The sequence below is a fragment of the Lactuca saligna genome, chromosome 4, assembly GCF_052625555.1.
Source record: "Lactuca saligna cultivar CGN05327 chromosome 4, ASM5262555v1, whole genome shotgun sequence".
Taxonomy (NCBI): Eukaryota; Viridiplantae; Streptophyta; class Magnoliopsida; order Asterales; family Asteraceae; genus Lactuca; species Lactuca saligna.
The window spans coordinates 283,735,355-283,807,443 of record NC_136420.1 but is presented as its reverse complement, the minus strand read 5'-3'; the positions used below and the strand labels follow the sequence as shown (position 1 = coordinate 283,807,443).

General features: G+C 38.7%; 1 protein-coding gene, 1 long non-coding RNA gene and 1 other non-coding gene across 14 annotated transcripts; all 3 read left to right on the top strand.

Annotated features, from left to right (window-relative positions):
* The first annotated feature begins 1,431 nt into the window (after positions 1–1,431).
* LOC145040711 (uncharacterized) lies at positions 1,432–2,219 on the top strand. Its single transcript, XM_078988618.1, has 2 exons — positions 1,432–1,594; positions 1,681–2,219. The coding sequence occupies exons 1-2, from the start codon at positions 1,432–1,434 to the stop codon at positions 2,217–2,219; spliced, it is 702 nt and encodes a 233-aa protein (XP_078844744.1).
* A 25,932-nt stretch (positions 2,220–28,151) lies between these two features.
* On the top strand, positions 28,152–61,109 carry LOC145043693 (uncharacterized). Of its 12 annotated transcripts, none has more exons than XR_013681126.1 (9): positions 28,152–28,564; positions 28,694–29,230; positions 29,304–29,369; positions 29,506–29,659; positions 29,744–29,867; positions 30,019–30,098; positions 30,392–30,595; positions 51,831–51,893; positions 51,953–52,160. It is a non-coding gene; the product is annotated as an uncharacterized LOC145043693 (long non-coding RNA). The 12 variants fall into 12 exon arrangements; XR_013681117.1 differs by adding an exon at positions 61,095–61,109 and having other exon boundaries at positions 28,153–28,564; positions 28,694–29,369; positions 51,953–52,007; XR_013681116.1 differs by adding an exon at positions 52,346–52,920 and having other exon boundaries at positions 28,153–28,564; positions 28,694–29,369; positions 51,953–52,007.
* On the top strand, positions 52,950–53,022 carry TRNAA-UGC (transfer RNA alanine (anticodon UGC)). Its single transcript has one exon. It is a non-coding gene; the product is annotated as a tRNA-Ala (tRNA).
* Positions 61,110–72,089: the final 10,980 nt, after the last annotated feature.

Genomic DNA, 72,089 nt, shown 5'->3' with positions numbered 1-72,089 from the left:
TTGTGGATGTTCTAGACTCAAATTTGAGGCTCTATAATAGTATATTCTCTTTTTAAAAGATTTTTCAAACTTTCTGAAGACTAGTAGTGAAAGATGTCGCGGTGTGCCAGTCAGCTAGCCAAGTAAGCCTTATTTCTTATGTTAAATGTTTATGTTAAATTGTTGACTATGAATTGGATTCTACTAGTCTTAAAATGCTAGATTACACACTTATTTAATGTTAACATGTGAGAGAGATGTAAAATTAACGGCTAGAGAGAGCTGGAAATTTTGAAACTAGACGCAATTGCGAAATTGGAACTTGTGTGGAAGATAGTAGAAGGGCCCCTACTATTTGAAACATCGGTGCCGGTTTCGGGTCGGGGAAACATTGAGAAATTTTCGGCAAGCTGAGTGTTTCGTCTTCCTAGAAATATCTAGGCTGAATTATTTCTAAATATTTTCCTCCTTCTACGGATACAGATGGCTCCACCTGCTCGCCTTAATCAGCTCCAAATGGAGCAAGTTAGGAATATTTTTGCTGAGGAATTCAATAACACTTTCAATGAACTAATCCCGGGCGTGACCAATGACATAATCAACCAGGTCAAGGCTCTTCTGGATGAGTGCCTCGTAGCTATTCCCGAGGGAGCGTTATCGGCTCCGCCCGTTCGGGATTTGGCATACTGCTTCGAGAAGTTCAGCAAGTGTAGCCCTCCTGTTTGGAACGGTGAATCCGACCCAGTTGCTGCTAAGCATTGGGTGTCAGATGTTGAGGGCACCTTCATGACTGTTGGGTGTCCGGACCAGTACAAAGTTGTGATCGCCATGAATCAGCTGCGAAAAAGGGGAAAGACATGGTGGAACACCATCACCGCTCTATTAAACGAGGAAGAAGTGAGGGCCATGTCTTGGGCCCAATTTATGGAGAGGTTCGAGGCACAATATGTGCCCAAGGTGGAGCAGAAGCGGATGCAGCAAGAGTTCATGGCCTTACAGCAAACTACCGAGTCAGTTAGCGACCTGAACGCCAAGTTCTTGGAGATGCTATCTTTTTGTCCCTCATTTTCTGGGAACGAGGCCTGGTTGGTCAGCCAATACACTACCATTCTACGTACCGAGATTCGGGAATTCGTTAGCATGCAGGAGTTCATGACTTTATCCGCGATCATGGATGCAGCAAGGAGGAGGGAAATCGAGTTGCAGACCCAGACCAAGAGGAAGGCCAATGACACCTCCTCCAAGACATCCGGAGATGCCTAGAAAAAGCAAAAGCAGGGTGGTAAGTCAAGGTATGAGTACAGGCCGTCTTCAGGTCAGGGCAAGAAAAATCCGTTGATATGCTACAACTGTAAAAAGCGAGGGCATAATTGGAAGAATTGTAGGGCTCCCCCTGAGAGTGCAGTTCCTCAGATTACTTCTACTGCTCCCGTCTGCTATCACTGCAACGAGATGGGACACAAGAAGCCCGAATTCCCGAAGTTGAAGGCTGGTAAAGGAAGCGGGGGTACAAATCCTGCAATTGCATCGTCTTCTAAGGGACCCACTATGGTGACACAAGGTCGTGCTCACCAGATGACTGCGGATGAGCCGGCGATTACCGCGACAGTGGCAGGTAAATTTCTTTTTTTCTTTTCTCTCCTGCCATTATTTAATAAATGGTAGTTAGAATTGTTTACATGATCGTATGTGGTAAATCAGGCACTTATTTTCTAGATTCTGAGCCTGCTGTTTTTATGTTTGATAGTGGTGCTACCCATTCTTTTGTATCTCGCACGTTTATTAATCGTCTAAGGTGTAGTATCGGAAAATTGGCTCGCCCAATGGTTGTCGAAGTTGCCGACAACCGCACTATTTATGTCACCGATGTCTATCGGGATTGCACTCTCGAGTTTTCTGGAGTTGAATTCCCTATTGCGATGCGAGAGCTCTGCGTTATCGTAGGCATGGATTGGCTTGATGCATTTGATGCGGAAATCCACTGTCGTAAGAAGCAAGTTCGTGTTCGAAACCCTAGAGGTGGAGAACTTATTATTCAGGGGGACATTCCCCGCTTGGCTATGGCTTCTTTCTCTTCTGCTATAGCACTAGACGATGTTCCTATCGTTTCCGACTTCAGCGATGTCTTTCCGGAGGAACTCCCTAGCTTGCCACCTGTTCGGCAAGTGGAGTTTCACATTGATTTGGTGTCAGGTGCGACTCCGGTAGCGAAATCTCCTTACCGCTTGGCACCACCTTAAATGAAAGAGCTCCAAGATCAACTTCAAGAACTAAGTGATAAAGGGTTTATACGGACAAGCTGCTCGCCTTAGGGTGCTCCTATTCTCTTTGTGAAGAAGAAATATGGATCCCAGCGAATGTGTATTGATTATAGGGAGCTAAACAAGCGCACGATAAAGAATAGGTACCCGTTGCCACGTATTGACGATCTTTTCGATCAGCTTCAGGGAGTATCTTGGTTTTCCAAGATTGATTTACGTTCCGGTTACCATCAGATGCGTGTTCGTGAAGAAGACATTGAGAAAACAGCATTCCGTACTCGATATGGGTACTTTGAATTCGTGGTGATGCCTTTTGGGCTCACCAATGCACCCGCAGCGTTCATGGATCTCATGAACCGGGTGTGTAGCCTGATGCTTGACCGTTCAGTCATAGTGTTCATAGATGATATCTTAGTCTATTCTAAGAGCAAAGAGGAGCATCAGCAACACCTTCGGGAGATTCTGGAAACTATGGCAAGAGAAAGGCTTTATGCTAAATTCTCAAAATGTGAATTTTGGTTGGAAGAAGTTCAGTTCTTGGGGCATGTGGTAAACAAACACGGTATCAAGGTCGATCAAGCCAAGGCTGATGCGGTTAAACAATGGAAGATTCCGAAAACACCTTCAGAAATTCGCAGTTTCTTGGGTTTAGCTGGTTATTACCGGAGGTTCATTGAAAATTTCTCTAAAATCGCCTTACCACTCACCCGATTGACCAAGAAATTAATGAATTTCGTTTGGGTCCCGGAGCAGCAACTGGAATTTGATGAGTTAAGGAAACGATTGTGTGAAGCTCCGATTTTGGCCTTACCTGATGGGGTTGAGGATATGGTGGTTTACTGTGATGCATTGCTTCAAGGTCTTGGTACCGTGTTAATGCAACGAGATAGGGTGATAGCCTATGCCTCCCAACAGCTGAAACCCCACGAACGAAACTACCCTACTCATGATTTGGAGCTTGGGGATGTTGTTTTCGCTCTTAAGATTTGGAGACACTATCTCTATGGAGTGAAGTTTATCATATACACTGACCATAAGAGTCTAAAATATTTGTTCGAGCAGCGGGATTTGAATATGAGGCAGATCCGATGGTTGGATGTGGTAAAAGATTATGATTGTGAAATTCACTACCACCCCGGTAAAGCTAATGTGGTAGCTGATGCTCTCAGTCGTAAGCAATCTGCCGAACCGATTAGAGCTAAGTGTCTCCGGATCACGATGGTGTCGTCTTTGTTAGATCTAATCTGGGACGCCCAAAAGACGGCAATACTGGAGGAAAACATCAGGCGTGAGAAGATTGGGAAAGAGTTTCCTAAGATGGAACGAGACAGGCGGGGTTTGCTGACTCGCTACGGTAGGGTTTGGGTTCCATATACCGGGGGGAAATCGGAAAACCCTAATGGATGAGTCTCATAAGTCAAAATTTTCTATCCATCCTGGTGCTACTAAAATGTATCGGGACCTTCATGAGGCTTACTGGTGTAATGGAATGAAGAATGATGTGGCTTGATTTGTGGAAGAATGTATGACCTGTCGGAAGGTCAAGGCGGAACACCAGAAACCGCATGGGAAGTTGCAACCATTGGAGATTCCTGAATGGAAATGGGTGCATCTAACCATGGACTTCATTACAAAACTTCCTAGAACTGCCCGAGGATCAGATACGATATGGGTGATTGTTGATCGTTTGACTAAGAGTGCTCACTTTCTGGCTATAATGGAGAGCTCATTGGCGGAGAAATTAGCCGAGATCTTTGTTCGGGAGATTGTCTCATTACATGGGGTGCCCGTTTCTATCGTCTCCGATCGAGACACCCGATTTACCTCTCGGTTCTGGAGGAAGTTTCAAGAGGAATTGGGCACACGATTACATTTTAGTACCGCCTTTCATCCGCATACAGACGGGCAGAGTGAGCGGACGATTCAGACCTTGGAGGACATGCTTAGGGCGTGTGCGATTGATTTTGGGGGTAGTTGGGATGACCATCTACATCTAGCTGAGTTTTCTTATAACAACAGCTATCACTCGAGCATTAAAATGCCTCCGTATGAAGCCTTGTACGGGAGGAAGTACAGGACGCCCGTTTGTTGGGGCGAGGTTGGGCAGAGGGTACTTGGGAGTATCGATATCGTGCTACAGACTACGGAGAAAATCCAAGTGATTCGGGATCATTTGGTCACAGCGAGCAGTCGTCAGAAAAGTTATGCTGACAAAAGACGCTCCAATCTTGAGTTCCAGGTGGGAGATTATGTGTTGCTTAAATTCTCCCCCTGGAAAGGTGTGATTCGATTTCGGAAGCGGGGAAAGCTCGGACCCCGATTCATTGGACCCTACAAGGTCATAGCTCGTATGGGGAAGGTGGCTTACCGTTTAGAGCTTCCTGACGAGCTTAGTCTAATTCATAATACGTTCCACGTGTCTCAGTTACGAAAATGCGTTGTTGATGAGAACGTTGTGATACCACTGGAGGACATACAAATTGACGAGCGTCTCAATTATGTTGAGAAACCAAACGCTATTTTAGAACGAAAGACGAAAGCTCTCCGCAACAAGACTATAAACCTGGTTAAGCTGCAGTGGCAACATAGGAAGGGTTCGGAATGGACTTGGGAACCGGAATGCGAGATGCGGGCTCATTATCCGGATCTGTTTCTAGGTGTTGACTTCGAGGACGAAGTCTGTTCTTAGTGAGGGAGAGTTGTAACGCCCCGGGTTTTCTCGGTACGTTTGGTTATTTTAATTTACTTAGCCTTGTAACCTTGGGTTAATTTATTTAACCAATGTCTGATTTCTTATGTTATTGGACTCTTTTGATCATCTTGTAAACTCCTTTTATTGAAGTCCATGGGCTATGGGCCTATTTGCAAAGTCCATCTAGTTAATAGTACTTAATGTGTAAATTGAATCATTTGGAACACACACAAGGAAAACACTCTAAACCCTCCATCTCTCTAAAAAATCGTCCCTCTGTCTCTCTTTGGGATCAAGAGCAGCCAAGGGGCTGTTTGGAGCTTAATATTTGTTCATTTCCAGCCTTGATTCGTATTGGTATGAACCTCCTTATCCTTTCTTACAACTTGATTCATAACCTTGTTCTAGTTTTATGATTTCATCTTCACCTCTTCTCCTTATTTTATTTGTAATTGTATGTTATACATCATCTCAAGATCCTATCTTCACCCCCATATATGGTGGATGATGGATCTAGGGGATTACATGTGGCAAAAGATCATGGAAACCCTAAAAGGGAGAATGATGATTTTATGTGCTTACGTTTATTTTCATGTTGATTATTATTACATCCTTGTGGCTAAATGAAATCCTAATGATCCCTAACCCTTTTTAGTACCACCATTATCATGGAGACTGAATTGGGATGATGAACACATCTTAAAATGTGTTTCAAAAGGAGAAGGATGGATAAGCCAAAAAGGAATCACGGGTGGCTACGATTCTGTTTTCCATCAGATCTGTAGTCATTTTGTAAACATCATATCTGGAGCTCTAGAACTCAAACGGACCCCAAACCAGTTCCAAAAGTTCACAAATTGAGTTGGCTAACTTTCTTAAGAAGGACAACATCTGATAAGGGATTTATCTATGTGAAAGAATGGCATCTTTGCTGTTAGGTCTGATCCGGGTCTATTCTGATATGTCATTTTGTTTTCATCATTTCTAAGGCTTGGAAAAGGATCCAGAGTGATTCCAAGTTTCTATATGTTCCTTATATTATGAATTTAATATATGGAGAATATGGGGTGTTATTTCCAATTATAAATTGGTTAGAATGGATCCACACTCCAGGTCAGTGGGCAGTCACCAGCTTTTGCTAGTGCTGTGATTGTCCATAATGTGAATTTTATATCTAGAGTTTGAGAGATTCTTTTCATTCAATTCCAACTCTGAGACTTTAAATTGTATGTCCTTTACTTCTCTTAACTTTCTTTTGGACGAAGTGATACACCATTTTGTAAAATTCATATTTAATTCATCTTTTGGAGTTAGAATGAGACATGGATTATAATCATTCTCTCTGTCTTTTGGTATTATAAAAGCATGCTATATAAGTATTGTTTTAATTCGTACATGTGCACTGTATGTAACTAATTATGGATATGGGGACACCACCAAAGGATACGGATTTACCGGTGCGGTGGGTAGGTAAGATCACCAACGTAATACTCTTCGTGAGGTGCGGTGATTAGGGCCAAATGATACGGGATCTTCCCGGTGCGGTTCAAACCTACAAATCCTTCTCGTAATATAGACATTGATTCGTTCTTTGCCTTTATCATTAAAATTGGAAAATGGATTAGGGCTAGTAAATATGAATGTTAGTACAATGTCTGTGTTTGAATTCACTAAGCTTCGTGCTTACATTTTTCCCTTATAACTTTTCAGGTGTTAACATTAAAGAGGCTAAGGCTTGACATGGAGCATCGGGACATCGCTACTAGTTATTTTGTTGGGACCTTATTATTATTATTACTTCTGCACTTATTTTATATTATTATTAAGTTGATGGATTATGTTATGACTATTTCAGTTGTTTTAATTTAATTTAAGATGCGTTTTAAAAGTTTAAAATTTTTGCAAAAAAAATTGGGTGTCACAAGTTGGTATCAGAGCCACAGTTTGAGGGAACTAGGCATTCTTGTGGATGTTCTAGACTCAAATTTGAGGCTCTATAATAGTATATTCTCTTTTTAAAAGATTTTTCAAACTTTCTGAAGACTAGTAGTGAAAGATGTCGCGGTGTGCCAGTCAGCCAGCCAAGTAAGCCTTATTTCTTATGTTAAATGTTTATGTTAAATTGTTGACTATGAATTGGATTCTACTAGTCTTAAAATGCTAGATTACACACTTATTTAATGTTAACATGTGAGAGAGATGTAAAATTAACGGCTAGAGCGAGCTGGAAATTTTGAAACTAGACGCGATTGCGAAATTGGAACTTTTGTGGAAGATAGTAGAAGGGCCCCTACTATTTGAAACATCGGTGCCGGTTTCGGGTCGGGGCAAGGTTGAGAAATTAGGTGTCACATATCAATGCTCGTGCGCCACTACCTGTATTACAAGAAACTGAGTGGGCCAGGCTTGGTAGCCTGGTGAGCACATAGGGTTTTCAATCCACAATAAATAAGTTTATTAATTTCATCGACCAACAATAACCCGATAATCCATTCCCATTATCCTAACATTACGTCCCTAAAACACCTATCATAAGGGACCTAGAATACGGATCAACATCGGGATGGTCACTAATGCTAAGGGCATCCCTCAACAATAAATGTCTTTAAGGAATCCATGAGGGGGATGGAGTACACCATTGAACACATTGTTCACAAAAACCTACAGGTTACGAGCCTGCTAGTGTTCTACTGGATTGTCTAGAAGATTCCGTGGACGTCATCCATACTCTGCTAGATGACAGAATCAACAACAACAACATCGAGGCCTCTCATCATTTTATCACACATCGTCTATTACATCTACCCATGTTTTCCCCCAATATTTTTGTAGATATAAAATACATATATAGTTTAAATCATTTAAAACATGTATAAAAATCTTTCATCAGCATAGACAACAAGTATTCAAACAATATGCATACATAGCACGTAGTTTACATTAAATACTTCATATCTATGTGTAAGATGAAAGTAACTATGCACTCACCTGAGAAGGTGGTTACTCGACATTCGGACAACACTTCATTACTCTTAACACAATTTTCCTTTGACAAAACCTAGTATCATTACCACTAGAGTTTAGTCTAATATTCACTGAGACTAATTAATAGTATTGCTATTATTACTATTATATAAGCACGAAACAATATTTCTCAATCACTATATACGGACAGGGCCCAGACATAAAATACTAGAGGGCAGGACCATTTTGGCTAAGCCTGGCAATCGTGTCGTGTTCGGGTTGGCGTGTCGCGGGTTGGCGGTTCAAAATATGCCAACCCAAACACGACCCATTTAATATACAGGTCATGGGTTGACGAGTCACGGGTTGGCAGGTTTGGAACATAAACCCATATATGACCCGCCAACCCATTTATTTATACGGGTTCACAGGTTGGCGGGTTCGTGGGTCAGATTTGGGTTTGTGGGTCCAAATTTTAGACATTTAAGTCTTAAACATCCAAATGACAATTAAAAACATTTATAGAAACATGTTACAAACTTAGCCTTAGAGGTTACGACTTACGACCTTAGACCATCCACCACAAGTAAAAATGTCAAAATAGTCAAATGGTCTATGAATCAATGGTATATATTATATAATACTTATTAAATATTAATACTTGATATATAAATAGATTTAAAAATAAAATAATTTTTTTTATTGAGTATATAAATGGGTTGGCTGGTCAACCCATTTATTTTTTGAGAAACCCATATATGACCCATTTAATAAACTGGTTGGCGGGTTGGCGGGTTAGCGGGTTGAAAAACTCAACCCAAACCCATTTATTTCGTGTCGTGTCGCGGTTCGTGTCGAGAATTTCCATCCCTAATTTTGGCATATAGCACTTTTGAAATCCAACAACCCTATGCGGCCCTTTAAACCAGATTCCCCGTACCGTAAGTGGTTAAAATATATTATAATGACACTTATGTAACTCATAATAATAGCCCAAATACTTATTATCAGGTCCTAATAAAATTATTATATTAAAACATAAGATATAGCAATGATAGGGTAGGCGTACCTCACTTACAGCGGGTTTTTCAAAAAACCGGGCTTCGTTTGAGAAGCGTTCCTAAGTCGAAAGGATATTTTCTCGAGGTTTCAAGAGCATCGTGGCTTCCTTCGAGTGCTAGGGAGTTTTCCTAGACTTTAGGGGGGGGGGGCTTAGAGAGAGAAACTAGAGAGAGAAAGTGAACTTGGATGGTATGGAGAATAAAGGGAACCCATCACCTCTATTTATAGGTTGTCTGGAAGCTTGACTCATTGAGTCCACCTCCAACTCGTTGAGTCCATGGCCAGGTGTCAGCATTCTGGTGGCGAAATGTGTGTGGCCTATATTGTGCCATGTCACCCCTTTTGCAGCCGCACCCTGCCGACTTCTAAACCTCGTAACTTTCGCATAAGAGCTCCGCTTTTGATGTTTTTTATATCCATGTGTAGGTAAAAATAAGATCTAAAACTTTCAATTTGACTTCGTCGGCTAATTCTCGACCGATCTTAAATTTAACAGTAGGAGGAGATTATACTGTTAAATGTTCGCGTAAAATTTATATAACTTGTACATACGGACTCCGTTTTTATATGTCTTTTTATCGTTGAGTTCCTATTAATTAGATCTTCAACTTTCATTTAGGTCGCATAAACCAAAAACCACTCAAACTAAAATTCATGTTTCGGGCCATGCACTATTATGCCAAATCTTAGAAAATTCATAACTTCCTCATACGAAGTCAGATTTGGGCGTTCTTTTTTTGTATGTTCTTGGTTTAACGTGTACTACAACTTTTGTTTAGATCACGAAGGCTAAAAATTCCTCTATCGTAAATTCACTATTTACGTCTTCCTGGTGCCGTGTCGGTTCCGTCGCGAATGTTCAACGGGTTATAACATCTTCGTTATAACTCAAATTTCAGCGATCATTATATCCTCGGAATCCTTGTTTCGACCACTAAAACTTTATGTAAAGATATTGGGCTTATAACAATTTAATTGTGATGCTTATTTTTATTCATTATTTTTTTTTACCTTTTTAATTAAGTATAAAGCACATAAATTCACATAATACTCAAATATTAAATCTTTATTACTTCAAAAAAGAGTTACAATAGTTGACCTAGACTATTACATCATCTACCATTGCTTAGTCCCGAAACATGGGCCTTACACACCAATAGTAGGGTTTCAGATCCCTATACATTTTTGTGCTGCCGGGATGAATTGAGTACATGGTCTTGTGAGTTTCCTCCATCAAAAGCTTCCTCTTGAGCTTTCCCAAGTTTAACCCTTGGTTGTTTGTACCGAACATTAATGTTTTGCCCAAATGTTCTTCCTTTTGGTCATTTTTTGTCTGAAGCTTCCTCCTGAGTTTTCTTTATACTTTCCATAATTGTTGAGACAACTTCAATTCTCAACGCTCTTGGCCTTTTATTTTCAAGGTTTACCTTCCAACTGAGAGCATCAACAACAACATTTTCTTGACCAGGGTGGTAATGTATCTCATAGTCGTAGTCCTTGAGTATCTCTAGCCAGTGTTGTTGCCTCATATTCATTTCCTTCTGATTAAAGGGGTCCTGAAGGCTCTTATGATTAGTGAAAAGTTTTCACTTTGTGCCATAAAGATAATGCCTCCATATCTTTAGGGAAAATACTATCGCTACCAACTCCAGATCATGAGTGGGGTAGTTCTTTTCATGTTCTTTCAATCATCGAGATGCATATGTATCACCTTTTCTCTTTGAGTTAGAACACATCCTAACCCAACTCCAGATGCATCGTTATAAACTACAAAGTATTCAACTCCTTTAGGTAAAGAAAGAATTGGTGCTTCACATAATTTCTTCATTAATTTATCAAAGGCTTCCTTATGCTTTTCATTCCAAGTATAAGTAGCTCCCTTGTCAGTCAAAGTTGTCAATGGAGCAGCTATTGAAGAAAAGACTTGGATAAATCTTCGATAATATCCAACTAATCCTAGAAAGCTTCGGATCTCCGTGGGACTCTTTGGTTGTTCCCACTTTGTTATAACGTCAACCTTAGTTGGGTCAAACATAATGTGACATTCCCATTTTCACGGCCAGAAAAGACCGATTATGTTTATGATTTATAAAAATCAGAGTACCCTTTTTATAAAAATGTTGCGGAATTTGTTTCCAGAAAAACACGATAAATACGTTATCAAAGCTTTTCTGAAGAAATGTATTTTTTTTGTTTATTTTAAAACACTGGGATGTCATCGTCAATACAGGAACATAAGCAAAAACAGAACTTACATTCATTTACACTAGTGGTCTTCATCTTTTTTAAATCTCTCTGTGTAAAGTAGCTTCGTATCGACACATGTGATACAAATAAGCTGGAGTGGGTCAGGTTGGGAAACATGGTGAGTACATAGGGTTTTCAACCCACAATAATATAATTATCATATTGAAACATCAAACAATTAACCCAATTACCCATTACTATTATCTTCTTAAGGATTTACCCTAAGGATCAGCTATTTCTCATTCATTCATTCCTAAGGACTATGTACGAAGTCCATTGTTTTCAATGACATAGCTGTCAAGCAAAACTGCTAGTTCTATCACTTAGGCACCACTGCCAGAATTGGGACATTTTCTATGAGGCGCTTCTGCCGCTATTGACCTTTAAACGCTATTGTCATGGTCATAAGGCTCCATATTAGGCGCAGCTGCTGATACTGTCCTTACAGCGCAGCTGCTAAGACGTTTACCGTATATCTAAATTATCTACGGGTTGTGGCGCAGCTGCCAGTGCTCATTTATAGGGTACTAGGACCACTCCTGCCAATGTATACCTATAGGGCACTAGGTCTGTACTACTAATGTTCCTCTATTTCAGCTTTTATCCCTCATCATTCATCTACCCATGTTTTACCCAACATATTTTGTAGATATAAAATACTTTATACAATTTACATCATTTAAAACATGTATAAAAATCTTTCACCAGCATAGACAGCAAGTATTCAGACAATATACACACATAACACGTAATTTATATTAAAATACTTCATATCTATATGTAAAATGAAAGCGACCATGCACTCACTTGAGAAGATGGTGACTCGGTTCTTGGACAACACTTCGTTACTCTTAACACAATTTTCCTCGACAAAACCTAGTATCAATATGACTAGGGTTTAGTCTGACATTAACCATGACTAATTAATAGTCTAGCTATTATTATTATTATATAAGCGTTAAATAACACTCAATACAACTCATAATAACAGCCCAAATAATTATTTTAAGGTCCTAATAATGTTACGATAATTAATTAGAAGCTATATTAAAAATAGCCTAGACGTAGCTCACTTACAGGTTTTATAGAAAAAATCGGGCTTCACTGGAGCAACGTTTCCGAGCTGAAAGCTTTTCTTCTCAGAGCCGTCGGGCACTTCGGGGCTTTCTTCTCATGCTAGGGAGGTTCCCTAGACTTGGGGAGGGGTTTAGAAAGGATAGAGAGAAGTTAGAGAGAGAAAGAGAGGTTTATGGTGTGAAGAAATTATGAAGAGTTCATCTCTTATTTATAGGAATTTTATAGTAAAGTAGTCTCCAAGCATCGTCCGTATCGTTCGCGTACGAGCTCCGTTTTCTATGTTCTGTATATACATGCATTGGTATTTACGAGTACTACAACTTTCATTTAGACCCCGTCACCTAATTCTCCTTTTATCTCATATTTACAAAAACTGTATCGAATTTGTCGCGCTTGAAAAGTAGAGACTAAGCTTCGTCCGTAACTTTCTCATACGATCTCCGTTTTTTTCAATATTTATATCCACGCGTTGGTATTTACGAGTACTACAACTTTCAACCTCGTTGGCTAATGCTCAATCTATCTCGGATTTACAAAACTGTATCGAATTTGCCACGCACGAAAAGTAGAGACTAAGCTTCGTCCATAACTTTCGCATACGAGCTTCGTTTTTGACGTTATTTATATCCACACATAGGTAAAAAATCCAAAACTTTCCTTTTTACTCCGTCAGCTAATTCTCGACCGATCTTAAATTTAACAGTAGGAAGAGATTAGACTGCTAAATGACTGCGAAGAATTCGTAACTCCTTCATACGGACTCCGTTTTCGTCCGCCTTTTTACCGTTGAGTTCCTATTAATGAGATATTCAACTCTAATTTAGGTCGCGTAAGCCGAAAAAACCTCTCGAACTAAAATTCGAGTTTCGGGCCATGCACCGCTATGCCAAATCTTATAAAAATCATAACTTCCTCATATAAATTCAGATTTGGGCGTTCTTTTTATTGACACTCTTGGTTTAATATTTTCTATGACTTTTTTTTAGATTGATAAGGCTAAAAGTCGCTCTATCGTAAATTCACTATTTACGCTTCCCGGTGCCGTGCCGGTTTTGTCGTAAAATATCGACGGGCCATAACTTCCTCGTTATAACTCGGATTTCGGCATTCTTTATATGTATGGAAAACTTGAGACGTATTCTACAACTTGGTTAAGACTATTTATTATAAATAATATTTTGCCAAAAAGTCATTTTCGACACTTATTGCCTCTAAATTGACTAGTCCGGATCTATGGGCGTTACAATTATCTCACCCTTAGGATGATTACGTCCCGGAATCATCAACAAAACAGGATTGTATAATGACACCATACGCTATCTCTTCATCCTATTTAATAACTGTAACTTCTATGTTGCTTCGAACGAGTATCTAACTCTTGGACTCCTTGAATGCAGGCGGTGCTCGGTCTTGCACCTGCTCTTTAGACTTTCAATCATGACCTTCGTGTCATAGCCTCATTCTTTATTAGAGACTCATTCTTCTTCTTAACAAACTTAGGATAAGTTAATTTGATTACTACAATTGACTGATGTGTTATATTCTAATGACCTATCATCGTATGTAGCAAACCTTAGACTTAGGTCTCTTAGAGTCAAATTCCGGAATGGAATATGCCTTCCTTCGTGGTCTAATGTGATATAATCACATTCTAACGTGTAGCATTTCTAGCTACCAACTTCTTTAACAACGAGCACGATACTTCTATTGATCGCTTTGATTTCAATCGTTTTGTTTAAGTCGGACGCTACATCAAACTTGGTTCTCTGAACTACGTAACCTACTCATCGTAGTCGGACTAAATGTGATATGACCACTAGGGTCGGGATAACAACAATCTTCTTAGTCATTACCGAAACAATGGTAACGACATACTTGAATAAAACGAAATCAATTACTAGCTTCTTGGTAACCTTGTGACTTTCCTTGATCCAAGTGTGAGTCCTGTGCTTCCGGTAGTATAGGTTTCTACTACCATTCACACCTACTCATACTCATCCCAAGTATTGTCCCGCAGTTTCCCAAGTCACCATGCAGCAAATCACACAATCATTCAACACATCAGATAACAAAACGAAGGTTTTATATTATTTCTCGAAACTATTACATAGGTGTTCATGTTCAACCTATACTATGTCTCTAATAGGCTACACCAAGTGGTACTATTTACACGACTACTTCATAGATCCTCATTCCTGATTCCTTGCATAGTCAATTCCTTCGTCTAGGATCATATGGAATGCTCTTACCTTTGGTTTTGGCAGCACATTTGGCTTTGTTTCCCCTTCTCTCTTTGGGCAATCTTGCTTGAAGTTCCCTTCCTTATTACATTCGTAACACACCCTTTTGTTGAATTTACACTCATTAGCATAATACCCATGCTTCCTACACTTGAAACAAGTCACCTCCTCACCGCATTTTCCATAGTGTTTCTTTTTTCGCTTCTCACACCATCTTTCTTCACTCCCTCCTCCTCTAAACTTCCTTGTACTGGACTTGCTTCTCTCATCGGGCTTCGCAGACCCCTCAAACTTCCTCTTTTCGCTAACCTCGGTCTTGTTGCTCTTCCCTTGATCATCTCCTCAACCGACTTGGCAGCCCAGATTGTTGCCTCCAAAGTAGGTGCCTGACGCACTGGCACCGCGTACTCCCATGGAAGTCCTTTTGCATACTTGTCAGTTTTCGTCAGCTCATCCGGAACAAGACATAATGTGAACTCCATATTCTCTGTGAAGTTGTTGGTGTATTCATCAATAGACATGCTTCCTTTCTTCAAGGTAAGGAATTGGTTTTCTAGCTCGAGCAGATTTTGGGCTGAGCAATACCTACGTTTGAACTGGACCAAAACTATGCCCACATCAGTTGCAGGGGCTCATTGGGGCTTAGAGTCTTCCCCAGAGTGTTCCACCAACGAACCGCACCTCCGCTGAATTGGCGTACCGCAAACGTGGTTTGTAGTTTGCCTCTGCAACCACTCATCATGAAATCTTAGCCCATCTCGAAGATCCAATCCATGAACCCGATCGGATCTTCCTTTCCAGTGAAATTCGATGGCTTGCAAGTCAGAAAATCCTTGTACTTGCATCCATTCCTCTCGACTCCATCATCTTGGTTGTTTTGTCGAACTATTGGTGGGTTGACTTGACCAACGGTTCCACTGTAGTTCCCCTCCTCAGTCTGCCCTCGTTCAACTCGGGTTGTTCGATCTATATGGTTGCTTCCTCTCGATTTTGTTGGAGCAGACGTCTAGTTTGCTCCATTTGACGATCCAACATCGCCTGGATCATCTCTTGCACTCCGACCATCATTATTGGCTCAGCAACGGCCACCACAACCGGTATTTTCTCAATCAATGGGGGTTGATCTCGGTTCCCATTTGCATTCACGTTTCCGCTCTGGGTCCTTGTCATCTTTATCTATACACCGAATAAGGTGAATCTAGATCTTTATTTAGGATTGATGTTTAAATCATCCTTATCAACCCGAAACATTTATATGCTAGTTCTAATATCGTACTTAAATGCTTAGAATTCTAAACATATAATGTTTCCAGATCCGGTCGACAATAAACCATAGATCCGAACAAATAATAGCATATCAGGCACAAGCATTTAACACATAGGCACAATTCCTAAAATAAGCTAGTGCTCACACCTCACAGTCATCGCTTACCACTCTAAGTTTAAGTCTAGAAATAAATCCATATTCCTAGTTCGCTTATACTAATGCTCTGATACCAACTGTGACATCCCCATTTTCACAGCCAGAAAAGACCGATTATGTTTATGATTTATAAAAATCAGAGTACGCTTTTTATAAAAATGTTGCGGAATTTGTTCCCAGAAAGACATGATAAATACGTTGTCAAACCATTTCCGAAGAAATGTATTTTTTTTATTTTAAAACATTGGGATGTAATCTTCAATACAGGAACATAAGCATAAACAGAACTTACATTCATTTACACTAGTGATCTACATCTCTTTTAAATCTCTCAGTGTAAAGTAGCTTAGTATCGACACATGTGATACAAATAAGCTGGAGTGGGTCAGGTTGGGAAACCTGCTGAGTACATAGGGTTTTCAACACACAATAATATAATTATTATATTTAAACATCAAACAATTAACCCAATTACCCATTACTATTATCTTCTTAAGGATTTACCCTAAGGATCAGCTATATCACATTCATTCATTCCTAAGGATTATCCTAAGGAGCATGTACGAAGTCCATTGTTTTCAATGACACAGTTGTCAAGCACAGCTGCTAGTTCTATCATTAGGCATCGCTGCCAGAAGTGGTACATTTTCTATGAGGCGCTTCTGCCGATATTGACCTTTAAACGCTACTGTCATGGTCATAAGGCTCCCTATTAGGCGCAACTGCCGATACTGTCCTTAGAGTGCAGCTGCTAGGACGTTTACTGTAGATCTAAATCATCTACGGGTTGTGGCACAGGTGCCAGTGCTCATTTATAGGGTACTAGGTCCACTGCTACCAATGTATACCTATAGGGCACTAGGTGCGTACTACTAATGTTCCTCTATTTCAGCTTTTATCCCTTATCATTCATCTACCCATGTTTTACCCAACATATTTTGTATATATAAAATACTTTATACAGTTTACATCATTTAAAACATGTATAAATAGCTTTCATTAGAATAGACAGCAAGTATTCAGACAATATGCACACATAGCACGTAATTTATATTAAAATACTTCATATCTATGTGTAAGATGAAAGCGACCATGCACTCACTTGAGAAGAGGGTGACTTGGTGCTTGGACAACACTTCGTTACTCTTAAGTCTTAACACAATTTTCCTCGACAAAACCTAGTATCAATATGACTAGGGTTTAGTCTGACGTTAATCGCGACTAATTAATAGTCTAGCTATTATTATTATTATTATTATTATTATTATTATTATTATTATTATTATTATTATATAAGTGTTAAATAACACTCAATTCAACTCATAATAATAGCCCAAATTATTATTTTAAGGTCCTCATAATGTGACGATAATTAATTAGAAGCTATATTAAAAATAGCGTAGTTGTAGCTCACTTACAACAGGTTTTATAGAAAAAATCGGGCTTTGCTAGAGCAGCGTTTCCGAGCCGAAAGCTTTTCTTCTCGGAGCCGTCAGGCGCTCCGGGGCTTTCTCCTCGTGCTAGGGAGACTCCCTAGACTTGGGAGCAGTTTAGGGAGGCTAGAGAGAAGTTAGAGAGAGAAAGAGAGGTTTATGGTGTGAAGAAATTATGAAGAGTTCATCTCTTATTTATAGGAATTTTATAGTAAAGTAGTCTCCAAGCATCGTCCATATCTTTCGCGTACGAGCTCCGTTTTCTATGTTCTTTATATACACGCTCTGGTATTTACGAGTACTACAACTTTCATTTAAACCACGTCGCCCAATTCTCCTTCTATCTCATATTTACAAAAACTGTATCGAATTTGCCACGCTCGAAAAGTATTGAGTAAGCTTTGTCTATAACTTTCGCATACGATCTCCGTTTTTTTTTTATATTTATATCCACGCGTTGGTATTTACGAGTACTACAACTTTCATTTAGGCCTCATTGTCTAATTCTCAATTTATCTCTAATTTACAAAACTGTATCGAATTTGCCACGCACGAAAAGTAGAGACTAAGCTTCATCCATAACTTTTGCATACGAGCTTCGTTTTTGACGTTATTTATATCCACACGTAGGTAAAAAAATCTACAACTTTCCTTTTTACTCCATCGGCTAATTCTCGACTGATCTTAAATTTAACAGTAGGAAGAGATTAGACTGTTAAATGACCGCGAAGAATTTGTAACTCCTTCATACGGACTCCATTTTCGTCTGCCTTTTTACCGTTGAGTTCCTATTAATGAGATCTTCAACTCTAATTTAGGTCGTGTAAGCCAAAAAAACTGTTCGAACTAAAATTCGAGTTTCGGGCCATGCACCACTATGCCAAATCTTAGAAAAATCATAACATCCTCATACGAAGTCAGATTTGGGCGTTCTTCTTATGGACACTCTCGGTTTAACATTTTCTATGACTTTTGTTTAGATCGCAAAGGCTAAAAGTCGCTCTATCGTAAATTCACTATTTACGCTTCCAAGTGTCGTGTCGGTTTTGCCATAAAACTTCGACGAGCCATAACTTACTCGTTATAACTCGTATTTTGACATTCTTTATATGTACGGAAACCTTGAGACATATGATACAACTTGGTTATGGCTATTTATTATAAATAATATTTTGTTGAAAAGTCGTTTTCGACACTTATTGCCTCTAAATTGACTAGCCCGGATCTACGGGCGTTACACATAATCCCTTCTTGGTTAACCACATGACCCAAAAACTGGACTTCATGAGTATAAAAATCATATTTCGAGAACTTTGCATACAACTTCTCCTTCTTTAATACTTCTAACACTGCTCGCAAGTGTTTTCCATGCTCCTCCTGGATTTTCGAGTAAATCAAATTGTCATCTATGAACACTATCACGGATTTATCGAGGATTGGTTTAAAAACCCTGTTCATCAAATCCATGAATGTTGTTGGAGCATTGGTTAGTCCAAACGACATAACCAAAAACTCGTAGTTCCTATATCTTTTACTGAACGTAGTCTTCTGATTATCCTGCTCTCTTACCTTTAGTTGATAATATTCTGAGCTAAGATCGATCTTCGAGAAATAGCTCGAACCCTGCACCTGATCGAACAGGTGATCAATTCTTGGCAACAAGTAATTGTTCTTTATTGTTGCCTTATTCAACTCTCTATAATCTATACACATTCTCATGCACCCATCTTTCTTCTTCACGAATAACATCGGAGCTCCCTAGGGTGATGAACTAGGTCTAATGAAATTGTTGTCCAATAATTCCTGAAGTTGTGTCATAAGCTCCTTCATTTCTGTCGGTGTTAATCGATATAGGGGCTATCACTATTGGTGTTGTTCCTGGTAACAAGTATTTTCTAAACTCCTCTTGTCTATTAGGGGCAATCCAGGAAGATTTTCGGTAAAAACTTCCGGATATTCACACACCACTGGTATGTTGTGCATTTCATTCTTCTCCTTCTTGGCATCGATCACGAACTCCAAGTATGATGTACATCCTTTAGACAAACATTTTTTGGCTTTCATCAGGGAAAGGATTCTAGAATTCACTCTACGCTTGTCTCCGTACACCATAAATTAATCTTTTCCAGGCGGGTTTACCCTTACTATATTTTTCTTGCATAGTATTTTGGCATCATCGGCGCTAAGCCAATCCATTCCTAGAACGATGTCGAAACCATTTAACTCAATAGGTAACAGCTTCTCTTGGAATTCATTTCCATTTATATCGATGACAATGTTCTTAATATAATCGCTAACAGGTATGAATTTGCCACTAGCAACTTCTACAACTAGGGCATCATGAGGCTTTTCTATAGGCAATGCTAGTCTTTTACCAAATGTATGTAATATAAAGGTAATTCGCTCCAAAATCAAACGACAAATTGGCAGGCAATCCATTTACTAGAAAGGTACTTGATGCGACAAATGTTGCATCCTTATTCGGCTTCCGAAGTCATTTGGAAAGCTCTAACTTTTGGCTTTGGCGGAAGATTAGGCTTTGCTACATCCTTCTTCTTTGGGCAATCTTTCAAAATATGTCGTTCTTCGTGGCATCCATAGCACACCCTTTTATTGGTTGTGCAGTTGTTGGCGTAGTGCTATGGCTTTTCACACTTAAAACAAGTGACTTATCCATCACATTTTCCATGGTGCTTTTTCTTGCATTTGTCGCACCATTTGGCTTCACCTCCTCCAGACTTCTTTGTACTAGATTTTGAGAACTTGCTCTTCTTGCTGGAATTTGACGATGCATCAAATTTCCTTTCATAGTTTGTATAAACAAGGTTTTACTTTTTCTTTTAGTGATGAAGTTGGTAGTATTAATGCTTATTATAATGGTATATTTTATTTTGAAGCATTACCTTGTAATGGTATATATGAAATTGTGATGGTTTTAGATAACCTAGGAAATAATGTGTTGAATATTGATTCGTCCAATGTTTTGGACAAGGCATGATTATGGCATTTTCTACTTGGACATGTCAACAAGAAGCGTATAGCCCAAATACAAAAGGATGGAGTATTGGAATCATTTGACTTGAAGTCGGGTGATACTTTCAAATCTTGTTTTCTTGGAAAGATGACCAAGTCACCCTTCATTGGTACCTGTGAAAGGGGTGAAGGTCTGTTGGACCTCATACACACCGATGTGTGTGGACCCTTCAGGACCGCCACAAGGGATCCAAATTGCTTCTATATGACTTTTACTAATGATTACAATAGATATGGTTATATTTACTTAATCAAGCAAAAGTCAGAAACCTTTGAAAAGTTCAAAGAGTTTAAGCAGGAAGTGGAGAATCAATTGTGTAGGAAGATAAAGTTGTTGCGATTCAATCGTGGAGGAGAGTATCTTATTATCGAGTTCCTAGACTATCTTAAGGAATGTGGAATGGTTTCACAGTTGACGCCACCTAGAACACCACAGTTAAATGTTGTGGATGAGAGGTGCAATCGAACTTTTTTAGACATGGTTCGTTCCATGATGAGTCGAGCTTCGTTACCCATCTCATCTTGGGGGTATGCCTTAGGGACTGACGCCCATATCCTTAATCTAGTCCATACTAAGAGGGTTGCCAAAACACCTCACGAGATGTAGATAGGGAAGGTTCCCTCGTTGGATTACATCAAAGTTTGGGGTTGCAAGGATTTCGAGAGACGCAAGACTTACGACAAGCTCGAACCTCGTAATGAGCAATGTATTTTCACAAGCTACCCATACAACTCCTTTGGATATCTCTTCTGTAGACTGAGTAACAATGTTATCTATGTTGCAAGGAGAGGAGTTTCCAAAAGAGCGAACGAATATGACAAGAGGATAGTGTGAGGCAAATTTACCTTGAAGAGCTTCAAGAGTTAAGTGATGAAGGAACCTCAAACACTAGCGCTCAACCTGAGGAGGAAATTCCTATTGAACCGATTGACAAGGCCATACCAACGGGACGTTCCAGTAAAGTTAGTGTTCCACCTATTTTATATGGTTTTCATATAACAGGTGGAGGTGATACATTTATAAGTGATAGTACATTGATAAATCTGGATGAACCTAACAACTTCAAGGAAGCCATGGCAGGCCTCGATTCTGCTAAATGGAAAGAGGCAATGGACATCGAGATCCAGTCCATGTATGACAATCAAGTTTGGAACTAGGTTGACAATGTATCGGGTCGTAAGACAGTCTGGTGCAAATGGATCTTTAAGAAGAAGACCGAAATTGATGGGAAAGTACACATATATAAGGCGCGACTGGTAGCGAAGGGATTTACTTAAACTCAGGGAGTTGACTATGATGAGACCTTCTCACCAGTAGCTAATATTAAATCTATAAGGGTTATTCTAACCATAATTGCATTTCATGACTATGAAATATTGAAAATGGATGTGAAAACCGCTTTCCTTAATGGAAAGTTGGCTGATGATGTTCACATGTGTCAGCCACAAGGTTTTGTCAATGCAAAGTACCCTAATAGAGCGTGTAAGCTTGCGACATCATTTATGGATTGAAAAAAACATCTCGCAGATGTAATCTTTGTCTCGATGAGAAAGTCAAACAATATGGATTTTCGAGAAGCGAGGATGAGTCATGTGTGTATCTCAAAGCTAGTAGGAGTATAGTTAGCTTTATGATGTTGTATGTAGATGACATACAACTCATAGGAAACAACATCCCAACCTTGCAGGAGGTTAAGTCCTGGCTTAGGAAGTATTTCGCTATGAAGGACCTTGGAGAAGCTGCCTATATCCTAGGGATAACGATATTGAGAAACAAGAGTAAAAGACTAATAGGACTTAGTCAAAGTACCTACTTGGATAAGGTGTTGAAGTGTTTCAACATGGATAACTCCAAGAAGGGTGATTTTCCTATCCAAAGAAATACTAAACTGCGTAAGACTCAGAGTCCGATTACAGAGGCCGAGATAGCAGAGATGAGTCGACTACCATATGCTTCTGTGGTTGGCTCAATCATGTATGCTATGACTTGTACTCGTCCTGATGTGGCCTTTGCTTAGAGCATGGTCAGTTGATATCAAGGGAATCTCGGTAAAGCTTATTGGACTGTAGTAAAAAACATTCATAAGTACATGTGGAGGACTAAGGATTGGGTTCTTACCCTTGGTGGGAATGATGACTTAAGAGTGATTGGGTATCGTGACGCCGCTTTTTAGACCGACAGAGATAATTTGCACTCTTAGTCGGGCTAAGTGTTTACCCTAAATGGAGGAGCAATGAAATGGAAGAGTTCCAAACAAGAAACTGTAGTTGATTCAACGTGTGAATCAAAGTACATAGCGGAGAGAGAAGAATCAAAAGAGGTGTATGGTTGAAAAACTTCATCAGAGACCTTGGATTTGTACCATCCATAAAGGAGCCTGTGCAAGTTTTCTGCGATAATGAAGGGGCAGTTGCCTTAACTAAGGAACCTAGAGATCATGTTACATCCGGGCATATTGACAGAAAGTACCAGTTCATAAGACATCAAGTAGAAGAAGGATACCTCTTGGTGAAGACTATATCGTCATAGGACAACCCAGCAGATCCCTTATGAAGGAACCGAGTAGGGTTAGGCACTTGCAACATGCAATGGTCATTAGGCTAACAGACGATATTAGTTTAAGTGATTAAAAAATGTTTACAAACTTGTAATAGCTAAATTGTAATTGACATTAGATGATTAAATAAAATGAGTTTTATTTATAAGTAAAGTTACTATCGTGTGTCAATTATTTACTACTGTTTCACTCTTGCATGTTTTGACTTCCATAATAATAAGATTATTCAAACTATACACAATCGATAATACTTTGCAACTAGTTTATGAGGCTAGATTGTCATGAGTTAGCTTGTAGATTGTCTAAGGTGTTAGACATAGAAAAAGTTTGCTACACCATACATGAGTGCTCTTGAAATAAGATTTGAGTATTGGATTAAACCGATGCTCACATGAATCACTTAATGGAATTTATCATGTGTGATTGTGAGATGATAATATCATATAGTCTTCAAACCAAGATATATGAGTTGTTGACTATGAGTTGGTTGTGCATTGATGATACGAAAACACATTAGTAACTTCATGTTATAAAGTTATCGTTTTGATTTATTTAATGAGTAGTTAGTAAAAGCATATAATGTCGAAGTTTATTTGTCCTTTTATCCTAAGAGGATTAAAGCAATAGCTTGGCCCCCTCGATGATTTGTTTTGACTTATGTGTCGGGCTCGGTCAGAACTAAATTGATGTGTTCAGTTATGTTCTATGTCAGACAAATCAGAAATCACGAAACAAACTGCAGGACAATAAGTATGACTATGTTCCATGTATTTGTTCGCATGATATCTCGAAGGACAGAGGAATATATTGTTGGATTAGATGTCTAAGCCCATAACTAGTATTGGTATGTATTCGACCCGACTTGGCATGGTCCATTTGGGTTGCATGGCATCGGAACAATTGGATAGACAAAATGAGAAAAAGGATATTAGTTATTTATATTAATATATTATAAGTTGTAATATATTAATATGAAATCATATTATATAATTAGTATTGATCAAGAATAAATCTAGAATTAATTTAGTGATAAAAAAGGAACTAATTAAATATGGAGTCTTATATATATATATATATATATATATATATATATATATATATATATATATATATATATATGTGTGTGTGTATGTGTGTGTGTGTGTGTTGTGGTCCAAGTTCATTTAGGTTGGGCTAAGCTTTCATGGATAGGACATGGAGTGTTTAACCCATGGAACATATGTAAATGAAAGGTCATGGGTATTAGGGTTTACATGAATGTAACCCTAATCTCTACACTATATAAAGAGGTCATTGGTTCATGAATCGTGCACTAGTGATTATACATAAGAGGGCAAAACTGATTTGGTGTAAGTATCGTTATTCTCTAGTTATTCCAAGGGTTCTTGGTGTTATGTGAACCATTTGAGGTGCAACACTTGAGGCACTCGGCTCCTAAAGGTTCAAGACTTCAAGCTCCATCAAAAGGTCTGTCATTCTACTAGATTCTTGTAGTATAGTTGCTTCATAATATGCTAGTTTGGATGAAACCTTGGAATATTGAATATTTGCATGTATAATAGAGAAAACATGTATCCAAGGTTTATAGGGTTGCATCTACACCATAGGAGTGTTAGAATGCTAAAATCCCATCATATATGATCCCTTATCTAAAGGATGCATCACTGACTAGCTTAGAGTTTGACAGCCACTTTTGAAAGCTACGATTGCTAGGTCAGATTTTGAAGTTGCATTGGCAGTTATAGTTATTAGACTTGTCCAAGTGGGAAACTATTGGATTAGCTGGCTAAGCCCATAAATATAACTGGGATGTACTTGACCTGATAGTAGCATGGTCTTTTTGGGTTGCATTCACTGGTGCAATTTGATAGGATAGACTTTTGAGAATAAGGCTATTTGTGATTTATTAACATATTATAAGTATAATATATTAATTGAGAAATCATATTATCTAATTAGTATTGGTCAAAAATTAATTTGGAATTAATTTAGTAATCAAAAGAGACTAATTAAATATATAGGGGGTGATTAAGTAAATCAATGATTCTTATAGTGTGGGCCAATAATCCATGGTTAATTATGATGGGCTAAACCAATATGATAGTCCATGGATAGTCTATGGAGGTTTCACCCATGGATCCTATGTAATATGAAGGTTCATGGTGCATTAGGGTTTGCATGGATGTAACCCTAGCCATTGTAACACTATAAAAAGCACACCCCTAGAGCCAAAATTGGTGGCTCTATTCATTCTAAGTGAGTGATAATTTATTTTTAGCTAACTAGCCTATTCTCTGAAGTCTCCTCTTACATTTGGTATTTGTGACACATTAGAGGCATCATACTTGAGGTGCTAAAGCTTTGTAAGGCCAAGAAATTCAAACTTCATAAGAGGTATTCATTTAACTATGAGTTTTATGTTGTCTATCCTCTATTGGATGCTAGTTAGGATGTATGTTTTAGAAAATTGAAATTGAATGTATAGTTAGAGAAAACACAGATCCAAACCATCTAGGGTTGCATGTGCTCCATAGGGGTATTGTAGTGCTTAAAACCCAAGAAATACCACATACCATACATATCATATGAGCCATACATATCAAACATACAATAGGAGGTGTTATGTGCCAACCATAGTCTTGTCATTATGCCATAAGCCGTATCATGGTCTTTCTTGCGAAGCCAAGATCCAAAACCATGGGTCTTACAGACAAGAACCAGGAGCCACCTCTTGGTCTTCCATGTAAGCATCACAAAGACAACTAGCATATAATCTACAACTACTTAACCAACTAACTGCCAGAGTTCAGACTCTGGTCTTGCATACAAATTGCCAGCAGCCACCTCCTGGTCTTTCATACAATTGCTAAGGGCCACCCCTATGTCTTCCGATAATACATAAACCAAATAGGCCGACATTGGTGCCTTCAACCCATAGTACAGTGAGGAGACTCACCTCAACAGCTAAACCTACAAAAATATCTCTGACTGCAGATCCGCTAGAATCCTTGTGCTATCAAACAAATAATACCCAATTATCAATTAGGTTCCAAGCCAAATCCAATAATCCATAAATGGGGTAAAATACCATCTTACCCTTCACCTAGTTTGGTCCAAGACTAAGGCCCAAACTTTCCATCATAAAGGCCCATAAACCAAAAGTCATCAAAAGCCCACTTATGGCCCAATTTTCCAAATTAAGCCCAACCCTTACATAGGCCTTACCCTAAAGCCCAATAACTTTATCTAATCCAAAACACATGTTCAGAGCTGGTCGAACAAAACCCCAAGCAATCCAAGCCCAAGCGACAGCCAAATCCGAAAAGAAATTACAAGGCCCAAATATCCGAATTGGGCCCAAATCCATCATGGACCTATCTCGAGAAGGCCCAACATCCTAAAACGCCCGAAATATCCAATGGTCCACCCTAGTCCACTCTGGTCAATGGTCAAATGCCCAAAAAGTCAACAATTCACAAAAACCCAATCTGGTCAAATACGCCCTACATACACAGCTGGTACGCCCAGTGTACAACCTTTGGGGCCAGTACGCGTAATATGCCAAATGGGTACACCCGTCGTACTCCTCTGAACCCCAACCAACTCCAAAAAGCACTTAATCACTTAAGCCCTTGTTCTAAACTCTCATATCTGATTCCCATAGATGACTTATTACGTAAATTTGGCAACTCTACTTGCATACATATCTTATATGGGACTCTAAAGCTTAAAAGAGCTTAATGAAAGGTCTTAACACATGCATGAGTCCAAACGAACCATAAAGATCACATTTTTATGCCTTTGGGACACCTAAAACGTCCAGATCCACAATATCAAACCTCTGAAACAACCATAGCTCACAAGAGCCACCAAAAGAGGGTAAAAGGACTATGAACAACCCCAAAAAGAAGATCTAACCAAAGAGTGAGCAAGATAGAGACTTTATACCTTCAAGATCAGGAAATGATAATGCAACTTCCGGATCTCTAAGATCATTTCAAAATAGTGAGTCATGAACCTTCTCCTTCTCTTACACAAGCCACCACAAACACTTCCCTAAGCTCCAAGACTTACTTAAGGCACTCTTGGGTTTTAAGATAGATGAAAGGATATGGAGGCTAACTAAAAAGACCCAAAGAAAGGTTATAATGATATAAGGGTAAGAACCCCAAAATTAGGGTTTGGCTCGAAGGGAGTACACCCAGCATAACCATTATTACGCTCGACATACTCACGAATGACCACTTTACCCACTACGCCCTGTATACTCATCTAGTACGCCCCGAATACTAGATGACCTTCCAACACTTAGAACTTTACTCGACCCTAGATCCTTCGTCCTAAGTCTGTATCCAACGAACTCTATATCCACTGAAAGGTGACGAGAAACCCTAAACTTCTATCAACCTACCCTCTCCTTAAAACATCTAGAACAAAAACCCAAAATTCATACAGGACCGAGTTAACAAATTAAGATTATACTCATGGGCTCCGAAAACACCATCGAACACTTATATCACTTAAATCATAACTCCCACATCCAAAAAGGGCCAAACCATTTCTTCCCCAAGTCCTTAAGCCTCATGATAACTGATGATTGGGCTATAGCCCCGAATAATAAAGCAATCCAAAACCGAGTGTTACATTATGCAAAAAAGTTGAATTACTAATTTCAATATAATGTTAAATAGTTAATATCATAGCTAACATATGGATGTATACTAAAGCGCAGTGAGACAAACTTATCAAATGGTCATGAGTTGTTTTTCTTTTTATATGTGTTTCTTTTGTGTATTGTAAGACATTGAATGTGATTTTTTTTTTTTTGGTAATAGTTAGTCTTCATATATATATATATATATATATATATATATATATATATATATATATATATAGGTCATGAACCGTGATTTAGTTGAATATTTGTACATTTAGAAAAATATATATTTATATATATATATATATATATATATATATATATATATATATATATATATATATATTAAAGTTGTGAAGGAAAAGAACAGTAAAATTGGCATAGTTTGTCCACCTTTGGTCCCTTAATTTACATATCTGGTCCCTCTACTTCTTTAATTAATTTATATCATATCCTTTTGTTTGTCTTCTATTCCGTTATTTTAATTTATTACTTTCTTTTCTTTGTTTTGATTAATTTAAGGGTTTCCGCTCCACCGCTTTCACCAGATTCTCGATTGTTCTTCACCCTCTCATATTATCTTCATTCTTCCTTTTGGGATAGTCATGTTTAGTCCACCGCCTTACTATCCAACGAGTTGATCTACTTCTTCTTCATCCTTCAGCACCTCCTTCGCATCAACTTATTTTAGCTCTGCGATGGTTACAGATCGCTTCCATCTCTCATGCGTCGTCTCTACTTGATTCTTCCTTTTGGGATAGTCACGTTTAGTCCACCGCCTTACTATCCAACCAGTCGATCTAATTCTTCTTGATCCTTCAGCACCGCCTTCACATCAAGTTAGCCTTTCCTTGCATATTTGTTTCTATTTGTTAGCTATGCACCTCCGCCACCCTTTTCATTTTTGGTCCAGGCGACTGAAGAGGACTTTGGAGCAGGTAAGCTTCCTCCCAACAGATACATGGCGAGAAAGTCTCCTTTTTTCCTCTCTCGCATCATCTACACTTTCTTATCTTCCCACAACTTCTTTTTTATTAAATTAACTGAGTTGGGTTTCTTCCACACAGTAAGTCTGCCATGAACGATCGACCGTTTCGAGGATTTGTCGTCGTGTGTCCCACAATCTGGATTTTCAGGCTTCTGTTGAAGCCCTTACCAGTAAGATTTTCCATCTGAAGGGTCGATTCATAGAAGGTTGTCGCATCTTCCCTATTTTTCTTGAGTTTTCATCTATGATCCTTGATTTTCAGTTGTTGATTCCTTCAATCAGGTGAATCTTCTCTATGAAAACTTAGTTGAGTTCTGTACACCACAAATTTGGCCAATTGTTTTTTTTAATATTTTCATTATATCTCCACATATGATGCTTTATGATGTTTGAGAATCAATTTTTTTTCCCAAGGTAATATCACATTTTTCTTGAATTTCTTGTGTTTCTTGCACACAAGTTGTTTGATACATTGTCTGTATGTGTATTCTAATGCAACTGTCACATGAGCGCCATGAATGAAACTCCCAAGTAGAAATTGCACAGACTCACTCTTCTTAACGGTCTCTGTGTTTCCACTGAGTCTAATCTAGCCTCCCAGACGGCTGCCGTTGGGGTATGGATTAATGCAAGGTCATAATTTCAGACAGAAGGGAACAATGGGGTTGATCAGATATATTGCATTGCAGAACTTGAGTTTTGATAAAACATTGATCAATCGTGAGCGTGGTATTATTCTACATAAGACGGAAGAGGTTTGTGTGTTTGCATTTTTATTTGCCTTGATTCAGTTTGGTTTGTAGGCTAAGATTAGATTCAACACTCAGTTCCAACTACAACTATAGGATAATCATGTATCAGCTGTTTTACTGATTGTATATGTTATTTCAGATGAGAGCACAAACAGAAGAAGTAATCTTTGATCATTTGCATTCTACTGCTTTCCAATACACGCCCCCTTAGAAGGACCATTCTTGGACCTGCTGAAAACATCCAGAAAATAACTTAAGATTACATTTCAACCCACTATGAAGCTCACAGAATGGTATCCAACTCAAACTTTAACCCATTTTAGTATGATGTAAAAATATAAGTATCTACTCTTTTTGTCTGTCACACGTAATTTTAGCTTCTGGGACTGTTAAACATGTGAAGCGATTGAGGAACGAAACATGATTTGGGAGTATATGCTTACACTGTCCGGTGGTAATGGAAAGATAGACAAAGATCAAACTTTCTTAGATGGAGAAGAAGTAAGTATTTGGTTTACAAGTTTCTAATGATTAGGTCACAATTATTGCAAATTTTGTGTTTTTGTGTCCAAGAATGTTTGATGTATATATATATATTTTTTAATTTTTTAGTCTAATTTATGTTAATTATGATTTGTAATGTAATCACTAGGTTGAAGAGGTTATTCGCACGATGGAGGTAGAGGTTGGTCGTTCATGGATATTGCAAAGTATGCAACATCCCCATGTTTGGTGAGTAATTTTTAAATTTTTTTTCTATGTCAAGATTACTAACGAGGGTATTATTGTAATATGTGATGAAGTCGGCAGATGTGGGTGGTGTCTTTTAAGTTGCACAATAAAACATTTTTCAACTATTTTTACGCTATTTCTCCAATATTTTTTTTTACAAATACGCCACCAAATTACTTTTTTCTCACATCCAAATTCAATGAAGGTGTGTGTCTTTGTTTTACTATGATATTTATTTCCAATATCTATCACTCACAATAGTAAATTAACGACTGTTGTCTTATTCGTTGCAGCTTGGATATGGTTCAGCTTCCATAGAATTGCTATTAGGGTACTTTAACATGTTTATATTGGTATTTCCATATATACCCTTTTAGTTTTATCAAGTTGTAAATTCTTGTAAGTACTTTGAAGCACAATTCACTTCCATCTCTGAAGAAGATGTTCAAAAGGAATCAGACTCTCCACATCTCAAAATCACTAAAGCTGTTGAGAAAGTAAGATCGATAACCTTATTATTAGTAAAACTAATTTTAATTGGATATATAAAAGTTTCTGAAATTTATAACTGTATTGTATTTGCGAGGTGTCATTAAGCTAAATAATTATTAAATAAACCGGTTATTGTAATTAAATTTCATAATTTTTACAGATTCGCCATCTGTCAATGCCCCACTTTGGATAAATTGGCTAACATATTGGAGTCTTGCTTTAGATTTGGTCATAATCTCTTAAAACAGTATCGACATGTGACTTGTAACGACCAAAAATTTCAACAAAATTTTAAACTTTTCAAAAACAACCCATTTTAATAATGTTATTACAAAAAGGTTTTCAATACATTTATTATCAGAGTATTCCCAGAACCATGTCATACACATAAACACGAGGAGCGGTACGATCACACCTTCGCCTTGCCACGGTCTCCTGAAGAATCTAAAAAACATTAAACCACAACTGTAAGCCCGAAAGCTTAGTGAGATACCCCCAAAATACCAACCACATATACCATACACATATAACATGTCGTATCATAACCGAATCACAGAACAGCCATGCATATCGGGTCTACTGTGTGACTGGTTCGCCGTATCGGGACTTCAGTCCACTGGGTCCACCCTTTGAGTCTAGTCATGTCCCTCGAGTCTGCAGTGTGGTTGGTCCGCCCGCACCGGGCCTTCAACCCACCTGGTCCACTCTCTGAGTCTACAGTATGAATGGTCAGCTCGCATTGGGCCTTCAGTCGGCCTGGTCCACTCTTCGAGCCTCGGCACGTCTGGTCCGCCCTCATGGGGCCTACAGCCTATCCGGACCGCTCGTTGGGCCTTCGGAACAACCGGTTCGCCCTGGGTATCTTGGTCTACAGCACAAAGCAGGATCCGCCTCAACCCAACTCCAGTCCAAACAACCATGTGCACATAAACATACAATCATATAACAGTTCACAGTCAACAAGTCGATCAAACAGATCACATAACATATCATCATCCTAACCAGGATACCGACCTAACCGGTCACTAGCATATACCATCCTAACTACCAGGATGCAAACATATCAAAGCAATAGCATAACAACAAATACCCGGATCTCAATCCGATAAAGGGTCGGCCTTGGTGCCTTAGACCCTATTGATATAGTGACGATAACTCACCTTGCGATTGCTAATACTCTGAACTGAAGAAGCAGATTTTCGAATCACCAACTCACCGCAAATCCCGAAGTAGCCCACATAGCACAAATACCCATTAGGCCAAGCATATATATTCACTTATCAGGCCAAGGCCAAAGTCCAAATCCTATACAAAGTCCAATATTGGCCCAATTTACCAAATTGGTCCCAACTCACCAAATTGGCCTAGATCCAAGGTCCATAATAATAATTGGGCCCAAAATACTCTATCCAAAATTTCCAGTCATGGCCCATAAACCAACAACACACAAATAGCCCAAACTCTAAGGCCCAACATTAAAATCCAATCAGGGGAAGTACGTTGGGCGTACCCTCCTTGGTACGAGGGGCGTACACGATGAATCACAACTAGGGATCAGGGCACTAGCCAGCTACGCGGGTCGTACTCAAGTGCTACGCGGGTCGTAACCCTGCCACTCATTAAGTCCTTATAACTTCTTATTGGCTTAAGCTCTTAAGCCCAAACTTCAGATCCCTAGGCCAAATATGCCTAAGATTCATAAAGTCTCAAACTTTATTACTTGGGACGTCCATAAAGCTCTTAATCCAAGGTCTTAATCCATTAATCCGTACATATCTCACACATTGAACAACCACAGCCCTTGGGACCTCATTTTTTCTCCCTCAAGACCTCTCCAAAGGTCTGAAAGGACAGATAATCTCGGCCAACACAAAGCATGAATCTAGATGAGGACTTTTGGGACAAGAAACATGCTAAAACTTCACAACACTTAGATCTATGCAAAATAATTGACAAGCAAGAAGCTTTATACCTCAAATAAGCTCCAAAGGATGATATCTCTCTAGATCGACAAGCTCCAATCGCTCCTTTCCTTCTTTGACCACTTCTCCTTTCTTCTACTAGCTTTTCTTTTGCCAAAAAGGAGCTTTCCAAGGCCAAACACACCCAACAATGGAGGGAATACGGGTTTCTAGGGTTCCTGAGGTTAAGGGTGAGCTTATGGAGGCTAGGGTATGAACCAACATGTTCCTTATATAGTGGCTGACCCTAATTTTAGGGTTTGGGGTTTCTGAGAGTATATTGGGCGTACCTCTAGTACACTGGGCGTACTCACCTTGCCACCCTGCACATCTCCCTTCACTACACTGGGCGTACGTCCAGCTTACGCTAGCGTACCCAGCCAAACTCTAAAACACATGCATGGCTTGCATGGATCCCCTTTTTCCACTTTTTCGTTAAGATCTATAATCAATTATCATCTTTAAAACTCCACAACTCCTCTACTCTAAACCCGCTCCCAAATAACTTTACATTCAGACGAGGGTGGCGAGAAGCCCTATGCTTCTAACAACATACACCAGTCCGAAACCTTCTCAGATAAAACCCATTTCCCATAAAAGGACCAAAATTACTCTTCCTCTTAAATCTTAGGGACTCATAATTAAACACTTTAAGAACGGGGTGTTACAATTCTTCCCCACTTAAATTAGGCTTCGTCCTCGAAGCCTGCGAAAACTCTACTCCAGAACTACCCCCGCAATGCACCGCCTGGCATTCACCGGACCAGGTTCCTTAAGACACAACCAACGAATCCTGAAACCCAACTATCCCTTTCTTGATGACAGGATGACACATGCCTCACCCTCAAAGCAACTCCCACAAGTCCTCCACCGCAATCTCATAACCACATTGAACTGGCTCTAGTGTCCCCGGGTTAGGAAAAACTCGATACACTGATGACACTGCCAAACATCCTTCAGGGTGAATCCCCACCACAAAACAAAGTCTAACTGGAAATCCGAGATTCCATCCATGCATCCCCGCCGAGCCTCTGCAACCATCCCACCCGGATGTGATCCCATACCACGGTCGCAATTACGCTGCTCAATCACTATAACTGGACCACTCCAATCCTAACTCTGCGCTGCTGCTTTCACTTCCGTGAATTTACACTCCCTCTCGGAGCTACATTCCGCTCTCTTTCCTTACCAAGGAATCCACTTGGCCGCTTTGTCACTACGACAAGTGCCACGGTGCTCGCCCAACGCTACACCACTCCCTTTATAGCATAACCGTTATCCATACAACACACATGCTCTGAATCTGCTCACAAGGACTCTCGAGTCCATGCACCATCTCCACCAATCGAGAACAATACCCGGGGTCAGACCTTCTAATGCTAACACATCACTACATACTCAACCCCTTTCCTCGAACCGGTCTAACAATACCTGCAGAGTCTTCAACATGACTGGTCCGCCTTACTAGACCTTCAGCCAATCTGGACCACTCTCAAAACCTTCAGCCAATCTGGACCACCCTCCAGGGCCTTCAGTCTGGCTGGACCGTCCTCCGAGCCTTCGGTCTGAATAGTACACCTACCGGTCTTCAGTCTATCCGAACCGCTCAACTAGCATTCATCACTCCGAGTTATCTCTCCGGGAAATCCTCCCATGCATACTGTTCTAGCCCTCTAGGGGTTCCGAACTCTATCTCCATCATACATACTCGATCCCGGCCTGATCCCAGACCCTCCACAATCAATACCATAGGTCTATATCCCGCCCCGCACGCCTACCACTCACTCATACCAGCCTGCTCTCGGCTGACAGAAACACTGCTGAATCCCAAGCAGCTAAACAATCTCTCATGCCTATCGACCATCCGGAGAATTTCCAATTCTCCCCCACTTAGAGCACCGACTATCAACCATCGGTCGATATCACCGACCTCCCAAAACAACCTTGCACAAAACCCAACACTTACACGCGGACTGATTCCCACTAGCACTAGCAACCTTCACAAAATCACATTTCCACACTGATCATCCCGCTCGAAAGAAACTCAATCTTCAACTAACCACTCCTCAGACTGCAGATGCTACCCATCATTTAGACCAATGCCATATTTCCACTAATAACCTTCATGAATGATAACCAACGAAAACCTAAACACTAACCCATAACCATACCAAACCCTCAAGGAACAACGGATACCAAAACGAAAACCACATAACGAGACTAGCAGATAATAATACTCCACATTAATCACAAGATAACAAGATATCAAGAAAGGAACATACCCGCAGCTACATCCGGCACTACTCTGACCTCCTCTACTGTAAGCTGAAAAGCACGACCCTGAGCCCTTGGGGGCTCCGCTCCACCCTGACCTCCACCCGTGATCCTCAAAGTGGCCGGTGCTGGAGCCTGCACCGGTCCCGCAGCAAGCTGTGGACAATTGACCCTCAAGTGCCCAACCTAATGACAATGATAATAGATCCTCAAATCCCCACCCGGGGCTGCCTGCCGACAATCCCGCGCATAGTGCCCCTCCTTTCCGCACTTGCGGCATGCACCACTGGACCTACAAACTCCAGTGTGACCCCTCCCACACTTCCTGCAACCGTGGCTGCTCTGATCTCCCACCCTGGAATCAACGGTCTTGGACCGTTTCGATGCCGGCTGTGACTGCATCGGAGCTTGCCTCAACTCACGCAACTGCAACTCAATCTCCAACTCTCGCCGCCTGGCGGCCTCCTGCAACTCTAAAAAGGTCTCGCACCTCTGCGTGGACACAAACTGTCTGATATCTCTCTTTAGCATACTCAGATATCGGGACATCTGAGCCTGCTCCAAAGCGAACTCAGGGCAAAACATCGCCCTCTTAGTAAACATCCTGGTGATCTCCGTCACCGACTCCGAATCCTGCTTCAGCTCAAGGAACTCCTGAGCCAATCTCTCCCTCTGAACCTGCGGAACATAACAAGTGCTAATCATCTCTCTGAACTGATCCCATGAAACTGCGGCCCTCTGCGCATCCGAATATGACCCCGTGATCAATCTCCACCAATCCTTTGCCCCGAGCCTTAATAGGTTCAGAGCACACCTCACACTCTGATCAGCAGGGCATGAACACGTGAAGAAACACCCCTCCATGTCCGATAACCATCTCATAGCAACGATCGGGTACTGAACTCCATCAAAGGTGGGAGGCTTCGTATTATCGAAGTCCCGATACTGGAAACCTTTACCATCTCCTCCCCCTGCCGCTGCTACAGCCGCTATAGCCGCCACGGCAACCGTCTCAGTGAGAGCTGCATAGCTCTCATCAAAATACTCCACCATGGTGGTCTTGATCGACCCAAACAGTTCCGGCAGCTCGGCCCGGAACAACGCAGCAACCTCATCATGCAAGATCTCACGAATCCTCGTATCCAAATTGCACGTGCTCATCTGACCGATAACCTCGGGCGGTACTGACCCGCCCGGAACTCCCTATCCTGCTCCTGATCCTGACCCGGATCCACTCCCAGCATGCCTCGAAATCTCCATACTAAAAATAAACCACAAAATCTCAGACATTTCCCACTATCCCAGGAACCAACTCTCAACCCAACCCTAGAGGTCATGGTTTCCATGATACGCGTATGGGTCCTGTGCTTTCAGTAGTACGGGCCCATACTACCTTCCACACCTACCCATATTTGTATGAAGTACTACCACAACACCCTAGTGACAAATATGCATAGCAAGCGCTCAATCGTCGCTCCTAGAGGAACACTGAAAACCTCATACAGAAGGAGACCCTAGGCTAGCCGGAATCATAAAACAGGCAACATTATCATGAAATCCTGAAGATCCCTAGCCTAGTACTAGCATGATGTTCTATCAAAGCTCGAAAACAAATATCATGTATGGTATTTTGGGGTTACTTACTGGCTCCGGCTGATCGTACCTCCGCGTCCTTCTTTTTCATAATTTGAAAACCATTTTAAATTCTCTTTTAAAAACTCTCCTTGATTTGAGACTGGATTCAAACGAATGTTCCCCCAATTCACTCAAACCAAGGCTCTAATACCAACTTGTAACGACCAAAAATTTCAACAAAATTTAAACTTTTAAAAAACAACCGATTTTAATAATGTTATTACAAAAAGGTTTTCAATACATTTATTATCAGAGTATTCCCAGAACCATGTCATAAACATAAACACGAGTAGCGGTACGATCATGCCTTCGCCTTGCCACGGTCTCCTGAAGAACCTGAAAAACATTAAAACCACAATTGTAAGCCCGAAAGCTTAGTCATACCCCCAAAATACCAACCACATATACCATACACATATAACATGTCATATCATAGCCGAATCACAGAACAACCATGCATATCGGGTCTACTGTGTGACTGGTCCGCCGTATCGGGCCTTCAGTGCACTGGGTCCACCCTCTGAGTCTAGTCATGTCCCTCGAGTCCGCAGTGTGGTTGGTCCGCCCGCACCGGGCCTTCAACCCACCTGGTCCACTCTCCGAGTCTACAATATGACTGGTTGTGACAACCCTAAATCTATTCCCGTTACAAATCCCATTTTCACTAACGGAATACGTTAACGTACGTTATTTTATGTAATATTTGGAATCGTTAATATCCGAATATCTAATTATATGCATGTCCTAATATCATTATAAGTAATATAACTCATACGTGTTAATCTAGTTTAACATAATAGAGTTGTATTACTGTTTCAACCACTTCACCCGGGTAAAAAAAGTTTTAACCCCGTTAAACTTTAGCATCGAGTAGCCGTGTATCGGGTACAATACCCGAGACATATAAAAACACTTGAACACTTCAACTGGACTCTTTTACCACAATTACACCTCTCTCTCACTACTTTCTCTCTCTAGACCCGAAATCGACTCCAAATTCGCGAATTTCCGACTTCCAAACGTAAGGATTCATCCCCTAACTTAATCTAATCATACTTTACTGCTTTTAGAGTCCAAAATCATGAGAATCAAGGACCATAAAGGAGTTTACGGCCTAAGAAGCTCCTTAGGCCGTAAACCCCCAAAATCATGCCAAAGATCAAGTTTTTCCTCATGTTAAGCTAGTATACTAATTAAGGCATGTATCTAGAAGGGTTTGGACACTAAAACACATGGATTAGACATGTAAAAAGGAGTTTACGGCCCAAGCATGTGCTTAGGCCGTAAACACCTCAAACACCCCAAAAACACTTGTTTAAAGTCCCAAAAACTCTTCTAAGATGTTTGGTAAATTGGACTTGACGCTAAGGAACACTTAAATGCATCAAACAACTCCATTTGAGGACAAAATGAGGAGTTTATGGCCTAGCTTAAGCTTGGGCCGTAAACACCCAAAAATTTGTGTCAAACAAGTCCCTAAACTACCCTAGTGCTTGTAAGGAATTTAGTTAAGGCCTTTGGAAGTGTGTTGTACCATTTAACTTCACATTTGGACACAAAATGAAGAGTTTACGGCCAAGGGTGTTCTTGGGCCGTAAACTCCCCAAAAATATATGCCAAATTGTCCCAAACTCACTATATGGCCTTCTAGGATTTATCTAAGGTGTATGAGACTTTGTTGTACCAATAAAACATACATCTTGAAGGGTTTACAAGAGTTTACGGCCCAAGAACAAGTCTTGGCCGTAAACTCCCCAAAAATGTCACAAATTATGATGTTTAATCCCTTAAAATAGTCCAAGACACATACCACTAAATCAAGGAAGTGAAATAAGACCTTAAACATACACTTTGGAGTGCCACAAGAGTTTACGGCCAAACCTAGGGGGTTTACGGCCGTAAACTCCCAAAGGATGGCTTTTGGGCCATAAACTCCAAAAGAGTGAGCTCGTGAACCCTCCCGTAAATCATTCATGACTTTGTACCACTCTCGGGAACCCCTTCTAGGCCTTAAAACCCCGAAAACGATGCTAGAATGTCCAAATACTATAATGAAAAGCATAAGATGATTAACTTCTTGTAAAATACATATTTCGTATGACATTAGGGTCCTAGGAGGTGCTCAAGAGGTTATTGGGTACCAAACGCTCAATCGACACTTTTACCCGATTTACCCGATTTCCGCGATTTCAGGTGAGTTCATACCCCTTAAAAGAACCTTTCAAATGTTTTATATGTTTTAGGGGGAAGATACAAGTTGAATATACATGTTTATGAAAAGTTATACAAGACTATTTTTCAGATTTCAGAATTAATCACATGTGATTCACAACCTGTAGTTCAAATCACATGTGATTAATCACTATGCTTTATAACTAAATCAATTGTCTTCAAAACTACTTTGGATTAAATAACAAGTTTTTTAATGTTCCTTTCGTGCAATACTTTTGTTAAATAAAACTCTTTATAAGAATGTAATCAAACTAATATATTTATATAAGTAAGACTTGAAAGACTTAGGACCGATAGCTCGCCTTATTTCCTGTTTCTTGTTTGATTGTGGACTTAGGGTAGTAGTTATCCATCCGACTGTCATTGATTTCTTAATTATATATCTCATACATTAGTACAGATTATGAGTACTTCTTAATTCATTAATTACCTGAATCACTACTTGATTAGAACCACATACACTAAATTAACTATAATGCGTATAGTTAAGGACTCTATCCCTTGTTTCCACTATTACTCTAAACTACTATAATTCTCTATATTATGAAGCAATACACTAATAAGAAAATACAATACAAGTTATACGAAAGATTACTACACTATAATACAAGAGAATGCACTAATCATGAGACAACTCACTAATCCACTACGGGATACTCTATACGCTATACACTATGCCCGAAGTTTTCCGATAGGAAGACGACACTATATGTATAGATCTATACGGGGCAGATGCTATTACATCCCGACTGATAACTTCAGTCCGAGCTGCTCAGGCCCAGGGATGCTTTTACTCTACTACACTATGCATGATTGGGAATGTCATGGGGGTTCGCTATTACTCACACTATTGGGAATATACTAGAAAGACACTATAACCGCACTAAAATACTAAAAGAAAGATGAAGTAATATCCCGAAGTAAATAAGTATCTAATACTAAAGGATGCTGCACCACTATTATATACTCTAAGAATAACTCACTATATTACATTACTTAATGCTGAGTCACTATTACACTTCTATGATAAATGACATTCAAAGATAGAAACAACAGATTTCTTAAGGATTTTCATTTACTATGCAGTTCTGGAGAATATGGGATTTTCTAGGTTTCACCACTATTTATGATTTCAAACTTCAGTTTTCATAATAATGACTCTAATGCTTTTTATACAAGTACTCACACTGAAACTCTTATGAACTCACCAGCTTTATGCTGATATTCTTTTCAAAATAACTTGTATCTTCAGGTCAAAGATAGACAGGTACAACAGCAGCATTTTTGGAGAAGGTGGAGGATACAAGACCCATCTCTTATTTTTGTTTACTTTTGGTGTTTGTCAAACATTACAAAACACACTTGTAAATACACTTACTATATAAATGAAATGGTTGTATGTTTCTGCTTTTACTATTATACAATTGTGATGATACTGTACACTACGTCATCCACCCCGAAACGTATTCCGCCGTTATCGGTTTTGGGGTGTGACAGATTGGTATCAGAGCATTGTTTATAGTGAATCAAGTATATCAACCTATAAAAGATATACGAACTATAAACACTTCGGGACTAAAACACTCTGACCAAGAATATATACTGTTAAGTATCTAAAAGATTTAACTAAGTATATATACACATATCACTATAAAACACAGAAGTCAGTATCGTCCTAGAACCAAACAAAAGTATTAAGATTGTTGGATAGCACAATTGAGCTTAGAGACATATAGTCACATTTAGGGGGATGTAGCCTGATCAACTACGTCTTCCTGGGAGTGACTAGCATGTGCCTAAGTTTGGTTGTGGTATTGCAACAAGTCTAAAACTTACCAACACTACCACAATAACGTTAACATTAGAATACTATAGGAGTATTCTGTACCTCTAAAAACATACATCTGTGAGAACTAAAAAGGGTCGTTACTGATGGAGCAATAGTTGCTAAATGGATACTTTCCGGTTACATGTGACTAGGGCGTTATAGACTTAGAATTTGTGATCTTTGCTTTACTTCCTGTTCCTTGTTTGGTTGTGGATTTAGAGTTAGGGTCACTTATTCGACGGACTATCCTGCCCCAATCACATGTAATTAGTATGCATTATGCAAGTATTGGTCCAACTCGTGACGACCGTCTTATAAGTAATTTAGGTTAGTACGCCTATTAACCTTCTTTTCCCCTTTTCTCGCATAGATACCATGGCTGGCTTCCACCCTCCAGGCGACCCGTACTACCCAAACCAGGGTAATGGGGGATGGCTCAGTGAAGAGTCGGACGATGATCACCCAATCCCCTTGGATGACCACCAAGCAGAAGGCTTTCCGGATAACTCTGACTCCGAGCCAGAAGTTAATAACCTACCCCCTGGAGTCCCAAACCCCAACCCTCGTCCGACATTTCAGGGCCCCACTCCTATGTGGGCCATATCCTTGCACAGATGGAGCGAAGAGCAGGGTCAGCCCACGCCATACAATGGAGACCGAAGTTTCTACAACATAAACGAAGGTGGATCAGCAGATCAGGTTCTGCCCATCATGATCCGAAGGATTGCCAGGAATGTCGAGCAAGGTCAAGCTGCAATAGGTCGAGTTGTGGAAGTGGATGCCAACTCAAATCTCAACACAGTTCGCATCCGCCAACTCGAAGAAGCCATGGACATGACAAGGAGGACTAACAAGGCTCTGCAGCACCAGCTGGCTGCATCCCGAGCTGAAGTTAGAGAACTCCGTGCACGCCAAAGGACTCATGATCGACACCTTCAAGAAGTTATGCGTCAGCTAGCAGAACTGAGGATTCACCCGACAAGTAACCGTCGCCAGTAGAAGACGTCTAGTTACCTCTATCTTTTGTTTAATGGATTAACCTATCCACTCTATGTTCCGTAGATCTATTATCTGTAAACATTCCTAGCTTGAAAGTACTCTAGTCAAACCTCTAAACTGCCAAACCTTTTCTCTATGGTATGATGTAAGACCTATTGCTAGGTCAAATTTTCATGAACTTGTGTTGCATCATGGATACCAATATATTGGCAGTTGATTTCTCTATTGCTATAACTCTCATCTTGATCTTGGATTATGTTGATTTAGTCCACGAAACACTCTATTTATATTCGCAATAGGCCCTTACTATTGCTATCATTTCTATACTTCTTCCAGTAAAGGATGCCTCCACGAAAGCGTCCCGCCAGAGGAAGACCTGCAACTCAAACCCCTACTCCACCACCCCCTCCTCCACAGATCGATCCGGTGTTATTTCAAACAGTGGTAACTGCGGCCGTGACAGCAGCCATGGCCCAAATGAATTCTGGGGATGCGAGCGGTGGTAACTCCAGGTTCGGTGAAGTCCATCATCGAGTGCAGGGATGTACTTATAAGGATTTCATGAACTGTAAACCCACCTTCTTCGATGGTACTGGAGGAATTCTGACATTATCTCGATGGTTCGAAAGAACCGAAGCTGTGTTCGAGATGTGCTCTTGCCCCGAGGAGAGCAAAATCAAGTTCGCTACCGCTACCCTTACCAACAGGGCCTTGACATGGTGGAACGGCCATGTTAGTTCACTTTCCTTGGTCACAGCCAATGCTATGGGCTGGGACACTCTGAAGGACCTCATGAGAGGAGAGTACTGCCCTAGGGGCGAAATTCAGAAACTTGAGGAAGAACTCTGGAACCTCAAGATGAAGGGGACCGATATAACAGCTTATACGGCCAGGTTTTGCGACTTGGCAGCTATGTGCCCCAATATGATCCCTACAGAGAACAAGAAGATTGAACGGTACATCTGGGGTTTAGTGCCCCCGTATCAAGGAAATGTTCTAGCTTCACGCCCTACAACTTTTGATAGCGCCAAGGAATTGGCCCAGAGTCTGATCAACCACGAAATCCCCGCCACTCCGGCGACAGCAACCACAACAACCACTGCACCGCTCGCTTCATCTGACAGAAAGAGGAAGCGATGGGATAAGATGAAAGGCAAGAAAACTCAAACCTCCTCAAAGGACCAACAAATTGTGGCGGTCCATGCTGCCACCACCCCGACTACTCCAGCTGCTCCAGCCCCGCCAAAAGCTTACAGTGGAAACTTGCCCAAGTGTCCCAAGTGCCCTTTCCACCACAACGGCCCCTGCCGTGAACTGCAGTGTTCCAACTGCGGTCGAAAAGGCCATACTGTCCGATTTTGTAAGGCCCCTCCCAAACCTATCACGCAGGTTCCTGGTACGGGAGTGACCCCAACTTGTTATGGCTGTGGAGAGGCGGGTCATTTTAAGAGAAACTGTCCAAAGACCACAAATGCTGGAAGAACTGGAAGGCTACTCGCTATCGGTCACAATGAAGCGGTAGCAGATCCCACAGTAGTCACGGGTACGTTTCTTCTCAACAACTCCTATGCCTGTGTCTTATTTGATAGTGGTGCAGAAAGAAGCTTCGTAAATCATAACTTTAAACACTTACTCAAACAAACCCCTCAACCACTAAAAGAAACATTCGTCGTAGAAATGGCTAATGGGAAAACAGAAAGCTCTAGCGAAATCTACATATGGTGCACTCTTATGTTTGACGATCACTCATTCCCAATCGATCTTATGCCAGTCTCAATCAAAAATTTCGATGTCATTGTTGGTATGGATTGGTTGAGTCTCCATTACGCCGATATCCTATGTTCCGACAAAGCCATTCGCCTGAACCTTCCAAATCACGAAACCCTCTTGATATATGGAGATAAGCCGAGTACGAGCCTTCGTATCATCTCCAGTGTTCAGGCTCAGAAATACTTACGCAAGGAGTATCGCGCCTTTCTTACCCATGTCGTTGACACTAACCAGAAATCGAAAGATCCAAAAGACATTCCTGTAGTATGCGATTTCCCTGACGTCTTTCCGGAGGATCTTCCCGGCCTACCTCCCAAACTTCAGATTGAGTTCAGAATCGACCTAATTCCAGGAGCTACCCCCGTAGCTAAGTCGCCCTACCGTCTAGCGCCCGCCGAAATGCAAGAACTATCTGGCCAACTCAACGAACTGCTCAGCAAGGGCTTTATAAGACCGAGTTTCTCACCTTGGGGAGCTCCGGTCTTGTTCGTGAAAAAGAAAGATGGATCGTTTCGGATGTGCATCGATTATAGAGAACTCAATAAACTCACGGTTAAAAATCGCTACCCCCTCCCTCGTATCGACGATCTGTTTGATCAACTACAAGGAGCAAGTTACTTCTCCAAGATTGACCTTAGATCTGGGTATCATCAGTTACGGGTACTCGAGGAAGATGTTCCGAAGACAGCTTTCCGAACCCGCTACGGACACTTTGAGTTCGTAGTGATGCCCTTTGGACTGACCAACGCCCCCGCAGTATTCATGGACTTGATGAATAGAGTGTGTCGTCCATACCTGGACAGTTCGTCATCGTCTTCATTGACGATATCCTCGTTTACTCTCGGAACAAGGAAGAACACAAGGATCACCTACGACAAGTCTTGGAAACATTGCGATCCGAAAAGTTATATGCGAAGTTCTCTAAGTGCGAGTTCTGGATCCGAAGAGTCGAATTCTTAGGTCACGTGGTTAGTGAAGAAGGAATTCATGTGGATCCCTCCAAGATTAAAGCTATTGAGAACTGGTCAGCACCGAAGACGCCTACGGAAATTCGTCAATTTCTAGGCCTCGCTGGCTACTACCGTAGATTCATTCAAAACTTTTCTCGGATTGCGAAACCTCTCACTATGTTGACACAGAAAGGAGTACCGTTCGACTGGGAGGAAAGACAGGAGAAGGCATTCCAAACCCTGAAGTGAGCCCTATGCACCGCACCAGTATTATCCCTTCCCGAAGGAACATAAGATTTTGTCGTATACTGTGATGCATCCAACCAGGGGCTCGGTTGTGTCTTGATGCAACGGGGTAAGGTTATCGCATATGCCTCGAGACAGCTAAAGACCCATGAGGCGAACTACACTACGCACGACCTCGAGTTAGGAGCGGTTGTTTTTGCACTAAAAATCTGGAGACACTACTTATATGGGACGAAGAGTGTGGTATACACTGATCATAAAAGCCTCCAACATATAATGAACCAAAAAGAACTCAACATGAGGCAGTGTCGATGGGTCGAGCTACTTAACGATTACGACTGTGAAATTAGATATCACCTGGGAAAAGCCAATGTAGTAGCAGATGCACTGAGCAGGAAGGAGTATACTGGTCGAAAGACCAAGTCGTTGACGATGACTATTCATTCGCATCTCTCCACGCAGATCAAAGAGGCTCAGCGGGAAGCCTTAAAGCCCGAGAACGTGTTGGGAGAATCTCTACGTGGAATGGATAAAAATTTGGAGGTAAAGGGTGACGGAGCCTACTACTTCATGGACCGAATCTGGACTCCACACCATGGAGGTTTTAGAGATTTGGTTATGAGGGAAGCGCATAACACTCGCTACTCCATCCACCCGGGTTCAGATAAGATGTATCTGGATCTCAAAAAGCTATACTGGTGGCCAAACATGAAAGCGGAGATCGCCACATTTGTGAGTAAGTGCCTCACTTGCGCGAAAGTCAAGGTTGAATATCAAAAGCCATCAGGACTTCTCCAACAACCTGAGATACCAGAATAGAAGTGGGAGCGGATCACAATGGACTTTATAACCAAACTTCCCAAGACAACGGGTGGATTAGATACTATTTGGGTCATTGTCGATAGGTTGACTAAGTCCGCACATTTCCTACCCATCAAGGAAACGGACAAGATGGAGAAACTCACTAGAACATACATTAAAGAAATAGTACGACTACATGGCGTCCCTATCTCTATTATCTCAGACAGAGATAGTAGATTCACCTCTAGGTTCTGGCAATCGTTGCAAGAAGCACTAGGGACGAGGCTGGACATGAGTACAGCCTACCATCCGCAGACCGACGGACAGAGTGAGAGGACGATTCAAACCTTAGAGGATATGATGCGAGCTTGTGTAATTGACTTTGGTAAGTTATGGGACACACACTTACCTCTTGTGGAATTTTCTTATAATAATAGTTATCATACGAGCATCAAGGCAGCCCCATTCGAAGCCCTCTACGGCCGCAAGTGTAGATCCCCTCTGTGCTGGGCTGAGGTGGGTGACACTCAACTAGCTAAAGGAAGAGTTCCTGACAGCTCTCTCACTGGTCCGGAGATCATTCGAGAAACGACCGAGAAGATTGTACAGATACGCGAACGACTTAAAGTCGCTAGGGATCGACAGAAAAGCTACGCCGATAAACGAAGAAAACCCTTGGAATTCCAGGTGGGAGATCGAGTCATGTTGAAGGTCTCACCCTGGAAGGTCTCACCCTGGAAGGGCACGATACACTTTGGAAAGCGTGGAAAGTTGAACCCAAGGTACATAGGGCCTTTTGAGATTCTCGCTAGAATCGGCCCCGTAGCTTATAAACTCAACCTACCTCACGAACTAAGCAACATACACCCTACCTTTCACGTCTCTAACTTGAAGAAATGCCTGTCAGACGAGACACTCGTAATTCCCCTTGAAGAGATTGAGGTCAATGAGAGCCTCAACTTCGTGGAAGAACCTGTTGAGATTATGGATCGAGAAGTAAAACGAACGAAGCAAAGCCGTATCCCAATTGTGAAAGTTCGGTGGAACGCCAAACGAGGACCGGAATTCACTTGGGAACGCGAAGACCAAATGAAACTCAAATACCCCAATCTCTTCACGTAGTCGTACTGTAACTCTTATATGTATGAATTCTAAAATTTCGGGACGAAATTCCCCTAACGGGGGGATGATGTGACAACCCTAAATCTATTCCCGTTACAAATCCCATTTTCACTAACGGAATACGTTAACGTACGTTATTTTATGTAATATTTGGAATCGTTAATATCCGAATATCTAATTATATGCATGTCCTAATATCATTATAAGTAATATAACTCATACGTGTTAATCTAGTTTAACCTAATAGAGTTGTATTACTGTTTCAACCACTTCACCCAGGTAAAAAGTTTTAACCCCATTAAACTTTAGCATCGAGTAGCCGTGTATCGGGTACAATACCCGAGACATATAAAAACACTTGAACACTTCAATTGGACTCTTTTACCACAATTACACCTCTCTCTCACTACTTTCTCTCTCTAGACCCGAAATCGACTCCCAATCCGCGAATTTCCGACTTCCAAACGTAAGGATTCATCCCCTAACTTAATCTAATCATACTTTACTGCTTTTAGAGTCCAAAATCATGAGAATCAAGGACCATAAAGGAGTTTACGGCCTAAGAAGCTCCTTAGGCCGTAAACCCCCAAAATCATGCCAAAGATCAAGTTTTTCCTCATGTTAAGCTAGTATACTAATTAAGGCATGTATCTAGAAGGGTTTGGACACTAAAACACATGGATTAGACATGTAAAAAGGAGTTTACGGCCCAAGCATGTGCTTAGGCCGTAAACACCTCAAACACCCCAAAAACACTTGTTTAAAGTCCCAAAAACTCTTCTAAGATGTTTGGTAAATTGGACTTGACGCTAAGGAACACTTAAATGCATCAAACAACTCCATTTGAGGACAAAATGAGGAGTTTACGGCCTAGCTTAAGCTTGGGCCGTAAACACCCAAAAATTTGTGTCAAACAAGTCCCTAAACTACCCTAGTGCTTGTAAGGAATTTAGTTAAGGCCTTTGGAAGTGTGTTGTACCATTTAACTTCACATTTGGACACAAAATGAAGAGTTTACGGCCAAGGGTGTTCTTGGGCCGTAAACTCCCCAAAAATATATGCCAAATTGTCCCAAACTCACTATATGGCCTTCTAGGATTTATCTAAGGTGTATGAGACTTTGTTGTACCAATAAAACATACATCTTGAAGGGTTTACAAGAGTTTACGGCCCAAGAACAAGTCTTGGCCGTAAACTCCCCAAAAATGTCACAAATTATGATGTTTAATCCCTTAAAATAGTCCAAGACACATACCACTAAATCAAGGAAGTGAAATAAGACCTTAAACATACACTTTGGAGTGCCACAAGAGTTTACGGCCAAACCTAGGGGGTTTACGGCCGTAAACTCCCAAAGGATGGCTTTTGGGCCATAAACTCCAAAAGAGTGAGCTCGTGAACCCTCCCGTAAATCATTCATGACTTTGTACCACTCTCGGGAACCCCTTCTAGGCCTTAAAACCCCGAAAACGATGCTAGAATGTCCAAATACTATAATGAAAAGCATAAGATGATTAACTTCTTGTAAAATACATATTTCATATGACATTAGGGTCCTAGGAGGTGCTCAAGAGGTTATTGGGTACCAAACGCTCAATCGACACTTTTACCCGATTTACCCGATTTCCGCGATTTCAGGTGAGTTCATACCCCTTAAATGAACCTTTCAAATGTTTTATATGTTTTAGGGGGAAGATAAAGTTGAATATACATGTTTATGAAAAGTTATACAAGACTATTTTTCAGATTTCAGAATTAATCACATGTGATTCACAACCTGTAGTTCAAATCACATGTGATTAATCACTATGCTTTATAAATAAATTAATTGTCTTCAAAACTACTTTGGATTAAATAACAAGTTTTTTAATGTTCCTTTCGTGCAATACTTTTGTTAAATAAAACTCTTTATAAGAATGTAATCATACTAATATATTTATATAAGTAAGACTTGAAAGACTTAGGACCGATAGCTCGCCTTATTTCCTGTTTCTTGTTTGATTATGGACTTAGGGTAGTAGTTATCCATCCGACTGTCATTGTTTTCTTAATTATATATCTCATACATTAGTACAGATTATGAGTACTTCTTAATTCATTAATTACCTGAATCACTACTTGATTAGAACCACATACACTAAATTAACTATAATGGGTATAGTTAAGGACTCTATCCCTTGTTTCCACTATTACTCTACACTACTATAATTCTCTATATTATGAAGCAATACACTAATAAGAAAATACAATACAAGTTATACGAAAGATTACTACACTATAATACAAGAGAATGCACTAATCATGAGACAACTCACTAATCCACTACGGGATACTCTATACGCTATACACTATGCCCGAAGTTTTCCGATAGGAAGACGACACTATATGTATAGATCTATACGGGGCAGACGCTATTACATCCCGACTGATAACTTCAGTCCGAGCCGCTCAGGCCCAGGGATGCTTTTACTCTACTACACTATGCATGACTGGGAAGGTCATGGGGGTTCGCTATTACTCACACTATTGGGAATATACTAGAAAGACACTATAACCACACTAAAATACTAAAAGAAAGATGAAGTAATATCCCGAAGTAAATAAGTATCTAATACTAAAGGATGCTGCACCACTATTATATACTCTAAGAATAACTCACTATATTACATTACTTAATGGTGAGTCACTATTACACTTCTATGATAAATGACATTCCAAGATAGAAACAACAGATTTCTTAAGGATTTTCATTTACTATGCAGTTCTGGAGAATATGGGATTTTCTAGGTTTCACCACTATTTATGATTTCAAACTTCAGTTTTCATAATAATGACTCTAATGCTTTTTATACAAGTACTCACACTGAAACTCTTATGAACTCACCAGCTTTATGCTGATATTCTTTTCAAAATAACTTGTATCTTCAGGTCAAAGATAGACAGGTACAGCAGCAGCATTTTTGGAGAAGGTGGAGGATACAAGACCCATCTCTTATTTTTGTTTACTTTTGGTGTTTGTCAAACATTACAAAACACACTTGTAAATACACTTACTATATAAATGAAATGGTTGTATGTTTCTGCTTTTACTATTATACAATTGTGATGATACTGTACACTACGTCATCCACCCCGAAATGTATTCCGCCGTTATCGGTTTTGGGGTGTGACGCTGGCCCGCCCGCATCGGGCCTTCAGTCGGCCTGGTCCACTCTCTGAGCCTCGGCACGTCTGGTCCGCCCTCATGGGGCCTGTAGCCTATCCAGACCGCTCGTTGGGCCTTCGGAACAACCGGTCCGCCTTGGGTATCTTGGCCTACAGCACAAAGCAGGACTCGCCTCAACCCAACTCCAGTCCAAACAACCATGTGCACATAAACATACAATCATATAACAGTTCACAGTCAACAAGTCGATCAAACAGATCACATGACATATCATCATCCTAACCAGGATACCGACCTAACCGGTCACTAGCATATACCATCCTAACTACCAGGATGCAAACATATCAAAGCAATAGCATAACAACAAATACCCGGATCTCAATCCGATAAAGGGCCGGCCTTGGTGCCTTAGACCCTGTTGATATAGTGAGGATAACTCACCTCGCGATTGCCGATACTCTGAACTGGAGAAGCAGATTTTCGAATCACCATCTCACCGCAAATCCCGAACTAGCCCACATAGCACAAATACCCATTAGGCCAAGCATATATATTCACTTATCTGGCCAAGGCCAAAGTCCAAATCTTATACAAAGTCCAATATTGGCCCAATTTACCAAATTAGGCCCACCTCACCAAATGGGCCTAGATCCAAGGTCCATAACAATAATTGGGCCCAAAATACTCTATCCAAAATTTCCAGTCATGGCCCATAAACCAACAACCCACAAATGGCCCAAACTCTAAGGGCCAACATTAAAATCCAATCAGGGGAAGTACGTTGGGCGTACCCTCCTTGGTACGTGGGGCGTACACGATGAATCACAGCTGGGGATCAGGGCACTGGCCCGCTACGCGGGGCGTACTCAAGTGCTACACGGGGCGTAACCCTACTACTCATTAAGTCCTTATAACTTCTTATTGGCTTAAGCACTTAAGCCCAAACTTCAGATCCCTAGGCCAAATATGCCTAAGATTCATAAAGTCTCCAACTTTATTACTTGGGACGTCCATAAAGCTCTTAATCCAAGGTCTTAATCCATTAAGACCTACATATCTCACACATGGAACAACCACAGCCCTTGGGACCTCATTTTTTCTCCCTCAAGACCTCTCCAAAGGTTTGAAAGGACAGATAATCTCGGCCAACACAAAGCATGAATCAAGATGAGGACTTTTGGGACAAGAAAGATGCTAAAACGTCACAACACTTAGATCTATGCAAAATAATTGACAAGCAAGAAGCTTTATACCTCAAATAAGCTCCAAAGGATGATATCTCTCCAGATCTACAAGCTCCAATCGTTCCTTTCCTTCTTTGACAACTTCTCCTTTCTTCTTCTAGCTTTTCTTTTGCCAAAAATGAGCTTTTCAAGGCCAAACACACCCAACAATGGAGGGAATACGGGTTTCTAGGGTTCCTGAGGTTAAGGGTGAGCTTATGGAGGCTAGGGGTATGAACCAACATGTTCCTTATATAGTGGCTGACCCTAATTTTAGGGTTTGGGGTTTCTGAGAGTACGCTGGGCGTACCTCTAGTACGTTGGGCGTACTCACCTTGCCACCACGCACATCTCCCTTCACTACGTTGGGCGTACGTCCAGCTTACGCTGGGCATACCCAGCCAAACTCTAAAACACATGCATGGCTTGCATGGAACCCCTTTTTCCACTTTTCCGTTAAGAGTTATAATCAATTATCATCTTCAAAATGCCGCAACTCCTCTACTCTAAACCCGCTCCCAAATAACTTTACATTCACACGAGGGTGGCGAGAAGCCCTATGCTTCTAACAACATACACCAGCCCGAAACCTTCTCGGATAAAACCTATTTCCCATAAAAGACCAAAATTACTCTTCCTCTTAAATCTGAGGGACTCATAATTAAACACTTTAAGAATGGGGTGTTACATGACTAATTAGGAGTATATGTGATATACTACTGTATACAATATACTTCTAATCGAGATTTAAAGGTTCTGTGTGGAAGAGTTCTTTAGCATATCTGATTCAAATTTTCTCATCTCCACTCAAGACGTCTTTTTCACCAGCAGTTCATCGTTTCTCACAGCCCAAAAGTCAACGAATATCGACCAATTTTTTTTTTTTTTTCCATTTTTCCAATTTCGTTGTCCTATTTCTTCAACAAATTCATTTATGTGTTTACGGATTCCAATTGTGTAATTGTTTTCTATTTGAGCGTTTGATTTTGGATGTTATTTGATTTTTAATCTTTCCCTAATTTTCCAATTTCAGGTTTCGATTTTTAATTTCAATTTGACCTTGATGACTTTTAGAACTCATGCGCAAGTCCTACGAGTAAGTAATATCATGCCATCTTAATATATAAATATAATTTAATGTATCGTGTTTTTCAGGCCTTAATGCTTGGGTGAATATGGCTACTGAAGCCTTATGGGGATGGTGGTGAAGGTAAGAATAAGCTTCCAAACTTCATTTTAATGTTACATTTAATATTCAGTTGTTTTTTAATTAATTTGAATCCAACAGTTGATATATTATACACTTACGAATTTGAGTTTCCTTCTTATATTCCTTTATGAGTATCAATTTCGCCTTCTCATCTGTACCATGCATTGATTGATTGAAATTGAATTCTGTTTGTGGAGTTTACATAGGTAGATTATGGAGCTCCATATTAATCAAATGTTGATAATTAATATAAAGATTGTATTTCTAACAAGCCTAAGTTCTGTCATCTTCCTTTAATAATGGGCAAATGGTCATAAATTAACTAATCTTTTATACAGGTTATTCATTAACATGGTCATCAAATATCAAAAACACCATGCCATTGATGGAAAAAGAAAATAGTGACCGAGAATATTGTACATTTGACCAAGTTGCCCCTGTCTTAGAAAAAATATAGAAAAATCATCAACAGTCGAAATTAGGAACCGGAAACTCTCAAAGCTTAGAAATTGTGTCTATTTTGTCCCTAATTTTTGTGCTGATTGAATACCCCCAGCATGAGACATTCATCACAGTTTTCAAGAAATGGTCTTCTTATTGTTATGCTCATGTGATTTCTTAGTTTTATTTTGGTTATTTCTGGTAATTTCTTTACGGTCAATTGGGATCTGCTTTCTTGGGCGAGAGGAATGGAATCAGTCTTTCCAATGTTCCTGTTACTCACTTTTCATACCCAAGAGAAATCGTAGTTGATAGGCAGGAATCTATTCTTAAGATTAGTAAAGTAATGGAAACAAGAAGTATGTTTGTAACATACTGTAACTGTATGTTTTACAACCGAACACTTTCTAACCCCCGCAAAGCGGGGGTCCTTCCCTAGTTTTTATAAAAATGTAAAATATATTGTTGGAAATTGTCTGTCATGAAAGTATTGAAAAAAAAGTTCTTGTGGTGTAGTGGTTATCACGTTATCTTTGCACGCTAAAGGTCTCCGGTTCGATCCCGGGCAGGAACAATAAATATGTTTATGGTCGTCATTTACCATAGGGCCAATGGCCTAGTGGTATGGAGTGATCATTTCATTTAAGAGGTCAATGGTTCAAGTCTTAGTTGAGAAATCGGTGTTTATTTAGGAGTAGATTAGTTATTTTGCCTTTTCAAAAAAAATATATTTAAAAAATATCAAAAACTATGGCGTAAAAAACCTCTGTCGTAATTATATGTCGCAAATTACAGCAAACTAATGTATGCCATCTTGTATTTATTATGAGCCTTTCAGTTACATATATTTGTTGTATTTTATAATCATTCAAAAGAGACGATAATTGTTTTTCTTCTAGTAATGGTAATGAACTTTAGAGTGTCTCATTGCCAAAAACTAAAATGTATCACGTTTTATTTTTGTTACTAGTTATGAGATCCATATATTATATGGATTTATTTAAATAAAAAACTAAATATAAAATTTTAAATATTAACATTTAAGGAGTTTGAATTTATAAGAAAAATATTGATTTCTAAAAATTAAAGTGTTTTTTTTTTCTAAATTTAAACAAATAATTAAGTAAATAAATAAAAGAAATTAATAAAGCTTTAATATAATAATTTTGAAATTAAAACAAAAGTTAATTAAGAAAATTAATATATATATATATATATATATATATATATATATATATATATATATATATATATATATATATATTATTTTATTTGAATACCATGTTAAATTATTAAAATAAAAAAATCATAAAATGATATGGGGAATAAAAACTAATTCAAAAAAACTATAGAATTACATTGACAAATTGAATAAGAGTGTAATTTTTCTATACCAAACGTTTGGACCATTTATTTATTTATTTATTTATTGTTTTTAACTATACAAAGTTACGAAGTCGCTGTGCTAATTTCACAAAATATATTCTAGATATTTTGTAAATTATAAATGACTCTTTTTATAACAAGTTTTCATGAGAACTTATCCACAACCTAATTAATGAAAAATCATGTTTTTAAAGATAAATGAGTAACATCAACAACTTTGACCAAATTTAAAACACCAAAAATGTGAAAATCTATATATATATATATATATATATATATATATATATATATATATATATATATATATATATATATATATATATATATATATATATATATATATATATATATATATATATATTTTCCAACAAAAAATAAACATAAACATATTGCATACTGTTTTCAAAATGGTATGATGTAACTTGATGATAACGTTTTCATTAAAATAAAGAGCTCTCATGATAAACAATTTAGGGGTGAGCAAAAAACCGAACCGCAAACAAAAAAAAAAAACTGAAAAAACCGTATAAACCGAAACCGAAATGAAAACCGATAGTGCGGTTTTTAGTCTAGTAAAAACCGCAAAAAACCGAACCGCACCGTGTATATATATATATATATATATATATATATATATATATATATATATATATATATATATAAAGTGTTGATATTTGTAAGAACCAAGAACTTATAACAATTAAAATTTTTGTAAATATAAATATATATTTTATCTATGGGATGATGGTTGTATGTTTTTAAGCATACATTCGTTGGTAGTTACAATAACAAATAATGTTTATGACATTTTTTAACATTTAAATATGAAGAATACTAATGATGATAGTATCATTTTTATAAATACATTAATTGATATCATTGCATGTATCCGTGAAACAAATTTTATATTAAATTTGTATTATGTCAAGCATTAGAAACGTGTTAGATGAGTGGTTATATAATTTGATTTCAAACCAAGAGGTGGTAGTATCGATTTATCTCCAAAAAATGATTAGCACTCCTCATCTGAGTCAAAGTAACTCGCCGAGTTACTTGAGTTTTAGTAAAAAGGAAAAACGAAAACAAAAAAAAAACTAACAAAAATCCGCAAAAAAAACAGAACCGCATAAAACCGCAATAGAAAACCGCAAAAACCAAACTGCATAAAAACCGAATGGTGCGGTTTCTAAATTTCAAAAAAACGAAGTTGTGGTTTTTAGTTCGGCTTTGGCCAAAAATCGCACCGAATCACACGATGCTCACCCCTAATAAACATAATTTCCTAAACGAATGAAGACAAATGAAGGAGATCGAAATTGTTTAGACAAATAGCAACAAATTATTATGTCATCTCAAATGAAAAAGTTCAAATTCGATGACATAAATGTGAGACGCATTTACCATGCTTTAACGAAATAAAGCTTTAAAAGTTAGGATGATTTCACTTTCAAAATTTTGCAAAATTGCACTGTTGAATGTATCCAATTGCTAGGGGTGAGCAAAACCGGACCCGAAAACCAAAAAACCGACAAAGCCGAAACCGAAAAACCGAAACCGAAGCTTAAACCGACAGTTTGGGTTTAGAAATTTCAAAAACCGAAATTTTCGGTTTGGGTTTGGTAAAACTGAAAGAAACCCACCGAACCGAATTTCATATATTATATGTATTTTGTGAGTTATATATGTATATATATGTAGTTCTTAGGTTATAAACACAAACTGAAGCATTGCCCCACTGGTTAACGCGTTAGGCGGTTGTTTGAAATGGCGCAGGTTCTAATCTTTCCGGCGTCGTTTTTCTCGATTTATTTTGGCAATAAGTTAACTTCATCCCACATCGACCCCATTACTAAACTCAGCCATTATTCTCTTCTATATAAGCTCGCCACCCTCTTTCTTTCTATTCTCTCTAACTTTGATTGAGTCTCACATCACTTGGGATATCTAAATATCTCTTGACCTCTCCATTATATAGTTGATGGTTGAGGTGGGATTAAGAAATAAGTTTGATATTTGGTTTGAATTATAAAATCAAAACCGAACCGTGAAACCGAAGTTTAAAACCGATAAACCGAACCCATTGGTTTGGGTTTGAATTTTCAGAAACTGATCATTTTCGGTTGGGTTTGATTTCAGTTCAAAACCGACCCATGCACAACCCTATCAATTGCATTCTATATATAAAGCATTTTCGAAACTGTTAATCTCCAAATATGTACCTTACTTTATCCAAACCCTAATTCTACAAATATCAAGATCAAATACCAAATCCATTTTCATTACGACAGCTTATATTGTGAATCAATTAAGGAATAAGGCCGTATTAGCAGGGCGACTCAAGCTTATTTAAGGCTTTAGACAAAATAAACATATAAGATTATTTTTTTACATCTACTTGCAACTCCTTAATACCAAAATCCTTAATACCAAAAGCTTTTTAATTTTTAAATTAATATAAGTATATACATAAAAATACGCCCTAAAAATTTGAAGGTTGTATGTCATCGATCATGAACCCTACCATCTCATTCGACTCTGTGTATGAATATCGAGCTTACGATATGAATAGTAACATATGAATAGGTCTGTATGAATATAGACATAATGATATTGAGCATGGAAATAACAATAAAGTACCTCTTTGATATTAATCAATTATTTTATTTTTTATATTTAAAGAAAAATGGTAATTACATATTAATGATACATTTTTTTAAGTAAACCTATCGGGATGTTAATTTTCTTCTTGAAAAGATCTTAAATATTTTATGCTTCATTTAAAAAGATGATGGTCAGTAAGCAACCCGAATGTCTAGTAATAATTCGCAATTAATTAATATGGTGTAGGCACCAAAACATCTTATCCAAACTGAAAATTATGGGTGTGGATATTATATATCATTTCTTATATATTGATAAGATTAAAGTACACTATCACTTACCCATAAAATTACAATGCCATAAATAAATTTTACAATAACATATCCTTAAGTGACGAACTTCAACCACTTGTAATATAGTTGAATTTGACAGAGAAAATCAACATGCTTTGAATATGAATCATGAAAGTATGAAAAACATATGAAGATCATTGTCTCATATATGCAATTCAACAATAGAAAATTGCACCATCAAATTCTTTATAGGATATAGAGGCTGTCGATGTTGTGGAGAATAGCGAAGTGCTTATATTGTATTTGAAATGTAATTATCTAAAGAATAGAAGTGTAAAGGAATGACGGAGTAGCTATATTGAAGTGTCAACTCTTCAATATATCTTTTTTTATCATCATGACATTATTCGTATACGAAAACGTTTAGTCCGTATTATTGGATCAGGTGTTTAAACCAATAACTAAATTGATATATACTTGAATTAAAAGTAGAGTCATTTTTGATTGCCCTCAAAACCAGTAATTGATAGAGTGATTTTAGGAGAAAGCAGTTGATTTATTGATTTATTATAAGGATAATAAAAAGTAATAAATATTTTATTAATAGATTATAAGATTAATATATTAATTAGAAATAATATTATTTAAACAATAATTAATCCAAAATTAATTAGAATTAAATTTGAGATTAATTTGATTAATTAAAAGTAAAAGGATTAAAGATGACAATGTTCAAAAGTTGAGCAATAAAAGATTCCAGAACCTTCCCATGTGACTGGGATAGTTTTGGAGGTTCTTAGAGTTTCTTGGAAGACTCTGGGAGCAAGAAAATGGATAAGGGTTATCTAAGGGAACCTGTCTCATGGTTGTCAAAATCGCGATCCTGATCATAAAATCGTACGATCCTAGGTATGAAAAACGATTCGGATCATAAAAGGATCGTATTTTGGGTAAGATCGCAGGTAGGATCATAAGTAGGATCGTAGGATCGAGATCCGATCCGATCCTACCTTCGTTTGATGTTTTTTTTGTTTTTTTTCTTGCAAATGAATATTTTTTACCACTTTATGTCTTGTACCCTTTATCAATTTACCATTTATCATTTTGTATTGTACCTTATGACAAATATTTTGAAGTTTTTATAACTTATGAACGAAAAATTGAATGTTTGAAATATTTTTCATGATTAAATATTATAAATTAAAATTATATTTTATTTTGTGGGATCTTAGGATTCCAATCCCGATCTTACAATCCCGATCTTGCAAACCCAAAAACAATCATAGGTAGGATCCCGATCTTGACAACCTTGACCTGTCTTATCCAATACTCCGTACTCACCTATATAAACCCTTTATGAGGTTCATAATTTGGGACATCATTCTAAGAACCCTAAGAGCCAAAAATTCCTTCTTCCCTCCTCTCTCCTCTCAAGTCTTCTATTGCAAGGGTTTGGGTACAAACCATTAGAGGCACGACATTTCTAGTGCTTGCTTTCTGAAGCTTGTTCAAGAAGGAATTGTTGATTATTTACTAAAATAATAAAAAATGTATGTATACCCTAAACTAAACCCAAGCCATATTTTATTAATTGATTAATATTAAACAATTATTTAATCCACAAATGATTTAATTAATTCAAAAGAATATTTTAAATAATTAATATTTGAACCTCATATTTAAAAAGTTTTAATATATATACATACATATATATATATATATATATATATATATATACATATATATATATATATATATATATATATATATATATATATATTAAAAGTTATCTACTATATGGATAAGAAAAGTAAAAAGAAAAAACGTTACTATGCCTCATTCACGAAACCAATCTATAAAGTGGGTATCAGGAAGCGGCCTATAAAATGACTGTTGAATAGGTGTTCACTCTCACCCACCGCTCTCTTGTGTGGGGGAGAGTTGTTAGCAGCACGGATTTTATAGACATAATATCATTAAAATTTTTAATGACATAAAAGTACTAGAACCTTATTTTAAATAAAAAGCTACTCTAGTTAATTTAGGGAAAATGTAAAATAGTATGCTAATCTATGAAAACGCACGTCATACTTTAACATCTCGTCAGTAGAGCGTGTGTGGTTAACCAACACACTAGTAGACTTTAAAGAGAAATGTTGGGCATCTCGAAAATTGTTATTGTTAATGGAGCATGTGTGGTTAACCGGCATATCAATTGGAGATGGTTAATGACATCGAGGGTGCAAGTGCATTTGCATGGTTATTCACATATTATTTGTGATCTACAAAATCCCAGTCACACATAAAAGAGCATAATCTAAGATAAAAAAATGTAATTTATAAGATTCAATGAGGTTGTTAAAGCCTTAATGGCCTACAAGTTAAATGAGGGAGAATCTGTCTATAGTCATGTGTAGATAATGTAGAGATACATTGATCATCTTGGAAGGATCAATGTGAACTTTGACGATGATTTGGCTATTGACATATTCCATAACTTTTTTATTTTATTTTATGTTTAGTTCATCTTGACTTATCATTTGAATAACACAGAGACCACATTGTAAAACTCAACAACTTGTTGCAGACAACTGAATCAGAGATGAAAAAGAATTAGACTTCGTCCTCGAAGTACGCTACTACAACTAACCTAGGGTAGTGATCCTACATCTCCACCTTAGGCCACTAAGACGGTCCTCCCTAAAGCCTGATCCAAAACAAAAGTCAGTTAATTCAAGCGACTTCCTTCACATACTATCCTCAACCCAATCTTAACGAAAGGCACACACCCCAACCAATTACGGATCCTTAGCCCACTAACTATTACCATTGAAGCAAACCATCACAATTCTCCAAAATTTCGGAAATCCACTACCTCGACTAGCTCTTCAAGGAGCCAAACTATCTCGAAACACGGTTGTTATGACTTCTCCTTACAATCTGAGCCAACCGGAACCCTTCCGACCCTGACTTACCTTGCCGAATCAGGACTCCTGACCATTCACTATTGTTGCACCGTTCATCTGAAAACAAGGCGACTACGAACACAAGCCTCAATTAGATAACCATTGAAAACAAATGAAGACAATGTCAACATATTCTACAACTTCCCAAATATATAAACAAACTTCTAGTGAAAACCACATAGCTGTGGACTTTCAAAACTACAACCACTGAAACAACTCCATCAGTCTGGTTCCAGAGACCAGGAACCCATCAATCCTAACTTTTGAACCCAAACTCCAAGACTAATATTCATCCATTCTCAGGACCTACCCCTTATCTTTGACTAAGAACACGACCAAACACAAGAATAAAGTACTAAAAACATGTTGATCACGAATTTCACCAAATCCCAAAACCGGAAGTTGTACCAAAAGCCTTAAATACACAATTGATTCTCGAACATGTCATTCCAACCCACTACTACTACGAACAAGGATTTTCAGTCCAAAAATTTTCATTTTGCATCCAACCCTTATCAGCTTAGGTCTACGTCCACCTGACAATCACTCGAGATTTTTGGACCAATTCCTCATGCTGGAAACCAGACTCCTAACAGACAGCCAACAAAAAGATGGGGTCCACCATATCTTCCATTCATAAGCGACTTCCATCACAACATAATCTACTATTCTAAATAACTTTTCCTGACCACATGATCCAATCCAACTAGTCACCGAGTCTCCCGATGTCACACCCCAAAACCGAGAACGGCGGAAACGTTCTCGGGCGGAGGATGTCATGTAATGTATCACAATAATGCAAAGTAGTAAAAAAGCAACAACATAATCCATTGCATTAATAGTATAATTTTAAATACAAGTGTGTTCTTTCATAGTATAAAACAACATAGTGAATAATCAAAATAAAAGACGAGTCTTGACTGCTCTGTCTTCACAAAACCTGGTCGTCGTACCTGTCTATTTATGACCTGAGAATACAAGTTATTTTGAAAGCGACTATCAGCAATAAAGCTGCTGAATTAATAAGTATTTATGTGTCTTTGATTTGTAAAACTTTAAAGAAAAGACTTGTAAATGTTTGAAGAAGAGTTTGTATAAGTATGAAAAACCCTAGAAAATTCCATATTTCCTACTAGTATAAAAAGTAGTCTTCTACCAAGACCCAATTGTTTTGAAAGTATGCATCACTGTAAACGTGATGGTTTTTCCAATTATAACTATTATTATAAAACTGTATCCTACCTCATCGTTTATGAGAATATGTCATAAAATAAAGGTAATAAGGAAAATAGTATATTTATATCTAATATAATCTACCTCATTGTTTATGTGAATGTGTCACAAAGTAAAGGTAATAAGGAAAATAATATAATAACTAAAATTGAATCCTTTTACACTAGGATATTCACGACGTGGTAACTCGCCGAACAGTACAACCGTAGACACCCGTCGATGTGCATCTTCCCTACTGTAGCTAACAGCCTTGGGTGTGGAATGGTAAGTCCCGTAACGTATGTAATAGTATCTATGTAATAGTATCCATGTAATCGTATCTCTGTAATTGTCTCTCTTGTAATTGTATGTCTTGTAATTGTATGTAATCGTATCTCTTCATATAGTATGTAATGTATTAGTATTTTTATAATTGTACCTCTTCATATAGTATGTAATGTATTAGTATTTCTATAATTGTAACTCTTCATATAGTATGTAATGTATTAGTATAGACTCGTGAATGAACTGACTCTTGTGTGATTCCTTGTACTTGGAATAGTAAGTAGTATCTCCTAACTATACCTATTATAGTTACTAGTAATGTACGTGTATAATCGAAGGTATACCTTTGCTACCCAAAGGTACTGAACTAACTGATATATAACATTTATGACTATATATGTATACATAATGTATAACTAATATTTGGACGACATTCGAAGGTATACCTTTGCTACCCAAAGTCCTTTAAACATTACTTATATAACTATACATGTTGGGTCAAAATATGATTTATACTTTGTTTTTCTGGGCAATTGTATTTTTTCTGTAATATTTTTGGAGTTTATGGTCTATTTACGGCTGAGTTTACGGCCGTAAACACCTTACGGCCGTAAACTCATTTACGGCCCATGTGTTTCCGGCCCATATTCAAGTATAAATAGAGGTGTTAGGGTGAGGAGTAGAGATTGATGAACCCTACAGAGTTTACGGCCAGAGAGAAAGGAACGTTTGTGTGGGTATATCTTGTGTAAGGAACTTAATTCATATTATTAATACATTCAAGATTCATAATATTCTTCTTCTCCTTCTCTTCTATTTGATCTGACATCATCCGTTTGATCGGGATTCCGCACCATCAAACGGATCTGATTGATACACGGGCAAATTAGGGACTTACAATTGGTATCAGAGCGAAGTTGTATCAGTCAATTTTTTCAGATTTGGGGCATTATTTGATCTTATTTTAGAAATATTTTTGCGTTTTTGGATAGATCTCGCAAAAATAAGGGGGTTTGTTCTTCGTGTTTTTCATAAAAAATGGTTTTTGATCGAGTTTTTGAGCTTCAAAGTCGAAAAATCAGTGTTTTTGGTCGGAGTTTGAGGCCGGCGGCTAGGGTTTCGGAGGTTCACGGCCCGAGGTTTGCGGTCCGAGCTTGCGGCTCGGAGTTTACAGCGTCGGCTTGCGGTCCTCGGCGGTTTACGGCTCGCACAAGTTCAGACCTCCTCTTCGCAGGCACATCTAATCCTCGCCTCGCCTCGTCCTCGCATCAGCGCCTTGCAGTAGCACATCAAAAATCGAAACGGAATTAGGGGGCGCTGGGATTTGAACCCGGGTCTCCTACATAGAGGACCAGCACCTTACCAGGTGATCTACATTGCCAGATGCGTTTTCCATCTCATTTTTTTTTCATAAACACTCCCTGTCGCGCCACTTTTCCTATTTTGACACTTTTAACCCAAAACTCAAATCCTTTTAATTCTAAATTTTTTTTTCATCCAAAATAAAAAAAAAAATAATAATAATAATAAATAAATAAATAAATAAAATTAAAATTAATAAATAAAATTATATTTTAATTTTTTTTACTTTTATTTTTCTACTTTTGACCTTAAATTTTGACTTTGACTTCCAAGTTTGACCTTTGACTTTAAACTTTGACTTTCTTGTTTGACTTTTAAATATTCAAATTTAGCTTTTTGGTTTGACTTTTAAATTTGACTTTTTCAAGTTTGACTTTTGAGTTTAATTTTTTTAAATTTGACTTTTAAGGTTGACTTTTGAGGTTTATAATCAAAGGGTTTGACTTTTAAGTTTTATTTTTGCTTCTAGTTGTGCTTTTAATTGATTTTAAGGTCTACGAGGGAGTTGAAAACATGAAAGAGAGGCGTCAGGATATGTTAAGACAAAATTTCAACATTTTCGATTATATCCCTGGAGAAACCCTTGAAACTCAGTTGCAGTGATTCACTACACTCATTACTGAAATGAATATAGCCGGGATCTTTTTGAAAAAGTCCGAGCTAAACAAAAAGCTGCTAAATTCACTTCCGAAATCGTGGGATATGAATGTGGCCATCATCAAGAAGACAAAAGATCTCAATCATCTTAGTCTTGTTGATATAATTCAAGAACTTGATGCTTTGAAGTGTAGAGAAACAATGAGTTCTGAAAACATTCCGGTCACTGAAGTTACATGTACTCCAGCTTGTGAAGCCACGATTAAATTTCTTCGGGAACAAATTGATATATTTAAAAGAGAAGTTAAAGACCTGAGATATGAAGGATATCAACTCAGGAAAGGACAGAAACCCCTGAAGGCTGAGTTAGAAGCAAAAACCAAGGACTTTAGGAAACTTCAGGAAGAGTATAGCAACAAGTGTGAAAATTATGATTATGTTAAGAGTCAACTTACTGCTGTAACTGAAGAACTTGACGCTTTAAAAATTAAGTGTGGAAAAACTGATGTCAGTTTCAAAAATTATACTGCGTCAAGTCAGACAGTCGAGTCCTTATATGAAACCCAGTTAAAATTTAAAGAAAATCAAAACAAGGGTCTAGGGTATGATAGTGTACCTCCTCCTTATAATCATAACTACACATCCATCCCTATGACACATGACGAAACTGACAGGGAGCCACATTTTCAATATGGAAAACGAGTTGGATTTGTGTCAGGAGGAGTTATTAATATTAAAGATTCTAATGTTGCTACTTCTTGTGCAGGCAAAGTAACAGAGGATGAGAACAAGGAGAGTTCTTCTGAACAAACAAACGACCCCTTGAACTCTGAATCTGTTGCTTCTAATCAACCTCCCGTTGGTAAATATAGGCCACCATTTCAAGCTAAACAGAGTGCCTGTTGCAACTATGCGTGTGGAAAAAGCAAGAGACAAGGCAAGGATATGCCACCAGGGGAAGGAAGAGACAACTCCCTAGTGAAGAAAAGGACATGTTTTCACTGTGGAACACCTGGACACATTGCCAGAAATTGTACTAATCGTGCGTATGTTCCCTATTATGCACAAGGATGGAAAAACGCGCTAAGTGGGAGATACTTCAAAAGAAACCCTTCCAGGTCACGTTCAGAAAATGATGACTGGAACGCGCAAAAGGCCAAAAATTCAACTCCCAAGGCCAAGCATCCGAATCCCAAGGGAAAGAAGGAAATGTTAGCCAACAAGCCCAATCCAAGAGATGATCCAGTAAAACAAAGACCAGTTAGGTCAAAGTCATCTCAACGGCCGGCATCAAGATCAAAAGCAAGCACTGAGCCACCCATCAGATCGAAAAAGAAATGGGTTAAACCCAACTACAAATGGGTTCCGAAGGCTCAATCTCCCAAATCAACTAATGATTCTTATATTTCTATGTCTTCTATTTGTGATAAACAGGACATGTCATGGGAGAGAGTAACGTGCAAGGATGATAAAGGTCGACCCAGTTTTAAAATGGACTGGGTTCCAAAGACCAACTAATCCCGCTCTGTGTCGGAGCAGCTATGGAGACATAACATCAGACTTTGGTGTGTTGGTAGTAGCTGTTCTAGGCACATGATAGGAGATATCTCTCAACTGTACAACACTCAGAACATAGTTTGGGAGTATGTGTCCTTTACGGGAAGGGAAGAAAAGAAGTGATCACTCACGGGGTTAGTGCTTAATGACGTAAAGAATTTTCGGATTTGTTCTGAGATTACGCGTGCTGTTCTTAGACCTTCTGAATGCAGATTCAATCGGTGAATTACGGTTTGCGTTTTCCTTTCTATACTCCTGTGTTTTTCTTAAACTGATTCGCTTTAAAGACTAATTTTTGTTTTAGGATAGTTTAAATTTGCGCATTTACTTTCATTTCTCTTCTATGCACAATTTTAGGGGGAGAAATAAAAACAAAACAAAAATTAAAAAATTAAAAAAATCCAAAAACATTACAAAATTAGAAAATTTAAAAAAAAATGGTGTAAATGAAATGTGCTTGAGGGAGATGTTTTGGTAAGTGATATTATCAAGTGATAACAGGAAACCTGAGTCTGCGTAACGTACCCAAAGTTGAAGGGTCTATGCTCTGACTTGATGCGTCGGTAGGCACGAAAAATTCTAAATGGACTTGACTAGGCAGAGTTGAACTTAGAAAATTTATAGACTTGACAAATTTTGACCTAGTTAGATCCGTTCAGCCTGAAAATACGATGCTCGGATAGGTTGAGCAGGGAGATATATATGGGAATCTACCTGTCACATTAATTGAACCCGTACTTGGAACCGTGGCTTAACTTTTCCTCGATGTGCGGATTCTGTCCTTAATTCTGGTTGGATGGGGCAACTGGTATATTCCGATATATTAGGTTTGTAGAATATCATTTTCTTTCTTTCTATCTGTTAGTCATATGTTGTCTCCTTTGCGTGACTTCCAATCCGACCTGGTACACGACATATGCAACTATTTCTCTACAGGTTATATATGTGAAATACTTCTTATCTGTTAACCATATGTTGTCTCCTCTGCGTGACTTCTAATCCGACCTGGTACACAACATATGCAACCTTCTTCTTCTCAACCCCTCTGAAGTAATAAGTAATAGAATTCTGAATCTATCTTCTCTCTAAATGGTTGTATGCTCACCCGGTGTAAGGAGTACTCTGGAAGTTCTTGATGGCTGGGGCATATCAGGAAGCGGGAAACACGTTCCAGTACACTTAAAATTGAACTCATACAGATTGTCTATAGATCTCGTTGCTCAATTTAGGTGGACAACAATATCCCTGGTCGTCGTCAGATGAATGGTCCTTAAGATGTAGTATTTAAGGAATTAGGATCAGATATAATTACTAGGAACTTAAGTTCACCTTGTCTTGTAACAAATAGTATCTCCTAAATTTGTCACAATTTTTCATGTTTAAGTGGACAACAATACCGACGTTCGACCAGACAAAGATGTGAATATGAAAGGTACCGACAAGTGGATAAACGCTGTCTAAAAACTTTGATCCCAAATCACTCTTAAAGTTAGATATTATTTTTGTTTTTGTTAAATTTGTCATAGTTGCTTCTAATTTAAATATTAGGAGAGAATTAAAAAAAATTAAAAATTAAAAATAATGAAAATAAAAAAAATCAGAAAAATTCAAAAATCAAAGAAATATTAGAAAAATTAAAAATCCAAAAATAGTGTTATTTCTGTTTTATTTCTTGTTCAGAAAAATCAAAAATCCAAAAATATTTTTGTTTATGTTTTAATTTGTGTGCTAAGTTTTCTTTTAGTTTTGTTTTGTCTTGAAAAGTGATTTCAGGTATAGATAAGACTCATGGAGTTTGTGTTGAAGATTTTTGAGCCAAAGCCTCATCCATGAGCATCGAAGAATTCACATTCGAAGGAGCAAGAAATGAAGATTATTCTTTCGATATTAAATCCTTCAACCCCAGAAGCAAGGTGAAGCTGAAATTGAAGATTATGTGACGGATTGCATTGAAGCGTCTTCAATCAGTCTGCTGTTATTGTTGTACCTGATGAAGTGATCCAGAAGATTTGTTCTCTCTGATGTTCTCTCTGATGTTCTGTAATATTTTTGGAGTTTATGGTCTGTTTGCAGTTGAGTTTATGGCCGTAAACACCTTACGGCCGTAAACTCATTTACGACCCATGTGTGCCCGGCCCATATTCAAGTATAAATAGAGGTGTTAGGGTGAGGAGTAGAGATTGATGAACCCTACAGAGTTTATGGCCAGAGAGAAAGGAACGTTTGTGTGGGTGAATCTTGTGTAAGGAACTTAATTCATATTATCAATACATTCAAGATTCATAATATTCTTCTTCTCCTTCTCTTCTATTTGATCTGACATCATCCGTTTGATTGGGATTCCGCACCATCAAACGGATCTGATTGATACACAGGCAAATTAGGGACTTACAATACATATATAGGCAAGCATTTGACAATATAAAAGTATAAAAGAGGTTTCGTAAAAACCTTTGAAAAGTTTGGTAAATAAGAAGTGATGACTTGATGTCAGTTTATATAACGATTTAAAAGCAGTTTGTTTGATAAGAACAATTTTAAGTATAAGAAAACCTTTGTTTGAAACACAATTGTAACAGAGTTTGAAAGGAAACATACAGTATGTAAGACAGTTTGATAAAGATTTTTAACATGTAAAAACGTTTGAGAAAGTCATTTGAAGTAATATGTTTGGTAAAACAGCTAAAAGTGTAGTAAATCCATTTGTATGCTAGTTATTAATCACATGCGATTGATATAATAACTAGTGTGAGTCAACTAGTATTCCCCCTCCCCATTAAAGCATTTATAAACATTTAAAAGGTTAATTAAGGGGTATGAACTCACCTGTTGTGAGTGGATCGTATAGAAGTGTCGGACAAGTGCTTGGTGTCAAGTGAAGACTTGAACACACACAATGATCCCAATAACATATAAAGACATATGTATATATAAAATTAGTGATTATAAAACTAATTAGATAGGTATAAACACCCTAATATGTGGAAAACACTTTGGTCAAAGTGTTAGGAGGCCATTGGGTTGCAACAAAGGAGTATAAGGCATTGTAATTGAGTTTATGGCTAATGGACCATACTTAATGGAGTTTACGACCCAGGGGAGTTTACTCCTGGATGTAAACTCACTAAATGGTCTCAATTTGAGGCTTAAAGGTAAGATGTATTAAGTGGTTAGGTGTTCCACGGCTAAACAAGAGGCTAGTTGAGTTTGAAGTCCAAGAATTGACCTCAACTTGAGTTTACGGCCTGGGGACAACTTCCCCACGCGTTTACAGCTGTAAACTCACGTTATGAAGTAACATTTCGATGTTTGAGGTCCCTAGTTCAATGGTGGTTTGTTCTAGGGTAAGTTCTGGGCATAAGGAAGGAGAAGAGGGCATCATTGCACCCTTAAATGGAGTTTACAGTCTTGGGAGATCCTTGGCCGTAAACTCTCATTCATCCTTTGAATCTTGATGTTTCTAAGGCCTAAACATGTTAAACCTAATACATAACAAGTAGGGGTGTGCAAAAAAACCGCAAAACCGGCCGATCCAAAACCGAAAAAAACCGAAACCGAAAAAAACCGAAACATAAAAAAACCGAAACCGAAAAAACCGGATATCAATAGGTTGGTTTTGGTTTGGATACTTAGGTATCCGCGGATAACCGAACCGAACCGCTTGATATATATATATATATATATATATATATATATATATATATATATATATTATTCATTTTCATTGAACTTTTAGCCATATCCCAAACAAAAATCATGATCGGCTATTCTAATTTTACACTACTACATTATGTTTTCTTCTATTTTTATTTTTAGATTTATTATACCAATTATAATGTATGTTATTTGACCTTCATTATGTATTTATAATTCTTTGGACTTAGTAATTTTTGAAAGAAATCGTTGGAATGAAGTTTGTAATTTTAATTGTATTTGAATTCTTATATTTAGCGGGTACCCGTGAACCAAACCGTGGTTACCCGCCTTTATACGGTTCGGTTCGGTTCGGGTTTTTTGCTAATTCGGTTCGGTTTTGGTTAGTGCACATGAAGTACCCGCCCCGTGATGACGGTTCACAATTTTATTACTATCCGAACCGAACCGCCCCATTAACACCCCTAATAACAACTTAGAACAAGAGTGCTTACAATCTAGGAGCTTGAATGGTCGGTTTTGGCCAAGAACACTAGTGTGTGTTCTAACTTGAAGATCTACACAAATGGAATGATTTCATGGATGAAATCATGTAAGATCACTAGATCAAGTAAGATATCAGCTAGTTAAGACAAGAAACTTACTAGCTTTGAAGATCGGAAATGAAGGTCGGGATGATAGTTGAGAGGATTTGGAAGGAAATCAGCCAAGGGAAAAAAAAGGAATGAACAAATGGCCAACCTTTCATCATATAAGGTGGAGTTTACATCCCACATGGAGTTTACGGTCGTAAAATCCGTTGTGGTGGCCGTGAACTCCTTGTCAAGGTGTTGCAAGCTTGTTCTTTGTACTATAGTTTCAGCAGATAAACCCCGACACTTATCGCTTAAGTGTACAAGGCTCAGAACACTCAAACAGACTCCAAATTGTGCTAAATGATAGCAAGAATGATTTTGACTTTCAATGAAGTGTTTGACTGTACGTGATAGAAAATTTTGGGTTGTTACATCTTCCCCCCGTTAGAGGGAATTTTGTCCCGAAATTAGAATTTAGGTAAAGGAGTAGGTATGAATAATCTAGCAAAGAGGTAGGGATACTTCCTATTCGATTGATTTTCTCACTCCCAAGTGAATTAAGGTCCTTAGTTGGCATTCCAGTGAACCTTCACTAATGGGAAGCGGCTTTGCTTCATTCGCTTGACCTCTCGGTCCATGATCACTATGGTTCTTTCACGAAGGTGAGGTTCTGGTTGATCTCGATCTCATCGAGTGGGATTAAGAGTCTTGGCAGAAAGGTACTATTTCAAGTTCGAGACGTGGAGGGTAAATTGTACGTTACCGAGTTTGCGGGGTAGGTTAGATTTGTGAGTTACATGGCCGATTCTGGCAAGAATCTTGGAGGTCCTAACTATCTTGGATTTCGCTTTCCACGCTTTCTGAAGCGTATCAAGACTTCCCAGGGTGAGAATTCCAAAAAAATTTGGCCTCTCACTTGGAATTCCAAAGGTTTCTTCCTCTTGCTTCTCTTTCCAGTCAAGGGTCACTCCGTTATGGGTCAAATTCTTAAGAGGTTCCGTAATTCTCGAGGAGTTCTGAATGAACTTACAACACTAGTCAATGAGATCTAGAATTCGACGAATTCCAGTAGGCGTCTTCAGTGCTGACCAATTCTCAACGGTTTTGATTTTTGCAAGGGTCCTCAAGAATTCTCACATCACTAATAGTGTTCCTTAGGAATTTGACTCTTCAATTCCAAAACTCGTATTTAGAGAACTTCGCATAGAGCTTCTCTAATCGTAATGTTTCCATGGTTTGTTGTAGATGCTCTTTATGATTTCCTTCTTACTACGAGAGTAGATAAGTAAGTCATTTACAAGGACGATGACCAATTGATCCAAGTAAGAATGGCGTACCCTATTCAATAAGTTCATGAACACTACGGGCGTATTGGTCTTATCCGAGGGGTATCACTACTAACTCGTAGCGTCCGCATCGAGTTTGGAAGATCATCCTCTGGACATCCTTCTCTAGCACTTGTAACTAAAGATATTCAGATCTCACGTCCAATTCTAAAAGGTAAATGATTCCTTGCGGTTGGTCAACCATTTCATGTATCCGAGGCAGAGGGTAATGATTTCTAATGGAAATCTTGTCGAGGTCTCCGTTAGTCGATGCTCTTACAAAACAATTCGTCTATCTTCTTGAAGGATAAGACCGGAGCTCTCCAGGGTGAGGATCAAGGTCTTTCAATTCCATTGCTCAGTAGTCGTTAAATTGTCCGGACGATTCTTGCATCTCCGTAGGTGTTAGACTGTAGGGCAATCTGGTTACAGGAGTAGTATTATGTTCTAAGTTTGTTCGCATGACAATGCGATTACTCGTAATCTTGGGTAGTATCCGTCCTGAAGTTCATATTAGAAGTCATACAAGGTTCATCAATCACAGTCTCGTGTATACTAGTCGTATATAATTAAGGTTGAAAATGTAATCGAATAAATGATTCTTCTTTAAGCTCACATCTACACAAGGAAAAGAAGTTAAAGTGCAATCGTCAATTCTAAACCTGTAGAAACTTGATTATATACCACCCTTGTGTATACATTCTTCAGCGATAGATCAACCGTAAGGGTCCTTGGTTTGAACTTGACGTACTGTACAAGTGGTACTCCGGGGAGGTTTTCTGAGGTTTCTTCGGAAGGAATACGAAACATAAGGTACTCTATGCATGAGTACTTTGGAGTTCTGGAATGACGGCTTTGCTAGAAAGATGATTTCGGAGAAAGATATTTACGCACGAAACTGGTATTGTGAGGATCGAATTAACTCAAATTGAATGATAATATCATACTTACTTAGAAATAAAGGCATTAGATTTGATCATAAGGGTGTTACAGACAAAACGCAACAGCGCAACTTTTAACAGAGTTACATTACTTTAGATTTACTACAAGATTATTACTGCAAATAAGGTATACTACAAAAGGCAAGTATACACAGCACGAGGGTCCTTTAACTGATGGGATCTCGCAACATATAAGACTCAAGTTGCACTAGTTTTAAACATGTTTAAAAGCATACTTAATTACTGACGATTGGAAGTGAACTTATATTATAGTAGGGTCCTTCGTTGCCTTTTTCCATTCTGAGGTCAAACTCCTCCTGTTCCACTGTCATTATTCTCTGTTGGGCAGTCCCTCTTGAGGTGTCCCATCATCCCACATACATGGCATATCCGGGAAATTTCGAAATTGGTGGTTGAAGTAATGTGTTGAATCTGAGTCCTGCATAAGCGGGTAGTATGTCCGTTCTTGTTGTAGTTATAGTAGTGTAACAGACGACAACTACCTAGATGATGGAAGCTGCACTTATTGCACTTCGGTAGGTTTCCGACATACTGTTTGGCTGGGTTAGGGGTAATTGGGATACCAGAAGGGATGGTAGTAGGAGTTACAGATGTCGTGGTCGTGAAGGCTGCCACAGGTTTTTGCCTTTTGCATGCCCCTTGGGGTGTTTTGCCTTTAAATTTATCCCAAAACTTTTGTTTGTTATTATTGGGCTTGGGATTCGGGGTGTCATGGTAGTTTGTTACTCTTTGAGGTACTTGATTGTTGCTTGTATTGGAATTATTGCTAACAATCCCGCTAACATTTGCGTTGTTAGCGCTAAGGTGAGTCAGAACATCTGTCACAGCAGCTGAGACTGCAGCTTGAAAGGTATCTGCATCGATCT

Excerpts from the sequence above, each read along its gene's own strand:
- LOC145040711 (XM_078988618.1), top strand. The coding sequence starts at position 1,432 with ATGGGACACAAGAAGCCCGAATTCCCGAAGTTGAAGGCTGGTAAAGGA. Across the intron at positions 1,595-1,680 it reads GATTACCGCGACAGTGGCAG|GCACTTATTTTCTAGATTCT; the intron begins GTAAATTTCTTT and ends GTGGTAAATCAG.